Source organism: Urocitellus parryii, chromosome 8 (assembly GCF_045843805.1).
Source record: "Urocitellus parryii isolate mUroPar1 chromosome 8, mUroPar1.hap1, whole genome shotgun sequence".
Lineage (NCBI taxonomy): Eukaryota > Metazoa > Chordata > Mammalia > Rodentia > Sciuridae > Urocitellus > Urocitellus parryii.
Window position 1 is genome coordinate 27562178 of NC_135538.1, and position 72089 is coordinate 27634266.

Consider the following 72089-nt stretch of genomic DNA (forward strand, 5'->3'; position numbering starts at 1 on the left):
TCACTATAAAACTGTGTTTAGCTCAAAACACCAACAAGCAATTGTTGAGAATGGCCAAGAAGTGGAGAGGACAAAAGAAAGTGCTGAGAGATGTCCTGCTCAATTCTACAGTGTTTCTTTCTGACAGAAAAATAACAATGAAAGTTCATTTAAGAAAATACTAATAGCAATTTGTTCTTCCTCCTCTCCCTCTCTGTTTTTCTCCCCAAATCCAGGAACATGGACATGGAACTCACCACCACTGGGATCCCAGGGTTCTGGGTGAGAGCTTTTATTTCTGTCTCACCCACTAGAATATCATCCTCATAAGATAAAGCATTTTGCCTCCTTGTTCACCCCTGGGTCCTCAGAACTAGCCCTGTGCCAGCACTTTCAGGTGCTGATAAAATATTTGATGAAGGAAAGAAGGAACTGAGTTTTCGATTTTGATTGTTTTCCCAGAGTAATGATGGACGTACACTCTCTGGTCTTCCAGGGGCCCCGTGGAATAAAAGTATAGTCCATGGCCATAAAATAGAAGATAATTAACTGGCATTTAATTACATCATTGCTTTCATTGACACTGTATTCTAACCAGTCTTTGTGGTAGAACACTCATATTGTAAAAGAAGAAAAAATGTAGTTCTTATATTAAGTGGCATCCATCTAAATTTTATAGCTGGATAGAGTCATAGGACAATATAAGGTTACTTGAGAAAATGGGGTAAAGGGAATTTAAATTTTGTATTTTCATGTCTTTTGCATGCCACTAAGAAATTCACATTTGAGCAGGCACAGAGGCATAAACCCTCGATCCCAGTGACTGGAGAGGCTGAGGCAGGATGATCACAAGTTTAAAACTAGCCTGGGTAACTTAGCAAGACCCCATCTCAAAATAAAAAGGAACAGGACTAGGGATGTAGCTTAGTGGTGAAGTGCCCCTGGGTTTGATCCCTGGTACCTTAAAGAAATAGAAAGAAAGATATTCGCATTTAATTATCAGGAAGGAGTAACATAAAGAAACCAAATCATTCTGTCACACTTTGCCTTTCTTCTTCCATTAAAACCATGACCAGGTGACCTACTAGAGCTGCTATTTTCCCTGCGATTTTGCTCAATCTGCAAACCAAAATTAAGCAAAAGCTGTAGCAAGACACATGGCATCAAGCATTTAAGTATTATTAGCTTCCTGGCATGCTGAACAAGATCACTGATATATTCATAGAACAAGAAGATATCTGTTTAAATATTTTCCTACTCACAATCAGTTGGAAGCCAGAAAAGTCACAAATTAACACTCTTTTCATTATTATTCTGGGCAGAGTATTTTAAAAAGTGCTGCTTCAACAAAACAGAAAGGAACTCAGGTAGTCTCATATTTCTTTTCTGAGTCTAGATTTGAGCAGGGCCATTCCATCTGATTGTAATTCCTGTAGGTAAGCAGATGGTCAGGCAGCACACCAAGAATTATAACAATCTATCTGGGATGTTCCTAAGACATGAGTTAATGCTTTCGAACCCATAAAGCTTGGGATTTTATGGAGATGAACCACATTACACACCCACATGCAAGCATGTGCTTATCAAAATTACCTCAGGTGAATCAACAGTTCAGCTCATTTTCACCCTCCTGACCTTCTGGAACTGACCTGTGAGATGCATCCTCAAACTCGTTTTTTTCTTTCTATGAATTGAAATTAGATATAGACAAATACATGTAACTAGCAGTGCTAATGTGAATTTTAGAGTTCAGATGCCTTGTTCTAAAACAAACAAGGTAAACTGCACAACTATAAGCAAGAGATTTTATATCATCATCATTGCCTCCCTAATATTTCAGGGGACACTGCCAGAGGTGATCTTGAAAGACATGGGAAGGAGCATAAATGGAAAGAGTCACCATAGAAAACTGATGTCCACCAATTATCCACAATGAATTGAGAGTCAGTTTTGATGTAGTGGGAAGAGGGGCTTGGATTCTGAAGAGCAAGGTGTGAATCGTGACTCTGACAATAGTATGTCAGTCAGCTTCCTGTCACCATAAGGAAATAGTTACAAGAGGATTGATAAAGTGGAAAGAAGTGTACTTTGGCTCATGGTTCTGGATGTTCAAGTCCAAGACTGGGCAACTCCATTGGTCTGGGCCTCTAGTAAGGGCAGCCATCATGGTGGAAACGCCAGTCAGAGCAAACCAGGAAGCCGAGAGAGACTGAGAGGCTGGGGTTTCACAATCCCCTGTGAAGGCTGGCCTCCAATGGCCTGGGACCTCCCACTGGGCTCCCACTTTTAAAGCTCTTTCACACCTCCCAATGCCTAGAGCCTGGGGACCAACCCTTTAGATGTGGATCTTTGGAGACACTCATCCAAACCTTAGGACTAGTCAGTGGCATCACAAAATTATTTAACCTTTCAGCCTCCGAGTTAAAACGGGATGACATCACCGGCCTCACACAACACCATCTGAAAACCTGGCTCACAGTTCACAGCCAGTGAATATCTTTTACTTTTCTTTCTTTTATTTTTCTTTTTCAGTAATAACACTTTTTTTTTAGAGCATTGTGATTTTCAATATTCTTCTACTTAGATTTTCTTAACTGATCTCACAGCGACTTGTGATAGGAACATCAGTTCTGTTGATGAGACTTGTTCTCAAACCTGGGTTATTTTAGTTCTAGTCCTGTGCTAATCCCACCAGACTGGTTATTGGGATAGTTGAAATCAGATGAGGAAATAGCTCAAAACAGTGAATATATTTGAGACAAATATAATAATCTACACTTTTTAAAGATGATATTAGGTTGAATAAACAAAAAAAGTTATGACAATTCAGGTGACACCATTTATTTGTACTACATAGCTGGGGCCACAGAAGATTAGAAATGAATATCTTACTGAGAATTAAAGGGAAGCCAAGTATAACAGCACATACCTGTAATCCCAGCAAGTCTGAAGGCTGAGGCAGGAGGATTGCAAGTTTGAGGCTAGCTTCAGCAACTTAGGGAGGTCCTAAGCAATGTAGTGAGACCCTATCCAATATAAAAAATTAAAAGGGCTGGGGATGTAACACAGTGATAAAACATCCCAGGTTCAGGAAGGAAGGAAGGAAGAAAACATAGAGGTTAGTAGGCTTATAGAGAGATGTGAAATGATTCATTTAAAATTTTGATTCTTGTTAACAACTATTTGTGGAAATCTATCGACAATATACACATACATGAATACATAAGACATTTATTAACACTTCTTGCCATCGCAAAGTTATTGTTAAATAGGAAGTATTCATCAGTTTTAGCAAGTTAAAAATTAATACAGTAATTCATAACACAATTGAGTAGTACTAGAGAACTATCTTTTGGGTTTTTAACGATTTTCTTTTCATTCATGCCTACAATGCATATACACATTATCCCTTGAAGTCTTCATTTAAAAATGAAATCTTGAGCAATTTTATGAAAACCTCAGAAATAAAAAAGGTAGGCCAAGGAGGTAAAATTGAGGGTTTCAATGAATTCCAGAAGTAAGCAGGAATAAAGATTGGTATTTGGGAGCACCCAGCACCTGTCTGGGAAACCAAAGGCTTTTTAGTGGAGTTTTCTTTTTCTACCAAAAAAATTACAAGTCAGAGATAAGGAACCAACAAAGATTAAATAGGAGAACAGAGAAAAAGCCAGGGCAACAGGTTCACTTTTTACAAAAAGAAAGAACCCATTGATAACTTCCTGGGACCCACTATGTGAGAGCTGGCTGGCTGGGGGGTCTAGTGGGGGCTTGGCTGCACTACCCAAGTCCGTACTTCAGACTGAAGGGATTCGGCTCTGGGCTGCTGAGAGTGCTGAGTGTTCACGGCTGTGTCCCTCTCCGGATACTGGCTTTGGTTGAAAGGAGCTACCTCGTCCATAGCTCTGTTTCCCATTTCAGAACCAGTCAGCACCCAGTGACCCATGGATGCAGGGCTACCAGGCCCAGTAACCCCTTGGCCTCAACTGGGACAATGCTGAAGGCCAACTCAGCTCCAGATCCCCTTGTGGGATTGGCCAAGAATTCTTTCGCCACTACATCCAAGTTCAACCTCTCTACCCAGACTGCTCTCTGGCTCCTTTACACGTGTCGATCCTTAGAACATTTACTAATAAATTACTGCCCATAAATCTCCTTGTCAGATTGTACATCATCTTCTGAGAAGTGTCTCTTCAGGTCCTTGGCCCATTTATTGATTGGGTTATTTGTTGTTTTGGTGTTTAGCTTTTTGAGTTCTTTATATACCCTAGAGATTAGTGCTCTATCTGATGTGTGAGGGGTAAAGATTTGCTCCCAAGATGTAGGCTCTCTATTCACCTCACAGATTGTTTCTTTTGCTGAGAAGAAACTTTTTAGTTTGAGTCCATCCCATTTGTTGATTCTTGATTTTAATTCTTGTGCCACAGGAGTCTTATTAAGGAAGTTGGGAGCTAATCCCACATGATGGAGATTATGGCCTAATTTTCCTTCTATTAGATGTAGGGTCTCTGGTTTAATTCCTAAGTTCTTGATCCATTTTGAGTTGAGTTTTATGCATGGTGAGAGATAGGGGTTTAATTTCATTTCGTTACATATGGATTTCCAGTTTTCCAAGCATCATTTGTTGAAGAGGCTATCTTTTCTCCAATGCATGTTCTTGGCACCTTTGTCTAATATAAGATAATTGTAGTTTTGTGGGTTAGTCTCAGAAGATGATGTATAATCAATCAACAAATACATGAAAAAATATTCATCATCACTAGCAATTAGAAAAATGTAAATCAAAACCACTCTAAGATTTCATCTCACTCCAATCAGAATGGCAGCTATTATGCATTACAATCAACAATAAGTGTTGGCGAGGACGTGGGAAAAAAGGTACACTCATACACTGCTGGTGGAACTCTAAATTGGTGCACCAATATGGAAAGCAGTATGGAGATTTCTTGAAAATTTGGGAATGGAACCACCATTTGACCTAACTATCCCTTTCCTCAGTCTATATCCAAAGGACTTAAAAACATCATACTACAGGGACACAGCCACATCAGTGTTTATAGCAGCACAATTCACAACTGCTAAACTGTGGAACCAACCTAGATGCCCTTCAGTAGATGAATGGATAAAAAAAAATGTGGCATATATACACAATGGAATATTACTCAGCAATAAAAGAGAATAAAATCATGGCATTTGCAGGTAAATGGATGGAGTTAGAGAAGATAATGCTAAGTGAAATTAGCCAATCCCCCAAAAAACAAATGCCAAATGTTTTCTTTGGTATAAAGAGGCTTATTTATAGTCAGGTAGGAAAGGGGAGCATGGGAGGAATAGACGGAATCTAGATAGGGCAGAGAAGTGGGAGGGGAAAGGGGGAGCATGGGGTTATTAATGATGGTGGAATGTGATGATCATTATTATCTAAAGTACATGTATACAACCGGAGATATGAAAACTGTGCTGTATGTGTAATAAGAATTGTTATAGATTCCACTGTCATATATAAATAAAAAATAAAAATAAAAGAGTATATGAATATTAAAAAAAATCTCCATGTCAGAGCTTTTTAGGGATCCAACCAAAGACACTACAGGAAGCAGACTCTATTATGGGATTTTTGGAGACCATTTGCTTGTTGGCAGCTGTCAATGAGGACCCCCCCCCCAAAGGCTGTATGCAGAGAACTGATACCTGGCATGTTGTGGGGGTCAGGTGTCAAACTTGTTCAGCCAGGGTGAATGGGAATGGGACAGCAATGAAAGGGAACACGCCGGCGTAGGCACTGGAGAGGTCTGTTGGACTTCAATGAGTAAAGGCCCTGGAATAGAGGGAAACTGAGTGATCCAGGGGGACTGGCTTCACTGCAGAAGAGACTGGAGTTCAAGCCAAGAGTAAAGAGTGAGCACGCATGGGGGAGTGGGGGCGGTGGTTACAGAAGCACCTTCCAGTCAAAGGGAACAGCATGTACGGAAGCTCTGATGCAGAAAAGTGCCTGGCAATGAAAGGAAGTGTGAAATGGCCAGTGAATCTCTAGAGGGTAGAAATGGAATAAGATTAAGAATGGTACACGATGAGGATGGAGAAATAGGCAGGAACCAAATTACAGTTGTAGTAGGATTGCTGTGGTCATCTTAAGAGCAATGAGAAACCATTGAAGGGTTTGAAACAAAAAAACTACAAGTCAGATTTGCCTTTAAAAAAAAAAATCTCTCTGGGGCTGAGGTTGTGGTTCAGTGGTAGAGCGCTCACCTAGCATGTGTGAGGCCCTGGGTTCAATACTCTGCATCACATAAAAATGAATAAATTAATTAAAGATATTGTGTCCAACTACAACTAAAAAATTAAAATATATATATATTAAAAAAATCTCTTTGGCCATTTGTGAATGGATTATAGAGAGCAAAAATGAAAATGAGAAGGTCACCTCGTAAGGCTGTTGCAGGGGCCCATGCTGGGGTGTGAGGGCTCCTTTAAAACTGATTCAAGTTCTAGACCACCTTCTTGGTGATGGGAGGGCTAAATCCACCTCCATGGCTGACATCTACAAAAACAATTGGAGCAATTCCCCCTTTAACATTTAAGAACTGGAAGCGGGGCCCCACAATACCAGGGAATTTGCCTGTTAGGTCACTGTTGTATCCCTGTTTCCAAAACAGTGCTCAGGACTTATAAAATGGCACTCAGTAATTGAGTAAATAAATTTTAAAAAATTTCATTTTTAGTTATGGATGGACACAATACCTTTTATTTTTTATTTGTTCATTTTTATATAGTGCTGAGAATCAAACCCATTTCCTCACACATGCTAGGCAAGTGCTCTATCACCGAGCTACAACCTGAGCCCTGAATAAATGAATTTTAAAGGACATAATCCTAATGGGAATCTAGTAATTTCCTATAGATCATTCATGCCTTCGTGTAAATAATAGATGTGAACACAGGTTTAGAAGGGGTGGGGCGAGCAATGAACAAGTGGGAAAGCTGAAGCAACTTGCCTTCTTTATTATGTTGTTAGGGGTAGGTAAACATGGAGGATTCACAGGTGATACCTGTAGGTAAATATGGAGGTGGAAACATTCATGGGATTGACTAAAAGTAAACTTCTAAATCCAGCTCCAATCTTAAGCAGTTAAGTTCTTTCCAAATGAGAGCAAACATCATGTTTTCACATAAATTGATCATTGACTCTTGTTTTTCATTTCCAGTTTTTGTTTGCTTATTTTATTTTGAAATGGAAGGATTTGGGTGCTTTCATTATAATCTAAACCAGCTGTTAAATTCAAATAATTTTCAGTCTTTGCTTTTAGGCCTGGACCTATAGACAAATCTGTTACCTCTTGGCTGATAGACAAATCTTGGCAGCTGTGGTCCTCCTGAGCATCTGAGACTAAAGCTGAGAGCTCCACTTGAGACCACTCATCTCTTCTACAATTTTCTGGGCTGCTCAGAACTGAAAATCAATTTTATGTAGGAACAGGAAATGATCCCATATTGAGGAAACCTGCACAGGTGAGTCTGTGCTCTCTGTTGTGGCTGTAAACCAGGACACTGCATATTCATGCCCACACCTGGTAGGATACCAGACTCCGGACCGTGAAGGAAGAGTGACACCCAGTGGCCATTGGTTGTATTTCTGCTGTGCAGGACACAGCAGATCTCAGTCTCAGCTCCAGATATTAACTTTTGCCTTTGTCTTTCTACAACTGGGAACTCTGAGACACTCCAAGAAGATTCTGATCTCAGATAAGTTTCTGCCAATAATATTTATCCATCCATAATCACCACCAGGCTTTTTACTTTCAGAATAAGCATTAATCTCTAGAGTTAACTGTTTTAAATTGCATCATAAAATTTAATATATGTTAATGCTCAATAGTTGAAAAAATATAAAACTCCCCAATTACATTTCTTCCTAGTTTCCAAAATAAAATTTATCATTCTGATCAAAAAATGTCTACCATGTATCTACCCAGGATCAAGTAATGAACAAAAGGAATCCTTACCCTCTAGAGGGTTACATTCTTATTCAGGAAAATACACAACAATGTTAACAAAGGGGTACACACACACATCTCATAATGACAGGTGGTTATAGTAAATGCTAAGAAGAAAAATGAAACAAAAAAAAAAGGGCATAGAGTTTGGCATGAGGGTTGCTATTTTTTAGGACAATTTCTAAGGAGTTTGAGCAGAAACCAGAATCTAGATTAAATGAGGGGGATCCAAAGGCAAATGATAAAGATAACATTTATGCAGAACCAAGATTCTAGGAAAAAATTAAAATATGATCATCAGTGTAGAAGCAAAAATAACTACACCTGAAAACAATTTTAATCCTATTTTTAGTTAAAGAAGAAAAGAAGCATTGAGACAGGAGGCACAAAAGTTAATTATAATCAATCTTTGATTTAGAAATTCAGACTCAAAGTAAAATAACATAAAGTAATAACAAATTTCACTGTTTGCAAATAATTTATTATCATGAAAAGAAAAAGATACTATTAAAGTTATGGACAGCTACTCAGTGCCCCACCCCAAGCACATTCAACAGGAGCAACGTGACCATTGGCATCCTATTAGCAGGAAAGAACCTTTTTCACATGCGAGCACATGTTCAAGTGTGTGCACACAGGCACACACACACACATTAGAAAATTTCACATTCATTTGGCATTTGATAATAGGAAAAGGAAAGATATGGTTGTTTCCTTCTTTCCTCTTTATTAAAATGTAACTTGCATTTAAAAGTATACATATCTTAAGGATGCAGCTTGCTTAATTTTGCAATAGTGAGTTCTTTAACCACTTATCTAGACCAAGACACAGAATCCCAGCTTCACAGAAGTTTCTTTCATGCCCGTCTTCTATTTTCCCCCAAAGATAACTATTATTCTTACTTCTGTCACTGCCTATATTTAACCTGTACTTTGGATTCTCATAGATAAAATCACATAATGTATGTTCTTTTATGTATCTGGGTTCTTTTACTTTACATGTTTTTCTGTGAAACTCATTCTTGTTGCTGCATGTAGCAATAATTCACTTATTTTCACTATGATCTAGTATTCTGTGATGTGCATGTACTGCAGTTTGCAATGTTCATGAACTTTTGGGTTATTTCTTATTTAGGGTTATTATGAATAACTCTTTTATTAGCATTTTACATGCCTTTTGGTGAAATAAATATTTATTTTTGTTGAATATATAACCAGAGTAAAAATTCCTGATTCATAAACTGCACCAGTTACAAAATTTGCAGGACTCAATGCAAAACTGAAAATCCAAGGTCATTTGTTTAAAAACCAGGGGAAAAAGTATTATTAAAAAATCTAAAGGGTTTTCCTTTTTTATTCTGTCTCCTGCCCCCTTTCTGTCCCTCTCCGTTTGATATGGTATTTGATGTCATCTGCTATCTGGTATCATGCCAAGTAAAGAAAAATGGAAATGTTTGATCAGCTTGAATTTTACCATTTATTTTTATATTGAGCAATGGTGATTTTAAATGCAGGTGTAAGAACAATTTAATCTGTTTGCAGTATCACTAAATTATGTAATTCAGACTCCATAGCTTTCAGAGTACATGCCGCATACTCCTGTGAGTCTCATTGAACTCCTAGGAACTTGTGGTTCCACCAGAATTCTGTGCCCATGAGCATGGTGAGCGACATGTGTGGATGGGGCAGCAAGGAACCCTGACAGATACACAGACTGCACATACCTCCTCTGCACAGTTCCATGCTCCATGGTCTTGAAAGATTTCCTTTTCAAAGAACAAGTTTAAAGATAAAATTATTAAGAATTTCAAGATGTTAACAGCAAAGTATTAAACCAACCATAGATAGGGCTCTTCAGAGTTTGGTGTCCTGAGCAATGTCACAAGTCACCCTGAAGCTGACCCTGTAAAGCTGTTTTCTAAAGTAGCTGGGGATGTGGCTCAAGTGGTAGCACACTCGCCTGGCATGCGTGCGGCCTGGGTTCCATCCTCAGCACCACATACAAAGGTGTTGTGTCCACTGAGAATTAAAAATAAATAAATAAATAAAGTAGCTTTACCAATGCAACACTTCCTCCTGCAATGTATGAGTTCCAGTTGCTTCAACACTTGGTATATTTAATCATCAAAAAAGGAAGGTACTACTATCTCCTTATGGGTTCAGTTTGCATTTCCTTGATGAGTAATGTTGAGAGGCCTATTTTCTATTTTGATATCTTCTTTTTCCAAGTCCTGTTCAAACTTTTTTGCTTATTTATAGAGGGTTCTCTCTCTTCTTTGGTGATTTGTAGGAAAAATGTTTTCTGCAGTCTTTGGCATACACATGGCCAATGCCTTTTCCTGATCTGTGCTTATGCTTTCTCTCTCATAATGGTGTCATGATAAAAAAAACAATTGTCATTTCTAATGAAATCTAATTGACTAATCAGTAGTTCTAAAGTGAGCCTTGATATCTTGATGTAATTTGCCAATTTTGTTATTCTTTTTTATTTTAAATTTATTTATTTATTTTAATTTGTTATACATGACAACAGAATTCTTTTCAATTCATAGTACACACATAGAGTACAATTTTTCACTTATCTGGTTGTACACAAAGTAGAGTCACACCATCCATGTCTTCATACATGTACTTAAGGTAATGATGTCCACTCATTCCACCGTCTTTCCTACCCACTTCCTCCCGGCCTTCCCTTCCATCCCCTTTGCTCTATCTAAAGTTTCTCCATTCCGGGGCTGGGGATGTGGCTCAAGCGGTAGCGCGCTCGCCTGGCATGCGTGCAGCCCGGGTTCGATCCTCAGCACCACATACAAACTAAGACGTTGTGTCCGCCAAAAACTAAAAAAAAAAATAAATATTAAAATTCTCTCTCTCTCTCTCTCTCCCCCTCTCTCTTAAAAAAAAAAAAAAAAAAAAAAGTTTCTCCATTCCTCCCATGCTCCTTCCCACCCCCATTATGGATCAGCATCCACATAGCAGAGAAAACATTCAGCCTTTAGATTTTGGGGATTGGCTTACTTCACTTTGCATGATGTTCTCCAACTCTATCCATTTACTTGCAAATGCCATGATTTTATTACCTTTTAATGCTGACTAACATTCCGTTTGTATATATACCACAGTTTCTTTACCCATTCATTTATTAAAGGGCTTCTAGGTTGGTTCCACAATTTAGCTATTGTGAATTGTGCTACTATAAACATTGATGTGGCTGGATCAGTGTAGAATGCTGCTTTTAAGTCCTTTGGGTATAGACCAAAGAGTGGGATAGCTGTGTCAAATGGTGGTTTCATTCCAAGTTTTCCAAGGAATCTCCATACTATTTTCCAGATTGGTTGCACCAATTTGCAGTCTCATCAGCAATGTGTGAGTGTGCCTTTTTTCTCCATATCCTCGCCAACACTTATTGTTGTTTGTATTCTTAATAGCTGCCATTCTGACTGGAGTGAGATGAAATCTTAGAGTAATCTTGATTTGTATTTCTCTAATTGCTAGACATGTTGAACATTTTTCATACATTTGTTGTTTGTTTGTATATCATCTTCTGAGAAGTGTCTGTTCAATTAGCTCATTTATTGATTGAGTTATTTGGGTTTTTAATATTAAGTTTTTTGAGTTCTTTATATATCTTAGAGATCTTGGCCATTTGAGGCCCTTTTGAAATAAAAAGCTCCAAAATGCCCTGTGTTCATATTTAGCATTTTAAAACACTACAGATCATAATTCCTTAAGTTATTCAGATGAGAAAATTATGATACACCTGAAGTAAAGCCAGACTGCCTCTGGATTTGGACCAAAGTGGATTATTAATGTAAGTGCTTTGTTTTTCCAAACCAGAAAAGAAGAATCTTTGGTTCCTTTTCATATTCTGGCTAATTAGCATGCCAGGCAGATACAGTCACCAGCTGAATTATAACCAACAGTTGTTGCCTTGAGATTTTTTTTGGGGGGGGGGTTTGCTGAATGCCAAGGTCATTCGACACTTGCTAGCATTTCCATCTTCTTTATTACCACTACTCTTAATGGTGCTGACTGCAGGAACTTCTGTAGCTATTTACAAACCCTTCCAGAAGTCAGTGTTCTATTGTCAGGTGCCCTGTTTTCCATTCTGTATAGAAGTTCTCACCCTCAAAATGGAAATGACCCAAACAGTTTCACAAATTCTTAATTAAAAATCTTTCAAGTTAAGTTAAAGATGCTTAAAATATAGAATATATAGGTATGTATCCAGAATATATGCTTATATGAATATAACATAATATTCTAAATAATATGCAATATATCTAGTGTACATATATTTTTTCCAATTTGTAATTTGTCTCTCAGCTCTTTAGTGTCTTTTTTTAATATTTATTTTTTAGTTTTAGGTGGACACAATATCTTTATTTTACATTTATGTGGTGCTGAGGATGGAACCCATTGCCTCGTGCATGCTAGGCGAGCACTCCACCACTGAGCCACAACCCCAGCCCCTCTTTAGTGTCTTTTGATGAGCAAAAGTGCTTAATTTTAATGTAGTCAAAAGTATCCGTCCTTTTATTTCTGGCTAGTCTTTTCGGTTTAAGAACTGCTTTCTGAGCCTAGGATCATACAGACCTTTGACCATAAGCTCTTTGAATATCTTCCTAGTTTTGCCTTCAAATTTAGCTCTCATATTGGTTTGTTTGGGCTGCCATAGTGTAGAACCACAAGTTGGTGACTGAAATGACAGAAATTTATCCCCATCCTTTGTGAGCTTAGAAGTCTGAATGTCAGGAGGCTTGGTTCCTTCTGAGGCCTGTGAGAAAGAACCTACTCCATGTCTCCCTCCTAGATTCTGGTTGTTTATCAGCAATCTGTGGCATCCCTTAGCTTAAAGACACATCACCCCGCCAGAAACAGTGGTGCATGCCGGTAACCCCAGCTGCTCCCCAGGATGAGGCAGGAGGATCACAAGTTCAAGGTCAGCCTCATCAACTTAGAAAGACCCCAAGCAACGTATTGAGACCCTGACTCAAAATATAGAAGGGCTGGGGATGTGGCTGAGTGGTTAAGCACCCCTGGGATCCATCTCCAGTACCAAGAAAAGAAAATCACCCCACTCTCTGCCTTTAAGTTCACATGACATTCTCCCCATGCACATCTGCCCAAATATCTCCTTTTTATAAAGACATGGGCATATGAGATTAGGGGCCATTTTATACCAGTATTATGTCATCCTAACTTACCTAATTACATCTGCAACAACCTTATTTCCAAATAAGGTCACCTTCTGAGGTACTGAGAGTTAAAACTTCTATATAAGAATTTGGGGGGATATAATTCAATCCATAACAGCTCTTTAATCCACCTGAAATTATTTTTATACCAGTGTAAAATGAGGGAATTACCCAATTTTCATTCACTGCAAATCCTATGTTTTCCCCACTAATCTGAAATACCCCTTTGTCATTTTTCAAATGTCCATAAATGACCATAAGCTCTTTTAATATCTTCCTAGTTTTGCCTTCAAATTTAGCTCTCATATTGGTTTGTTCGGGCTCCATATATTGTTTCACTGATCTTTTCATCTGAGACATTGTCTTCCTAGAATTGCATATGTCTTGATATGATAAGGGAAAATCCCTAAGCTTTTTCAAAAAGGTCTTGATTATTTTGTACCTTTGCAATTCCAACCAGATTTTATAATCACTTTGTCAAGTTTCACAAAATCTGTTACTAGTTTGATTGGAATCATATTGAATCTGTGACCCAATTTTGAGAGATATTTGATTATTATTAGATTTGGTCACTATGACCAAAATACCTGGCAAGAACAACTTAGAGGAGGAGAAGCTTATTTGAGCTCACAGTTTTAGAGATTCAGCCCATGGTTGACCGACGCCATCACTCTGAGCTGAGGTAAGGCAGAGCGTCATGGTGGAAGGGTGTGGCAAAGGAAAGCTGCTCACCTGGTGGTAGCCAGGTAGCACAAAGAAGTAACAGGAGGAGCTAGGAGACAAGATATCATCCCCAAGGGCACACCCCCAGAGACCCACCTCTGCCAGTCACATCCCTCGTGTCTGCAGTTACCACCCCTTGGTAGTCCTTTTGGATTATTAAACCATCAGATGGTGTAAACCCCTGATGAGGATACAGCTCCCATAAGCCAATCATTGTGAAAAGCCCGACCTCTGAAGCTTTCTGCATCAGGGACCAAGTTTTCAAACTATGAGATTTAGGAGGACATTTAAGATCCAAACTATAACAACAACCTCTCTTCTAAGAAACTGTACCTCACTCCCACACCCTCTCACATGTGATGCCCGGAAGGTGCAGAGCATCTCTGCAGGGAGACTCCATCAGCAGGAAGGCCTTAACCAGATGTGGTCTCCTGCCCTCCCAGTCCTCCAGAACCATGAGCCTCCATGAACCATTTAGAAAAATAACCACTGCCCTATACTACATGAGATGAGTGTCCCCTACAGCAATAGCACAATTTGTGTAGAAGAAGAGGCTATGTCACCATCAAATTTCCAGATATTATGTAAATACCTAATATTATGGAAATGTGATTCATTTATTATGAAGAAGTAGACAAATCATTGATGTCGCTGTTTATGTGACATCCTGTCTAATGAGATACTAAAAGTCAAAATCTAGCTTTGCAATAAAAGCAAATCTCTGGCCTATAATCCCAGCAACCAGGAGGCTGAAGTGGGAGGATCCCTTGAGTCCAGGAGTTCATGATCAGCCTGAGCAATATAGTGATACACCACCTTAAAAACAGAACAAAAGAAAGAGAGAAAGAAAACTCCTTGGTTTGATCGCCAACATAACCAAATATGATGGGTTCCCATCCAAGTGAGCACAAAGCCAAAAAGCATAACCAGGTGATTAAAAGGTGAAGAAAGATTTATTACCTGCAGCAGGTAAAGAAAGCACTAGGCTATTTCCAAACCAATACTCTCCCTGAAGAAGGAAACTATGGGGATCTTATTCCTGGAGCCTATATATATTCATATAGGAAAGTGCTCTGTGGAAGGTTACATTCTTGGTCATGCCCAGGCTATGGTGTACTTTTTCAAGCAGGCTTAGCTTAGGTCATAGTTCAAAAAGGGGGGGGGGGTGGTAGGAAAGCACTTTTGAGCATGCTTAGCTTAAGAACATGGAACATGTGTTCAAAAGTTTAAGATGGTGGTCAGGAATGCTGTGGGTCTTGCTTAGTTCAATGTTATGATGAATTTATCTAGGTTGCCTAAAAGAATAAGTCAGAGTGGCGTGGTGGCTTTGGCTGGTCTCTGCAAGTTGTTCCAAAGAGTCTTAGCTAACACAAAAAAGAAGAGACAATTCTGAAGATGCAGGAATTTGCCCACAAAGTTGCCTGCCTCAGTTAGGGGCTAACACCAGCACCACAGAGGGAAAAGAAAGAAAGAAAAGAAAATTTTTCCTTAATTTCCTCCAGATTAAACACATACAATCATTTCTCTCTTTCCTTCATGAATGCACAGACAAACTTGTATGGAGAATACATAAAAGACTCTTACAAGACAATAATAAGAAACAACCCAGAGTCAGGCATTGTGGAACAGGCCTGGGATCCCAGCCACTCATGAGGCTGAGGCATGAGGATGATCATAAATTAAAGACAAGTGTGGGCAACTTAGTTTATTTCATTGTTATTGTTTTTTTTTTAAATAAACAGAAAGGACTGGGAATGTAGCTCAGTGGAAAAGTGTACCTGGGCTCAATCTCCAGATGGGGAAGAAGAGGGCAACCCAATGCCAATCAACAAGAAATGAATAAGTTAAACACAACATATTTAAATAACTCCATGTTTTCATGTTCCTGGATGGTTTGTGTTTCTGAGCAAAGGAAATTAGCATGTCCTAGGAGAGCTCCTTAACCACAGATTCATTTCCTCTTTGCATGGTAATGGTGTTAGACTTGGAACCATCTGTCTTCATTCAAAGGGTAATAAAAATAATATCTTCCATAGTCCAATGTTAGCATTTCAAGATAGGTATTTTCCCCTTTTCATTTCAGAGAGAATTAATTGACTTTCCAAAGAACTTGTTTACAATAAAGAGCTCAGGTTTCTCTTCCTCTCTCAGAAAGAAAGCATGGCAGTGAAGCAGTATATATCCTATATAAACTACGGGCTTATCAGGAGGGGCTTCTGTTCCTGTGCTCACACACAGAATCCACCCGGCTCATCACATCACCTCAGAAGACAGAGAAGAATGGGGTGTGGGCAATGGATGCAATTATTGCTGTCAAAGTTAACTCTGATCTTGGCTCTAGAAACTCATGTTTCTTTTCAGGATAGAAATAGCCTGAATATTTGAGACTAGTCTGGGCAATTTTTGGAACAAATATGAACATTTAAAACTTACAAAATATTCTAGCAATAATATTTTTTAAAAATATATAATCTACTGATATATACAGCAACATGAATTAATCTCAAAGAGATTCTATTGAATGAAAAATAAAAAGAACCAAACACAAAAGAATATACATAGTGTGTTCCCCTTAATAAGGAGATCAAGAACAGGCAAAACTAATCAAATGGCAATGAAAGTCACAATAGAGAGGCCCTATGTGACAGGGGTGTGAGGAGGAACATGAGTGAATCTGTGGGAGCACAGGAAATATTCTGTTTTGATCTGAGGCTGGTAACATGCTATGTGCATATGAAAATCTTGAGATCAGTGTGGTTTGTGCTTTTCAGTCTATGTTATACTTAAAATTTTTTAAAAAATCATCTCAGCTGGTTGTATTATGGAAACTGACAGTGTGTCTAAAATTTATATGAAAATTCAAAGGGTAAAAATTAACTAAGTCACCCAAATAAGAACAAAGCAGAAGGACTTACTCTACTAACAAAAAGATAAAGTGTTAGATAGTGTGGTATTGGTGAAATAATAAATCAATAGACCAATGAAATAGAACATAGTCTATAAACAGACCTACTCATTAATAATACTGAATTTATAACCAAGATGGAAGTAAAGAGCTCTAAGGAAAGAATACTTTTTAATAAACAGTACTGGGTCAACTGAAGCTCATAAAAAAAGAAAAGAAAAGAAACTTTAACCCCAACTGTATACTTTGTATGTTTCAAAATCAATTTCAAATAGTTCATAATTTGAAATGTGAAAATTAAGCAATAAAGTTTCCAAAAGATAACTTAGAAGAATGTGTTCATGACCTAAAGGTGGAGTAAGTTGTTGTTTTGTGTTTTTAAACAGGACACAAAGAACAACAGCTATAAGGGAAAAAAAATGGTGAGACTACATTAAGGAATTTCTTTCATTAAAAGACACTTGTAAGAGTAAAAAGCAAGCTAAAGGGGAAAGATGTTTACAAAATATGTAACTGCTAAAGGCCCAATTTAGCATATGTAACAAATTCTTTCAAAACAAATTAAAAAAATAAAGACAATTTAATTGGTTAAAAATAAAGCCAAAAAATTTTGAGAAGACTAATTGCAAAAGAGTACATCCAAATGACAGTTAAATTAATGTAAAAACTCAATGTCATTAATCATCAGGAAAAATTCAAATGAAAACCACAATGGATATAATTACCTACCCTCTATCCTCTAAAATGGATAAAATTGTGAAGCCTAAAAATACCAAGTGTTGGAAAGCATGTGGAAGAATTGTCATTCACAGCCGATGGGAGTGAAACAGGTATAACTTCTTTGGAATCACAGTTTGGCATTAATTATTTATATTGAAATTGAATCTGGCCTGCAGCCCTGCCATTACATTCCTAGGTATATATCTGGCAGAAATATAGGCACCTAATCAAATGACATGTACAAGAATGTTCAAAGCAGCACAATTGCTAGTAGCCTCAAACTGGAAACAATCTTAATGTCATCAAAAATAGAATGAGTAAGTAGACTGTAGTATGGTCGGACAATGATAACTTCACAGCATTGTGCCATAGTATAAGCAGCAGCATATGCCTAATTTTGAGTGAAAGAAGCTAAACATGATGGAATACACAGTAATTATTTGTGGGAGAAGAAAGAAGGTAATTAGCTGGCCTCCATAGGACTATCACTTTGTGATAACTCATTGAGTTATAACATCTATCTAAATGCACTGTATTTTTCTGTGTGAATTTTATATTTCACATTCATAACTTTTAAAAAAGCATGAACTATTTCTTTAAAAAAAACCTTCGAATGATTTAGAAGACGATTTGGTGAGATAGGGTTCTATAAGATTTTATTAGATAATATTTGGGTGCAAGCACATGACATAAAGTTAGAATTTGCTAGCAATCCCCCCCCCCCAATATTTACACAAAGTGTCAGAGCTTAACGTAAAGGATGCTTATTATCCACCCAGGACTTTCTTCTCTACATTTGTAACCACCATCCCCCCAAACCTTTTCCAGAGTACTTTATCTTGCCAATGCTCTCTCTCTTACTGCCACTAATCTCTAAAGTTCACTCTAGAAACAGTCATATCAATACAATCTAAACTTTCCCTGACCATACTTAAGTGTCGGGGGATGAGTATTTTCTCCCATTCACAATGTAGTTTACAATACAGAAATCACAACAGTGCTGTTTTTTCCATAAATTAATGAGCACATTTTGAAATGCATGTTATTTTACAATTCACACCTCAAATGTATTTGTTTTATTTTCCCAAGTGTAAGAGGCATATGAGGCAGTCATTAAAAGCACAGACTTTGGAATTAGACTTACCAGGTCTTGAACTCCAGTTCTCTTGTTCATTAAGTAAGCAACCTGGCAAGCTTGTCTCCTTGTTTTGGAATTTGGGGTAATGTGACAAGTTCACAGAGTTGCTGTGAGGATCGAAGGAGGCAGGAAATGTCAAATTATTAGCATAGTATCTGGCTCAAACTAAGAACTCAGTAACTTCTGTTATGTATCGTTCCTGGAAAGAGTTTAAGAATTAAACTAAAATAGGAAAAATGTGACAGGTTTTTATTGTTTGTTTGTGATATTAGTGTTTGGAAGTGGGAGGTATGGGGTTACTGGCTTATGGCCTTTTCAATCAGAAAGCCCAGAATCTCATAGTACATCCAGCTCCACAAAATTAAGATCTCAGTGTGCTAAATCAAGGCAAGAGGGATCATAATGTTTATAAGTAGAAGAAAACATTAATTTGAATGTATTGAATCATTTTAAAAACCTTTACAGGAGAAAAAGATCTTTGAAGTATACAGTGGAGTTTTTTGTTGTTGTATTGTTTTGTTTTTTTGTTTGTTTGTTTGTTTGTTAAAATGGGAGGGACCAGGACCCAGGACTGCTACTACCTGAAGTCAACAAAGTCAACAGAGGTAGCTGCAGTCCTCGTTTAAGAGTTAGACTTTAAAGTTAGTAAGAAACCTCCCTAAGGTGAAATCTGGGACACAGGTAAAAAGTTATGATGAAACTTTTTCTTTTGGCGCACAAGAGCATGACCTGAATACCTCTCAGGCCACACTCATCCTCCCTGAGGAAAGAGTGAAGAGTTTGTTACCATGGAAGAGAAATGTGGGCTGCCCTCTGGAAACTACCAAAGAGAATTCGAGGAAAGGAGAAAGTGGAGGAGAGGCCTGCAGAAAACTATTGGTCCCCAAACAAGGATTAGCCAACTCTTGGCTGGGGGCAGGTGGCGGGGGAGGGTGGGGAGCAGGGAGAGGGGGTGTCTCACTGTCCCAATTCCACCACCCATTCCCACTTTTTGGTTGGGGGAAGAATTTTATGAAATGACACTGTTCAAGTGAAGAAATATTAGGTTGTAAGGGCTACTATGCATGTCTGCTTTAGCCTCTATTAGGCCATGAATAAATCATATTTGAATAGAAATGCACATAAGTCGTGAAGTTTAGATATCAAACAGTAGTTGATGTAAAATGTTTTTGTAGCAAATCTATACCATATTTAACCCACTAAAGGTGATAGCAATGGAGATAAACTAATAGAATCTATAACAAAAAATAAGAATCAGCAATTCAAGGCAATACAGATGGTGTTCTAGTAACAGAGTTTTTCCTAAAATGTTCAGGAATTACAACCAAATCAATAAGAGTCCAGTGGGGAAAACTGCACTAGTTATTTTAGCAGAAAGAATTTACTATATAAAGAATTGGTCAAACAGATACTAGAGAACTAAAAAGTAGAAAGGAATACTGGGATTAAAACAGAGAGAAACCACTGGAAGCCACTGCTGCCCTTAGGGAGAAGGAACAAGGGAAAGTGAGTGTTACATCCCAGAAGAGGAGCCTCACAAAATCGGGACTCTAACCCCTGGGAATTAGGTCTGGTCTGCACAGAGCTGGTATTTCCAAGGATGCAGTGAGGGGAATTCTTTGCCAGGACAAAGAGGCAAGGTGACACATTACAACAGCAAATAACTCCAAAGCAAACCCCACCTCTCTTCTTCCAGCTCTGTCTTCCTCCAGTGCCCCCAACCCTGTAAACTAAAGATGCCACCTGGATTTGTGATTTGTGGAGTACTAGTTTCAGCATCACACATCCAGAGTCCCAGCCTAAGGGACAACCTGACTTGGACTCCTGCTTCTAAGAATTTCTGGCAGGGGAAAGTAGCAAATATTAGGGAATTCTGGCAAGGGGTGTAGCTCAGTGGAAGAGCACTGCCTAGTATGTGTGAGACCCTGGGTTCAATCTCCAGTATGGTTTTAAAAAATTTTTAATCTTTTTTTTTTTTAGGGAATTCTGGAAATTGCCCCATCCTTTTTTTAGGGAATTCTGGAAATTGCCCTATCCTGGCATAGTGACCGGGGTTGGCCAGAGCGGTGAAACCCAGGAGGTGGAAAGGCCGACACTCTCACTACTGAAACCTGGAGCGGCTGGGAACCACAAAGCGACGGGAAGGTGCCCTCCCGCTGGCATCCACCTGGGGAGCCCTGGGGAGCAGCGCGCAGAGCCCGGGCGCTTCGCGGAGGACGCACTGCCTCCCGCGGTCCAAGGGGACATTGGAGTTAACCAGCTGCTGCGGAGATGTGACCCAGCCCCGCCGCCCATGCGAGCACCCGGGACCCCTGCCCCCGGTCCCCCGGGCCTGCCTTTGCTGCTGGTGCTGCTTTCGGCGGCACAGTCCGGATGTGCAGGTAGGTGGCTGCGCCGCCTGGTGCGGGTGGCGGACCTGGTGGAGCCGGGTTTCGCTTTCGGTAAGCTGGCGCCCGGCGCCCTGCCCACTCTGCACACAGAGCCCTGGAGAGATACTTGCCGCCACCGGGGGCGTCCGGGTTCAGGGTCAGGTTTGCGCGACTCCGGGTTAGCGCCTGCCTTTGCGAAGGTTGGCGGTGGTCGCTCCGAGTGGTACCCACAGCCTGCTCCTTGCAGCTACCGTGCGGGACGCCCTTGCTCGCACGTCCCAAGCTCCCGCCACCACTGCTGCGGCGGTGCAGAGGTCCCTTTTGGATTCTGAGACTCCGGATCAGAATTCTATGACAAGAATAAGGAGAAGATTTCGTTCTTAAAAACCAAACTTCTGGGGAAAGTGACAGGATCTAGAAGGAGCAGCGCTTCAGAGCAGCATCCCCCTCTCCTGGGCACATTTTTCCCTCTGCAGTTGTGACCATGTACAGATACGTGAACTTTGATTTTTCAGAAATAACAAAACTTTTCAGATTTATGACATCAGGTAACGGAGGGTTTTTTCTTTTGCTATTTTGAAGCTTAAGCTCTTTACAAACTGGAATCCAGTAAACCAGAATAATTCGTAAACTGTGATTTTTTTTTTTCCTTCTGTATTTCTGTCTTATGGGGGAAAAGCAAGATACCTGGGGTTTTTTATCTTTAGTTAAAGACAACAATCACAAAGCTTCTGGGAAGACTGTACTTTATGTAGACTAGGTTCAGGCTTCTGTGACTTTTATCCCAGACCTGAAGAGCAACAGCGAATGTAGGGGGGAAAGAGTTGTCTGTGAAGCTGTCCTGCCCTTAATAGCCAAAGGGGATGGGGCGAGTTGTGTAAGTTGAAAAGAAAAGTGTGTATACAGGTCTTGGAAGGATCTTTGTGTTTGTTTGTTTTGAAAACAAAGTTTAATTTTAAACAAGCTAATTTGAACAACAAAAAAAAACATTATTTTTCTAGCTTTCTTCTTTCAGTTTTGGTAAGAGAAATATACTGAGTCCAGATTTAGATTATAACTGAGATTAGTTTTTAACTTAGAACAACCTTTTATTATATGGAAACTTTTTCTTTTAATTTCAAGGGAACAACAGAACTATAAGCATCATCAAAGTGTAAATTATCTTTGAAGTTTCATGTTTGAAGAAACATAATTATGGTCCCTAACAATAGTTTAGGTGATAAACTTGTTCTTTTTGCACGATCTTCAACCTGAAATTACTAATTACTGTGAAGAATCAGAATAATGTATTGAATTATTTTTATAATACAATAGCAAGGTGAATGTTTGTGGAATATGTGGAATGTCACTGTATACCATGTAATAAATGAACATTCAGAAACAGATTCAACACAGACCCATTTAAAGCAAATTTCAGGGAGTATCTGCAAATATGTATAAGAAAGAACTGGCCAGGTTTATTTTAAATAGTCCTACATAATTCCAAATATTTATTAAAACGTCAATTCAATAGAAAATATAGAACTGTGATAATGTTTCCAATTCATTTTTATTGTCCTGGATATCACTCCCTTCTTCCCTCTTGTAAGGATTTTTGAAAACAGATATTGTACACAAAATAGTTTCTCCTCTAAATCCTAAATTTATCAGAAGGTTTAGTGGTCCTTTAATAATCCCAGATAGGCTGAATAGAAAGAGAATATTGTTGACTTTGGCAACACTGAGCCTTCAACTAACAGATAATATTTTGCTTGTTTTTCTTTAAAATCAAAGACATTTAATTACAGTGGACTGGCATTAGAAGGTAGTCATATTGTTAACTTCAAAGCAAAATTTGCAACAAACACACAAACTCTTTTCTGACCCATGAGATCTTAGCATCCTCCTGTCCTCTGGGGACTGCTGAGAAAACCAGGCTGGAAGGTGTATGTAGTTGCCTGGACACCATACCTGCAGGTATGATAAAGATAAAGAGCTGTGGCCAGCATTATATAAACAGATATTCAAAGCCAATAACAGAGTGGGAGGCTTTTCAGATCATGCGTCTATGCTCAAAACCCTTCAAAGGCCTCCATTTGATTCTAAATTCTCCTGTAAGGTCCTATGTGGCCTACTCATACCTGTCTCTCCAATCTTACTTAAATTCCTGCTATCCTAGCCCTTTTCTAGTTCCTAGATGAGAAACCGTCAAACTGCCACTAGAATGTTCCTACTCTTGACTGCCCTGTCTAAAACCTGCTCAGACTGTTCATCTCAGCCCCAATGTGTTCCCCTCAAGGAGATCTGCATCCTCAGAGGAGAAAAATTCCAAGTTAACTATGTCCATGAAACAATGAACCTAACTTTAGTTTTAGAGATTTAGAATGCAATTTAAATATTACTGTCACAATTATGCTTATTGGAACTAATACACTATAATTAGCACAGTGAGGGTATTTGTTGAAATGTCTCATTTGATATAAACAGAGGCTTAGGGTATTTTGTTTCATTGAGGAATTCCATGGCATACTTCACATGCAACTGCACACATACATAAATGATTCCAGTGAACTAATTAAAACTTTCAGTTTTTTTTCTTTTTATTTTGAACTACTTTGAGACATAAAAGTCGCAGATATAGTACAATGTTCCCATATATCCCTCACCTAGCTTCCTCCAAATTTTGACATATTACATAATCATTGTACAATATGTAGAACACTGGTATAATTCTATTCACTAAACTAAAGACCTTGCTTGAATATTCCCCATTTTTCCACTAATGCTCCTTTCCTATTCCAACATCTAATCCAGGATCTCACATTAAATCTAGTTATCATTTCCCCTTAATTTCCAGTAACAGTTCCTTGGCCTTTCTTGGCTTCCATGACCTCATACTCATTATCTACAATACATTGACTTATTTGTTCAATTCTACGTAGTCTCAGAATTGCCAACTTGTGCTCCCATGAGAAACACATCTACTATCTAGGTTACAGCATATATATATATATATATATATATATATATATATATATATATTTCTTTAGTCTTGAGATTTATATTATCAATCAAGATACTGTTGATCAAAGACCTAAGTTAGTTTTTTTTTTTTTCCTTCACCCCTTTTAGGTACCATGATGCCTACATGGTACTCCTTTCTGGTTTTTGTTGTCTTTAATGACATATGCACTCTGACACCTCATTCAGACTCAGAATTTTATATTAATACAGTTTCACTTAGTAGAAGTGATTTTCTATTTGCATCTCAGAGTATTAAAAAAAAGAAAGCATGACTTAATGATTTATCTAGGACTTGCCTTTAATGGTGATCTTTAATGCTACTAAAGCTTCTCTTTTCTGGAAAGAAAATTTTTCAATGATTTCAAATATTATCTCTACAAAATCAGTTCTGATTTTGAGGGTGAGCCATTGCACATTGAGCCACCCAAATGTCTACTTTGCTCACTGTATCCACCACATGATCAATTGCCTGGGACACAAGATGGGTGTTCTTTATCCTAAAGACAAGTCACTAAGTTTTCCTTATACTGCCTGGTTTCAACATGTGTTCTTTGCATCCAGCTTCCTGTCAGATAAATTACAATCTAAAATCTCATTTCCTACAGCTACATTGGTGTTCTGGTGATGTAGAATATTATAACATTTGTTTATACAACTTCTCCCATTTAAATTTTTCCCTCCCAATGTTTGTAGGTATTTTCCCCCTTGACATAAATCCCCTCATCTTACCTTCAGGTGATTCAGTAACCCTTAGAACATTTGTTTTTCTCTTCAATTGACTTGTGTTCATTTTTGAGGAAAGACATAGGCAAGCAACAGATGACCACTACAGTACAGTCTCTTAAGGCTGCCAAAACAAAGGACCACAATTGGGCAACTGAAAAGAATATAACATGATTCAGGAAACCAGAAGTTCAGCCTTTAGGTGTCAGCAGGACTGAGTCCTTCTGAGAGCTTCGAGGAAAAATCTGATCCATGCCTCTCTCCTCGCTTCTGGTAACTGGAAATTTGGGGTATTCCTAATCTTACAGACACATCACTTGACCTCAGCCTTCATCTTCATATGGAATTCTCCCTGTATCTCTTTATGCAGTCTCCAAGAAGTCTGCATCCAAATTTCCATTTTTTATAAAGACACCAGTCAGTCATACTGGACTTAGAAAGATGAATCAGAAAAGAAGCTTGATATCCAAATAAATCTTATTGCAAATAAATACTTTGAATACTTTTAGGAAAAAACAAATAAATTCAACATAGTCATAGGCAGTGTGCCATCCCTATTATGTGAAATATTTATAATTCATTGTAAATGGTTGGTCTTTTAAAGAAAATAAAGCTAAAACCAGCTCTAGACAAAATACTATCTGTAAACTACCAGGTACTAGTATTCCTTTACACATACTTTCTTTTTTTTTTAATAAAGCTAAAAATGAGCAAACCAAAAATCAACAACAGCAAAATCCCATGGAAAAAAATGATCCTTCCGAGAGGAGTGCTTATCCAGTGAGGAGGAGTCAGGAACTCTGTGGCTATAGACTGACCTCAAGGTCATTGGCAGCCTTGTGGTCTGTGGCTCCTTGCAATACTGAATCAACCAAAGTAATGAAAAGGCACACAGCTGTGGTTTCTAATTTAAGTACTATTTCCCACTTCCTGAGTCTACACAGTTCTTTACAAGTCCTGTTAGCTTTAATGGACAAGAGCAAAGGGAATGACTGGATCAATCCAGTCTCCATGTTGTTTCTGGAGAAGTTCCAATGATGTCAATGCAAGTATAGATTGAATAGTGTCTCCAACAAAGTCATGTCCACCCACAACCTCAGACTGTAACTTTATTTGGAAATAAGGTCTTTGCATATGTAACTAGTTAAGGATCTCATGATGAAATCATCCTTGAATTAGAGTGGAGAAGCAGACTCAGAAAGGCCATATGAAGACAAGGGCAGGCAGACATTGAAGTTATGCACTGCCGCAGTCTGGCTGGGCACAAAATCAGGAGCCACTCACACCTTATAGATTCAAACAGCAACTCTTTATTCTCGAACTGTCACCGGCACTCTACACACACATTCTGGGGAAATCCACACTCTCCACCGGGCTCTGAATCCCAAAATACTCTCTGAATCCCGGGAGAACTCAGTGGGATACGCCCTATTCCCAGCAGGGTACACCTTAAACCTGAACCGCCCTAAACCCAAGGAGTGGGATACTCCCTATTCCCAGCAGGATATACCCTAAACCTGGATCCACCCTGGTCCTTGAGCAAGGTCACCTTTCATGCAAAGTCACTGTAAATGACCTGGGTCCACAATGGAGAGTCCTTCCTCTAAGCAACATGGGGTAGGCTGACAAAGAAATTGCCATGCGTCATTCCTACTTGGCAATGGCTCTCAGCAATGCACCACAAGCTAAGAGAACACCAGGGCCTCAGAAGCTGGAAGAAGCAAGGAGAGAATTCTCTAAGGGATCATATCTCTAAAGACACTTTGATTTTAGACTTCTAGCCTCCAGAATGCCGAGAGAACACATGTCCATTATTCTAAGCCACCTAGTTTGTGGTTTGTTGTTATGGCAACCCTACAAAACTGACGTAAGTGCCTTTGACCCTTCTTTATGGGTCCTGTCTTCATTGTTGCTCTGCATTTATCCTGACCACTCACTTTGTTATATCTTGCAAAATACTGTAGATACTGAATGAACCAGTCCTCTAGAAGATCTATGTAGATCGTGGACCCCTGTTTATTTTATTGCATTTTGTAACAGCTTTATTGAGGCATAGTTCAACCCTGAAGAGGTCTGATCTTCATTCTGGTGACCCTCAAAATACCAGAATACCTGCTTGTCACTATAGAGAAGAGTTAGCCTACAGAAAGACAGTTCACCTTTTGACAGTGTATGCTGTGCCTTACTCCATTTTTTCATAGTGTCCCATGGAAAGTCTGAGATCATGCTGTCAGCCTCATTTGCCTCAAAATCCCAACCAGTACTGAACAGAAGTAGATTCTATTGATTATTTTCCTGAGAATTAAAGGAAAATGCTACATTGACTTACTTCTCAAAAATGCTTCTGCTGAAATAGAAAGTTCTTTCAACCAGGAGTCCAGGGCAGAAGGGGAAATATGGTGGCCAGGAAGTCAAAAGATAGAAGTTCCAGCCACTCTTCTTCCACTCCCTCTTTATGGGCAAGTCACTTACCTTGCGTGGGCGGTCATTTCTTCACACATGGACTGTGCCATGAAGGAGCAGGTCTCAATGATTTCTGGGGTCCAGAGATGGTCATCATACAATTGTGGACAGATTTGTACCTAGACTCACCCCTGCTAGTAGGCTACTCCCTAGCACTAGGCCAGCACTCCACCTGACCCTGCTCCCTTCAACTGCCAGAGAAAGCCTGCTCCTGTCACTCCTTGTCCTCAGGATGGCCAGCCCCACAGACCTTTGCCTCCTCCACAGGTTTCCACTCACTCTCTCTTGCACTGACACCAGCCCCAGCACAAAGTTCCACAGAGCAGCCTCATTACATCTCCCCCACTGGACTCCCCATGATACCACTTTAGTAACAATTCAGCAATTTATTTTCTCTCCACAGACTCATTCTAACTCACACCAGTGGGTGGATTTCAAGCCATTCTTTTCCATTTCCCTGATCACTGCCTGAAGCAGGATTATGTCCAGGATATGCTCTTCTTATACATTTCTGCTGTTTGCTCCAGCGGCTTAAGTTACCCTTCAGCTAGCAGTACACCATCACCCAATTGCACCCAGTTGCATACGAGAGCTATTATGAGCTAAAAGGTAACTTGTGAAGGAAGACTGACCAACAGAGGCTAATGAATTGCATGTGACTGGAGGAAATAGTTTGTGTCTTGAGCCATTTTCTATCCACCACCATCCTCCTTCGGTTTGCCTATCTCTTTTTCACAGATAAAAAGAGTTTATTGTAGTGTTTGTTACTGATAGTAGTGCTAGTTTTTTTAGAAAAATTGTTATTTCAAATTGTCATGAATAGTAAATATTTGCATGGGTGTAAGGAAGGCAATAAGTATAGAAGGCAAGAATTAGCAGATCCATGGATGGGAGTGATAATGGTAACACTGAAAACGTGTTCAAGCCATGTCAGTAAGAGCTAAGGGGCATTTGAATCATCCCTGCATTCTGATCCCATGAGCAAAGTGAAAAGTTACTACTTTTGAGTGTGGGAAAACTATTTTTCTTCATTTTTCCTTTCAAAGAAGAAATATAACCATACCTTAGGGCTAATCAATAACTAACAATTAGCTGTGCTGACTTTCTCAAATGATTTGTCAAAATTAAATTTTGTTCTGTTGTTTCTTTTCCTTTTTCTTTGCTTCTTTCTATTCTTTATAAGGAAAATAATTTCTCATGTGAAGTGTAAATTAAATAGATAAATATAAAAATTGAGGAAAGTTGGTCTTAAGAGACGTGCTCCTTATGAATGAGACACCGTAGAAGCGTCATGAGGGAAAAGAGCTACCCTGTTTTTTCATTCCATAAATCCTATTTATTCTTTGCTAATTAGTTTTGCTGATGCTTCTCAACTTACAGGTTGAGTGGCCCTTATCTGAAATGCTTTGGGCAGTAGGGTTTCAGATTTTGAAGTTTATCAGATTTTGCAACACATCTCTGGGTGAAGGGACCCAAGTCTGAACACTAAATTCATTTATATTTCACATCCACCTTATACACATAGCCTACAAGGTAATTTTATGCAATATTCTTAGTGAGCTCTCATTTTGACTATAAGTGTCACATGGGACTGGGTAGGGACCACCTATAACATCATATGCACATTCAATAGTTTCAGATTTGATAGCAGCTCAGATTTTAGATGCTCAGCCTGTATGTGCATTAAAAAGTCACAAACTGCTGACATTCTTCACTACAATTCTTTAATAAATTAAAAGAAAACGTAGTCTCCATTTTCCTCCCTCTCTCACCCTATGGTCCTTTTGTTAATCATTTACCATTTTATCTTTTCTGCCTGATGTTTTGCTTCCAAGTCTCCAAAGAGTAATTGCTTTCAAGACTCCCTTACTTTTTCTATTTATTTTTTTTCACCTTTGTATCTTGCTGACTTTCTGAAATTTTCAAGCAATGGTGATATTAATGAAAGAATTACATTGCCTCTGGGATGATAAAAAGAAGCAGAAAATTATTTGAAAAGTAAGTGGAACATGTATGTTGATATTTAATAAATATCCATTGATTGAACTTGGAGTTTCCAATTGCAATTCTTTTCAGTACCTCAGGAGTCCCCAGTTGTTTGTCTTTGAACCTGCTCTTCTTTATTTTATATTTTTCTTTCTGTGGCATAGAATCAAGTAGAGATACCAACCCACATCTACTTTTCCACCGGTACTATGAAAATCATAATAATTTTGGAGATCATGAAATGTGGAGAAAAGGAGGTTCTTGCTTTTAAAAGGCTTATTTTCTAAAAAGGAAAAGAAAGGAAACCAGTCATTCCGAGATGACATAATTTAGCAGAGCTGGTTCCCTAACAAACAATGAAGCTGGCATATGCAAATGAAGAGTGGCATCTGCCAAAGAGGCATGTTGGGAGGCTATTCACACAGTATCCCCCACCAATGAATTTCTTAAACTCCTCTTTTCAGAGCTGCAGGTAGAGCCTGGCTCTCTTGAATCTGAATAGCCTGTTCAGTAGCAAAGATTCATCTTTACAGTGAATTGCATTTTCAAAAGCTTTCAAAACCACTTTCAACAACTTTTGAGAACCAAGCTTGGAAATGCTAGGTTGAGAAAAAAAATACAGCCATTAGAAAAAAATGATATTAAATTTTTTACACGCCTATAAACTACTTCTGCAGACAATTTTATCCAAAAGGAAGCATCTCTCAAATGCCATGAGCTGAGTGGTACCATGGAAAATAAACTACTTTGAAGATGCATACTCTCTTTAATGGATAAACTCCAATATATTTATCTTTAAAATTAGTTTGCATTTTCAAGTCTTGCTTACTGTCAAGCACCAAAAGCAAAATATTCACAAACATGTTTAAGCACATAGATTTATATATTGAGATGTGACTAGAAAGAAATAACATTGACTTTTCTGCATGACTTAAATATCGCTCATCCATATAAGTGCGAACATACTTGGCAGGAAAATTATATATTAATGAGTTGTGTCCCAGACTCATGAGAGTCTGGTCATTTCTACTCCCTGCTGTACTCCAGTGACTACCACAGTTTCTATAACTAGCTCGTCACAGGTGCTCAGTAGCTCTTCATTGAATGAATTATATCACTATGAACAGTTCCATCAGGAAAAGAATCAAGAAAAATAGTTTGCCTCATTGGATTTCTTCCCTCTCTTCTTAGAAGCTACTGCCTGTAACATGCAAAAGAATTTTATTTAATCACCCCCAACAAGCCTAAGAGACAGGTCTGTTCCATTTATCAAAATGTGTAAATTCTACAGAAGTTCAGTAACTTACTTAAGGGCACACAGCTAGTAAGTTTTGTAATAAGGGTAATTTCCCATGTGTCTAGAAACAAAACTAAAACAAGCATTCTAGAATCTCTCTGACCTGCTCATGTAAACAGTTATTGGAAGGCAGCAGGATAGGGTAGACAGCAGTACCCTGTATAATGAACAGTACAGAGAAACCACGGTAAAACCCAAGTACAGCCGTGAGAAATGACAGTAGGGATGGTGGCTCAGGAAGAAAATTTAAGTTCAAAGTAACTAATATGAGAACCAAACCATGCCCTCTCCTTTACACAACACAGTGTTTTCTTTCTTCCCAGGGAAGTTACTACCTGAATCATATTTCAAGTGCCATTTAGAAGACCTACTTGTCAAGGACACATGATATATAATTAAGAGGGAGAGGAAGAGAGAAAAGTGAATATTTTTTCAAGAGAATTGGTTTACAACTTGAGACAGAAGAAAACATGTCTTTCAACATGACAAAGTTAGACTAATACTTAAGATAATCTCTTAGAAGGCAGTCATACCTGTTTTGCTCTTCTTTGGTAAATGGGATACTATTATTTACAAATTTTACTTCCTGAAATTGGCTAATCACCCTCTAGTGTTTTTCATACTTCATATCTTTTTAACCTCTCACTCAAGGGTGGGATTTTTTTTTCTTAAAAGTCTATTAAGGTATTTTCCTATTGAGAAATATACTTGCTGCACGTAGCAACCACTTGCCAAGGGTTTCTATGTCTTCCTTAAAAAGCAACTCTGAATTGGACACAGTGGTGCACACCCATAATGCCACAACTCTTGGGAGGCTAAGGCAGGAGAATCACATGTTTGAGGCCAGCCTCAGCAGCTTAGTGAGACCCTGTCTCAAAATAAAAAAATAAAAATGACTGGGGGTGTGTTTCAGTGGTAAAGTGCTCCTAGGTTCAATCACCAAACAAACAAACAAACAAAGCTTCTCTCAGAATGTGCCAACCATACTGCTCCCTCTGTGTAATGGAAGCTTACCCAGGTGATTTCAAGCTGTAAACATTTAGTGGCTCAAGCTATTCCACTCCAATTGAGATGATCATGTATATCTGAGTCCAGGCCCATTGCCATGATTTCCAGGAGCTCCACAAGTTGCTGATCAGTTTCATCCAAAAGCATTTATTTGCCAGGCTCTGTGGATACAAAGACCTTACAAGACACATTGACCCAATGTCTAATAACTCAGAGCCTCACGGTTCCTTCACTGCGAGTTTAGAAGGATAGAATGGGCTGGGGCATCTGGGTTCTTTCTCTGGGCAAGACTGAGCAGGACATCCCCAAGGCTAAACGTTCCCCTAGTTATCAGACTGAGTAAACCAAATGATCCCAAAGAAGTGCCACATTTGGCTCTTCAGTCTCACAGTCTGGTTATTTTCTGCACTGGTTGATGATCATACACTGTCCTTCATGGAAATTCAGAACGGAATGCCTCAGCCTCAAAAGAGTGATGAGGGTAACCACAGAGGCTGGCTACCCCTGCTCTTTGTGAGTTCACCACTTTTTACTAGTGTTCATCAGGCACTAATCTTTGCATAGGTTTTCCTGCAGAATAACAAAACAGAAATAGCTTTTGCTTTTAGGCGTAAAATTAAAACTGTAGCATACTTAGATGATGACCTGTGATATTAGCTTTGAATCCATTAAGAGAGTGTCATATACCCTTTTGCTGAACCTAGAGATCTGTATTCAAGGTACCATTTAGAAAAAAAAAATGTACTGGTCACATTTTATAAAACTCCATTATTATGAGATTGTCCTAGACTCACTCATTAACTCATTCTCTGCCTTGGAAAAGACCTAGAAGCAGACACAGCACCTCCTCTCTTTGCTGCTGTAACATAGGGGAAGCTGGGCTAGAAGATGCCCCCAAAGGCCCAGTGGCATAGTCATTCAAGCTGCTATAACAGTGCCATAGGTTGGGTGGTTTATGAAAAACAGAAATTAATTTCTCACAGTCCTGGAAACTGGAAAGTCTAAGAGCAAGGTGACAATAGATTTGATATCTGGGGAAGCTTCCTTCCTGGTTCATAGACAGCCATCTTCTCACTGTGTCATGGTGAAAGGGAGGAGGAATTTGTCTGGGGTCTTTTTTATAAGAGCAGTAATTCCACTCAAGACTTAAGACTTACTGACCTCCCAAGGACTCACCTCCAAATGGTATTATACTGGACATTCGGCTTTAACCTATGAATTAGTTTATAGCATTAAGATAAAACAAAAGGAAATTAAGCACTGAGAGGGGATGCTAATATAAATGATAGGACACACAAGATACATGTAACCAGTCATTATTTGAAGTTCATCAAATGGATATGTCCTTGCCAACCCCTCACAGCTTTGTTGAAGCAGAGGCCATTTTTAATCCCTACAACTTAAGGGAACCTAGTTCAGAGCTTAGGAAAGTTCAAAGGGCCCCCAGAACTCCTGCCCTTTTCCTCCACCTTCCGAGATCCATTTTCTCTTAAAAGTTCAGGGTCCTAAACAGAAGGAATACTCACTTGAGTGGAGGCCATGAATACCTTACACAACATCACATCATAATCATGTTGCTAAAAATAGCCCAGGCCAATATTCATTGAATGATGCACACACAGAGGAACAGAGATCTTTTAGTTCCAAAAGGTACTACAGGCAAAGGGGAACAAAATAGTAAGGGTAAAAAATAGCAGATTAAGTTCTAGTGTTTGAGGTAATTATGTGTGGCTGCTGATAATAGTACATTTCACAGAACTGCAAGAGAAGAGACCAGACAAGATTATGAAGAGCCCAGGTGCCAAACCAAAGTTGTGTTGTTCCAACACTCTCCAGATATACAACTGTGTGCACCATTTAAATTGCTTTTTAATGTGGAATGTGAAATCTGCGGACTATCAGAGAATCAGAACTGTGCTTCCTGGCCATAAATCTATGGGTATAAAAACACTTTTCTTACCCATAAATTGGCACATGACTCAATAATGATATGGGTGTAACTTGTTTCCACTTAGGTATTGATCAGATAATCTTATCAGTGCTAGAAGTTTAGAAAAATGACTTAGCTCAATTGGAATGTTTATTCCGGAGTTCTTTATATTTTCCAAACTTGAAATAGTGCCCCCAATTTTTGAAAATATTTTTTAAAACCACAAGAGAATACTAGTTATCAGTTTGGTTTTCTTTTTAAAATGTGTTATTTCTGTCTTCCTTTAAAAAAAAAAAAAAAAGAAGTGCTAATTCTTACCTCTTCTTTGCATCAACAAAATAGATAAAAGGGCAAGAATTCCTTGACATGTCCTCATTTGTAATCCTGTTTTTTTTTTTTTGTTTTGTTTTTGGGGGTTTTTTGTCTTGTTGGTTTTTTTACTATTTAATAGTGTCTTTCCACAGACCTAGAAGATCTATATGAGGAAAGGAACACATTATTCACCATTAGATATTTAGATGGGCACCAGAATTTATTTCCTAGGGCTTCTGAAACAAAGTGCCACAAAGCGGGTGGCTTAAAAGAACAGAACTAATTTTTTCACAGTTCTGGAAGCTAAAAGTTAAACTCAAGGCATTGGCAATGCCACACGCCCTCTGAAGTCTCTAGAGGAGGCTCCTTCCTTGTTTCTTCCAGCTTCTGGTCGTCCCAGGAAGTCCTTGATCTATAGATGCATCACTTTAGTCCTGGCTGCCATCTTTATATAGTGTTCTCCCTGGGTCCCTGTGTCTTCACATGGCCATCTTCTTTTAAGGACATTCATTACATCAGACAAGGAGTCCACTCTACCCCACTATGACCTTGTCATATGCCACAACCCTATCTCCAAATAAATTCATATTCCAAAGTACTGGGGGTTAGAGTGTATTTGGGGGGGTACAACTCACCCCATAACAATACCCATAAGTATTAGTTAAATGAACAAGGAAGATGATTCTGGAACTGATATTTCTCATCATTCACATGGGATTGACTGTAATGTGTTCTATATGTGAGAAAAAGAGCTACAGCCCAAGGCCAAGATGAAATATATCTATCTACACATGAGTTTTGTTAGCATTTCAGATTGATATAGGTCCTATACTCAGAAACTTAAAAGAAATCAGAACAGACTCAAACACCAATATCCCCTTTTTTTTTTTTTAGATTTTTTGGGGGGATTATCCTGAAAAACTCACCCATGCATGAAATTTGATTTCAGTTCTTGATCTCCCCCATTTTCCCTCCTCCTTTTCCCCTATCCTCCCTCCCATCTCCCATTTTCCCTCCTCTATTAGACTTACTTTCACTCAATTATTTATTTATATTACATTGGTTCTTTCAACCTATGCATAAAGCTGAAGCTCCCTGTGGTATATTATCTAAAGCAGATAACATGACTTTTTAAGACCTCCATTTGCATTACCTCCCCTTACCCATCCCTCCACCCTGCCTCTCCATCCCCTTCTTCTCCATTACTGATATTCCCTATATTTTGGGGTTATCCTATCCATCATTCTCCCTTTTCTTTATTTTACTCTAGCTTCCACAGAGAGAAAACATTCAACCTTTGAATTTCTGATTTTGACTATTTCACTTAGCATGATAGTCTCCATATTCTAAGAATGCTTAACTTTGTCATCAACTCATGGTCTGAGGAATGTGTCAAAGGAGGAATAAAGTTCCTACTTGTATTCTTTAGGATCAGATGCAGAAGGAAATATTCTGGCAAGAAAAGGAAAAGGACCTCTTACTATAAGGTGTGGTACAATTTTTCAAAAATTACTGACCAGATCAACATCAAGTATTTTAATACTTCAATCATTTTATATATTATCATCTTAGAATAGTAACATTAACATTTTTCCATTGACCTTGCCTTGTCATTTTTAGATTATAATTAGTTTGCAAGGGTGTCAAGTGAGGATGGAGATTAAGAGCTCTGAAGTTAGCTCCTCCACTTATTAGCTGCATAAACTTGTGCCATTTAACTTCTCTGGGCCTCAGTTTCCTCATCTGCATCATGGAGATGAGAGCAATACTTCACCATACCTACCACAGGGCTTCTGTGAAGATGGATGAGTTGGTTGTGGAAAGCACGTAGAAACATACCAGCTGAATGGTAAGGAGTCAGTAAACGTTAGCAACTATTTTTATTAAATACTAGCCAGTTTGCCTCAAGTCAACCAAATACTATAACTTAAGAAGGTCTTCACAATATGTATTATATTTTCTAAGCCTGTACAAACTGAATTTTATGTAGATACTATAGCCACTATTAAAACAGAGCCTCTTCATCACAATACCAGAACTTAATTTATACTACAGAGCTATAGTAACAAAACAGCATTGTATTGGCACCAAAACAGACGTATAGACCAATGATACAGAATAGAAGACACAGAGACAAATCCATATAACTCCAGTTATTTCATCCTAGACAAAGGCACCATAAACATACATTGGAGAAAAGATAGCTGCTTCAACAAGTGGTACTTGGAAAACCGGAAATTATATGAAGCAAAATGAAATTAAACCCCTATCTCTCACCCTGCACAAAACTCAATTTAAAGTGGATCAAGGACATGGGTATTAGACCAGAGATCCTGCCCCAACTAGAAGGAAAAGTAGGCCCAAATCTCCATCATGTCCACTTAGGAACCATCTTCCTCAATAAGAATCCTAAAACACAAGAAGTAAAATCAAGAATTAATAAATGGGATGGTTTAAAACTCAAAATCTTCTTCACAGCAAAGGAGACCATCAATAGTGTGAAGACAGAGCCTAGAAAATCTTTTCTACCTGCACCTCAGATGGAGCATTCATCTCCAGAGTATATAAAGAACTCAAGAAACTTAACACCAAAAAACAACCCAATCAATAAATGGGCAAAGGTACTGAACAGACACTTCACAGAAGAAGAAATACAAATGGTCAACAAAATATGAAAAAATGTTCAACATCTCTAGCAATTAGAGGAATGCAAATTAAAACTACATTAGGATTCCACCTCACCACAGTCAGAACTGCAATTATCAGGAATATAAGTAACAATAAATGTTGGTGAGGATATGGGGGGAAAATACACTCATACATTGCTTGTGGGACAGCAAATTGGTATAACCACTCTGGAAAGCATATGGAGATTCCTCAGAAAATTTGGAATGGAACCACCATTTGACCCAGTTATCCCATTCCTCAGCATGTACCCAAAGGATCAGCACACTATAGTGACACAGCCACATCAATGTTCCTAGCAGTTCAATTCACAATACTAAGCTAAGAACCAATGTAGGAACCCTTTAACAGATGAACAGATAAAGAAACTGTGGTATATATACACAAAGGAATGTTACTCAACCATAAAGAAGAATGATATTATGGCATTTGTCAGTAAATGGATGGAATTGGAGGATATCATGCTAACTGGAATAAAAGTTCAAAGGCCAAATGTTCTCTCTGATATGTGGATGCTGATTCACAGTGTGTGCATGTTGGGGTGGAGAATATAAGTTCATTGGATTAAACAAAGGAGAATGAAGGGAAGGGAGGGAGGATGGGAATAGGAAAGACAGTAGAACAAACTGGCACAGAACTTTCCCATGTTAATATATGATTACATGACAAGTCAAACTCTACATCATGTATAGTTAGAATGTTATACTCCATGTGTGTATAATATATGTAAAAATATACTCTCCTGTCATGTATAACTAAAAAGAGCAAATTTTTTAAATATGGGAAAAAATAGAGCCCCTTAGTCTGTTGTTTTTAATTGTACCTAAAAACCTCTTGTGTTCTTCTGAAAAGAGAGCTAGTGAAGGGAGCAAGCCATCCATGTAAGGATCCTTGCAACTCTTCTTTGCAGGAAGGTCAAACTACACTGTAATAAGAACCATATATTTCCACTGATCAGAGACCAATTATTAAAATTTCATAATTAAGAAATTTATGGCCAGGCCTGGTGGGGCACATCTATAATTCCAACAACTCAGGAGGCTGAGGCAAAATGATCACAAGTTCGAACCCAGCCTCAGCAACTTACTGAGGACCTCAGCAACTTACCCAGATGCTGTCTTAAATAAAAAATAAAAGGGGCTTGGGGTGTTGTTCAGTGGTTAACTATCCCTCAGTTCAATTCCTGATTTCTTTAAAAAAAAAAATAGGGTTATAATTGGTCCAGATAGACAATTTTCTACCAACCCACAGCAATTGATCAATATCTATTTCTGGAAATAAAATTTCTATGAGCAGAGAGGCAAGATGTACTGTGCCTTAATCAAGAAAGATGACTAACATAGCTTAATTTGCTCTGATAAAAAAAAATGGTACAGAAACCAACAGACTATGTCACAACAAGGAATATATTTTGTGTCCTGGGGAGATTTAGAGATAAGATGTGCCCTACTTTGCTCATGATAGGGCTGCTCCTCAATAATACATTGATTTATTGACAAGGAGATGATATCTTTTTTGCCTATGCAATCAAAAAATAATGTCAATCCAAAAGCAGAATCTGCAGGACTATAAAGGCTACAATATTCTTTCCACAGAAATAGTGTACAAACCAGTAACATCCACTTTAGGATGCATTTCTGTTAAAGGTGTTTGCTACTCTGAAACCTTGTCAGTGTACTCACAATGGCCTTAACTAAGGATTCATCTTTTTTTAAAAAAAAATCAAAATGTTGTTGCTGTGATCCTCACTTTCTACTAAAAGGATGATGGAAAGTCTCTGCTCTTCTCGCTGGATTTTTATTTTCTTCATAAAGATAAAGTGGAACCTTATTTGTTTTTGTCTTTTGGTACTAGGGATTAAACCCCGAGCACTCCACTACTGAGCCACATCCCCAAACCTTATTTTTATTTTGTATTTGAAGACTGGGTCTTGCTAAGTTGCCAAATCTGGACTCAAACTTTCTGTCCTTCTACTTCAGGCTCCCAAGGCACTGGGATTAGAGATGTACACTACCACATTCAGCAAATTGAACTATTAAAAAGAATATTTTTCAAAAATATTTAAGCAAGAGTCATTTATAACATTTAATTTGTTTTATTTGTTTTACTAATTAGTCTCCCTTAGTTTCTTTCATTTCTATATTCTTTGTTATATTTGTTCTCTAAAATGCTGTGTAACAGGTTACCTTGAATTCAGTAGCAGAAAACAACACGTTTTACCTCACAGGGTTTCTGAGGATCAAGAGTCCAGTAACAGCTTAGCCCAGTGATTGTGGCTAAGGGTCTTTACAGTGAAGAGGAAGTCTGGGGCTGCCATGTCTGAAGGCAGGACTAAGACCAGTGCTTACTAATATGTTCTTGGCAGGAGGCTTCACCCAGCTCTTCACCAGCTGTCAGAAATTTCAGTTACTTACCACACACATAGTTCTCTCCATAGAGCTACTTACAAGGCTAGTAAGCTTTTCCCAGAGCAAATTATATAAGAGAAAACAAGATAAGAGGCCACAGCACCTTTTATAACCTAACCTCAAAACATATTCTATTGGTCATACAAACCAACCCATGTATGGTGCGGGAGGGAACTATACAGGCTGTGAGTGCCAGGAGGGAGGGATTATTGGAGGCCATCTCAGAGGCTGGCTCTGTGATAGATATGATTTACCCATAATGGAGACCTGAGGGGGAGGCATATACGCAGTTTACAAAATTTATAATGAAATTTATTTCCTTTTAAAAAATATAATGACAAGATAATAAAATTATTTAATGGTTTAATGTTCTTGTTACATTACTCATTCTCTTTAACCCCATTATTATCAGAGTTTGATAACCTTACTAGAATTTTGATAACTGGCATAGCATTTGTGATAATTGGCATAGAAATTTTGATAACTGGCATAGCATTTGTGATAATTGGCATAGAAATTTTGATAACTGGCATAGCATTAATGCTTTTTTTAAACTAAAAAGCATTAATCAAAATGTGTATTGAACAACAAACAGTTTAGAAGTGCAAAATTACTTTCTTCCTCATGATATCAATCAAATTAAAATTAAATTAAGATGGGCAATCTATTTCTTTTAATCCAAGTTATTTCTTAAAACTTTTGGGGATATATGAAGGTGCCTAAAGCATCTTTAGAGTCTGTCAGTTATTTGCTTATGTTAAAAGACAAGTAGAAACTGGTTTTATAGCAGAGAATATTCATATAGATTAAACATTGAGAAAATATGCATAGGCATTAATATCTAAGATTACTTGTCATTTATAACTCCAAACTCATGTTACCACAAACCAGAATATTCTGTTTCTTTATCAGTGAGGTCAATAAAGCCATGTTTTGACAAAGTCTTCCATCATTGATATTTTAATGCACTATTTAAATTTTATTTCTTATAAGATCCTAACCATTCTGTACATGTTGGGGTCATCCAAAAATGTAGAATCACAGCATTTTAGATCTGGAAAGATCTTTAGATTTTTTTTATGTTAAGAGCATTCTTCTTTTTTGTAAAGGTTGGGAAATATTATAATCGATGGTGCTGCCTTCTCAGTTCCCTGTTTGTCTTTAAAAGAATAACTATAATTAAGGACCTAGTAATACCACAAAGCAATTAATCATGGTAATTATTCTCTGTATATCATTTCCAGAAAATACCAATATCAGTTGATACACAATGGTTTCAAGTGTTAGAAGAATGGAAATCAAAGACAGACTTGGGGCAGACTGTGTCCTTTTGAGAATCTCCTGTCTTTTCCACACAAGTAGACAAACTTACATTGTATGGCAATGATCAGTCAGTAGTCTTTCTCTGTATTTAACTTTCTTCTTAAAAATAAACCTGAGATATTTTTTAAATGATCAAGGTGGAACATAGCATTCATTACAAATATAGCACATGCAAACACACAAGAACACACCTCAAACCTAGATTAAAGAGTTTATTTTTGCTTAGAATCGGGGTCATACAACGTTTAATTCTAAAACAAATGATTTTTTTTTCTTTCTTTTTGTTTGGCTTGTGATAATACAATGTATCACATAGAGCTAATTTTAGCGGAGGATTACCCCAAGCATTAAGCTAATTCCTTTCTCTGACATTAGTCCCAGCTAATTTACACAAGAATTATGGGACTTAGCCAAGAATGAGCCAGCTTTCAGTGACTGAGCTAAATTTTATTTCCTAGGTTTGATTTGCAATATCAAAATTTGATATTTTCCAAGCTCATTGACTGGAATATGCATATTTATGATAGGATAAGTTCTTCAATAAAATCTGATTGGAACTTGGTAATCTTTCCAATATTCTAAATTAATGTTTCGATTCCTTACATGTTACCACTAAACTTTTTAATTTTCTTTAAATCAAGGACTATCTTTGGGCTGGGGTTGTATGGCTCAATGCAAAGCACTTGCCAATTGCCCCAGTATGTTTGAGGTCCTAGGTTTGATCCTCAGCACCAATAAAAATAATAAGTTAAAAAATATCTTCCACTTTCCTTCTATACTTTCGTGGTAGTTTTTCAATTCTTTATCATTTCTGTCAAAGGATTTCCACAAATTAATGCTCTAAAATAGTTTTCTTAGAGCATAGTTATGTATTGTTGTTGTTGTTGTTGTTCTTGTTTTTGGTACTGGCAATCAAACCCAGGAGTGCTTTGCTACTGAGCTACACCTCCAGTCTTTTTATTTTTTATTTTGAGACAGGATCTCCCAAAGTTGCACAGGCTGGCCTTGAACTTGAGATCCTCCTGCCATAGCCTCCTGAATCCCTGGGATTACAGCACCCAGCCATTGGCTCCTTTTGTGTTGCTTTATTATATACTTCAGTAAAACCACGTCAACTCCAACCTCCTAGCTCTGATTTTTCAGGAGCATCTATCCTAAATTTTATTTCCTTTTTAGTATAATAACATATTTTAAAACAAATTTTATTTCAATAAAATTTCAGTTGTAAGAATATAAAGAAAAATTTGCCAGGCTTCTCAATAACATCTGAATCTGAATAGCTCCCACGTAAGATTCACAACAGTTCAATACACTTTTCTATTTTGTTCTTCAAAACAGGCCTCCAGGCTGTGAGGTGGATGGGCAATTATTATCCCCATTTCACAGAAGAGAGGACTGTGAGCTCCTTCAGTTTGTGGAGCATGAGCAGAGTCATAGGTGAAAACCGGGGAGGCTTGTGTGCAGAGTACAGCCTTCTGCACAGATCCCTAGATTGTATGTCTGTCTCTAAATAGAGCTTTTGTTGTTGTTGTCTCCTGGTGCATAACAAACTACCCCAAAACTGACTTCAAATAATCATTTTGTTATTTCTCGAAAATCTGGGGGTCAATTGGGACTCCTCTGGACCGTTTCTTTGTTGGTCTCATTTGGGTCCTCACGCAGTTTCAGTGTGAGACAGAACTTCATTCTGTTCCCTTACTTGGAAGGCTGGGCTCAGCTGTAACATGGAACATCTTGACCTCTCCTTCACATGACCACTTAACATGATCTCTCCAGCAGGTTAGCTGTTGTTTCACATGGCAACCCAAGGCTTTCAAAAAGGACAAAGTGCAAGGTTCCAGGGTGCCTTACAGTTTCCACCCATAGTTGCTTCAGCCACATGCTTTTGGTTGAAGTGCACCACAAAGTCAGATCAGGTTCAGATTGGAAGAAAATACACAGGGAATGAGGAGTGGAAGACCCCACTCAGGGCCATCTTCAGAGACCAGCTACTATAAGTCTAAGTGTTCCTTTTCCTGCACTAAGACCTCAATTCCTCTCTACTCCTTTTTCAGTTCCCTGTGTCTCTGGTGGTTTACCTAAACCCACAAATATCACCTTCTTATCCATAAACATGAAGAATGTCCTACAGTGGAATCCACCAGAAGATCTGCAAGGCATTGAAGTTAGGTACACTGTGCAGTACTTCATGTAAGTTGGTCCTTTTCCTCTGGCTAGTCTTAAACTCAAGACTCAGACTCCTGTTAATTGTACAAAGATAAACAATCTGTGATATTAGTTTTTTGGAAAAGATAGGTTTTTGAAATTCCATGGTTTCATGATATGTTTTGCTATATTAAATTAGAAAGTAGTTGTTTTACAGAGACAGAAGCATTGGATGCACAGGCAAGGGGTATTTATTTAAATGGAGAAAATGAGTTGGTCAAATACGATTCTCTGGCTAAGCAAGCAAGGCAGTAGCTCATCTCTGAAATTTATAAAGGTACTAGAATGATAGACTTAGACCTAATGAAATTATAGACTTAGACTTAATGAAACTAAATCCAAATTCTGTGCAACCAGCTATTGATATTAAACATAGTGATGAGTAGATAATTTTGCTTTCCACCTCTCCTTTAAAACTCATTGCAAACACAAAAGAATGCACAACAGAGAGACACCTGCATCTTCATCGTGCGTGACAAAGGAAACGGCCACAACCCCAGACCACAAACCATAAAGTTACTACTTTAGTAAAACCTTATGAATGGTAGAATCTAATTTCTGTTTGTTCAAATATCTAATCATCCTTCTGTTTATATTTAGCCCAACTAGATGTCCAGAATCATGTACACCAAATGTCTTAGGATAATGGTTTTCTGGGTGATTTGTTCCTCTCTTGATTATACTTTTCTGATTTTTTTTGATCGTTTGAATTTTTTTAAAGTGTCACATTTACAAAAAGAAGTCATTTTCATCTTTGAAAAAAAAATATTCTGACCACCAAAATCAGTTAAAGACTTCAGCAGGTATTCACATTGACTTCATTTATCTAGTATCCCAATCTCCACCTCATTTATCCAGAATCCAAGTCTCAGTCTGTGGAGTGTTTAGTTTCATTCTGTGGTGTGTTAGGAAAGAGGAAGAGAAATAGCTTGTGAGCATGCTCTTGTTTTTTTTTCCATTAGGTGGAGCAAAGAGCTTGCTCTGTCTCTTATATTTTCATGTGTTTCAAAGAAAGGACTTTAAAAATAGGCAGGCTCATTACTGCTCTTATGAGAGCAGATAATTTAGATTGTGCAACTTTTAAGAAGACTTAAATAGAAGCTTGCCGGTTCAGAGTTCTGACATGACCATGCAGGTGGAAGATGGACAGGAATACTGAGTAGATTTTCCACTACTTGGAATACAGAGCTGATGCAGAATCAGTCTCCAGTTCACGGCCAGGCTGTGAAGCTAGCTGGGTAACCTTCAGCAGATTACTTCCTTTGATCCTTTTGAGTGAACTTTGTTTATAAGGTAAAATGTTAACAAAAATACAAACAATATCCACCAAGAGAATTGAATGCTGAAAATAGAGTGTCACACTAAAATCACAAAATTTGACATCAGGGAAAAGTGGTTCAAATTTCAGATGTTCCTTTTAATTAGTCATGTGAACTTAAACAGATCCCTTAATCTAATCTTGCTGAGTTTCAATTTCTTTACCTGTAAAGTGGCATAAAATTAATCATGCCTGCTTCTTAAGGTTGTTACTATGATTCAAAGAGATGAAGTCTTCGAATGCTGAGCATGAGGTCTGAGCACAGAAGAGGCTCTTGGTGGATGCTTCTAGTTATTACTAAAAACAGTCTGAAAACACTAAGGGCTCCCATGACTTTTTACCATGGATAAATATCATTACTAGAATATTTGTTGAATAATTAATTTTACATTTTTCATTGAGAATCCAGTGAAGCATATTTTCAGAATCTGTCATGGGAAGGTATCCTACCCTTGGTAGAGTGAAGAGCTGCAGGAGGGAGGGTTGAATAGGCAAAGCCAATATTTTTCAAACCTCAAGTCAAAACCCTTTAGTGGGTCAAGAAATCAATTTTGGGCCACATAACTAGCATTACATTTAATGGAAGAGAACAAAATGGGGTGGTGTGGTGGCATGGGATGGAAAAGAATTTGAATGCATGGTATGTAGTGCAGTTTGGGTATTATCCTATAAAACTTTCATTTTCATATGTTAGATATGTAAGCTTTATGATCTGGATCACAATGTAAAATATATCTTTTGAAAGTGGATCATAGTAAAAAATGTTTGAGAGTCCCCAGGCAGTTTTGATCACTTAGATGGAGAAGTTGGCTCATAAGATCTGACAGTATTTGTAACACCTTTTGGCAGGTATGGTATTCATGAAGTGAGAAATGTTGGCTTTCAGAAATCTGTTGCCACATTCTGAAAAGTAAAGTCATCCTTAAGCCTTGGCAATACTTGATAAAGTTGCCAGATCCTCCTTATCAAGACACCCTCTTACCTTAACTTTTGTGATATCTGTCTTTCCTCCTCCCTCTTTAGCTGTTATTTCCAATTTGATTTTTGTATCCACCCTTCAAATCTCTATGCTCCTGAAGTTTTCCACTAGACTATGCTTTGCATTCATGGATGAGTTCATTCTCGCCTACTCCCTCAATGAGCAGATGTATGCCATTAACTCCAAATCCTCTCCCTCCCTCTACACCTCTCTCCTGAACCACATTGCCCAATCCCTGGCATCTGCACTTAGATAGCTCTTACATAATTCAAGCTCAATGGGTCAACACTGAACTCACTCTTTCCCTCTTTCTAGTCCTGCCATCCCCATTTCCCAAGCCTGCCCTTTTTTAATGTCCCTTGTCATGGTAAATGTTACCACTATTCCATCCATCCCATCTTTGATCTCACATGCACTCAATCACCAAGTCCTGTCTCCTCTTATTTCTTGCTGTTATGTCCTCACTCATTCCATGGTCACCATCTTGTCCAAGGCATCTGTGTCTTCCACCTCAATGACTGCAGTATCCCCTCAACTGCTCCCAGGATGCCACTCCTAACCCATTACATTCTCCACACCACAAAGCAGAGTTGCTTTCTAAACGATGCCTCTCTCCTGTCCTCATCTTTAATCTCTTTAGTAGCCTCCCATGCATCCCTATACTGGCTCATCACATTTTACTTAAACCCTTTATACTTCAGTCTCTCCCACCCAAAAAGTGCTAAAAATATTTCCTCTACCCTATTTTTATGAATATTGTGTATTTTTAATAAAGGAAAAGAAAACCAAAATGAATAACCCTAGTCAGTATCATCATCACCCTCAACATCATCATTATTGAAAATTCAGTTTTTGGTACATACTCCAACCTAGTGAGTTTTCACCAACACTCTGGATGACTAAAAGATTTTTAAATTTTATGATAATGTCATGGTAATTTTTCTTTCAAGAAAAAAAATGACTAACTTTTCTTAAAATAACCCATGAAACTGACCTCATCTACAGAGTGGACTAAAACCTTAGATAATAACTAGAAGAATTGATCACATAATATGTAAGTTTTACTGTAGGTGAAGAATAAAAATAAAATACATGCTTTCAAAATGTACTATCCACATTATAATTCACAGAAAAGAAAGGTGATTACAGAAACTCTGACTCATATTCCTGACAGCTAATGAAAAAATTGCCAGCAGCAAAAGTGGATTCTTTTTTATCTCAATGACAGGCACTTTTGTTTATCTGAAGAGAAGGTCTTCCATTCAATTTTATATAATGGCTGTTCTTTTTTTTTCTTTTGTAATTGTAAAACATAGAGGGTACCTCATTATTAATTCATAGTTTCCCTCTTAGCAGATATGGGCAAAAGAAATGGCTGAATAAATCCGAATGTAGAAATATCAATAGGACCAACTGTGATCTTTCCGCTGAAACTTCTGACTATGAACACCAATATTATGCCAAAGTTAAGGCCATTTTGGGAAAAAATTGTTCTAAATGGACTGAAACTGGACGATTCTATCCATTTTTAGAAAGTAAGTAATGCAATCATTGGTCAAACATGCATTAATATCACATTATTCTGCCTTCCTGGTTTGACTTCTCAGCCCCATAGACAATCTTACCACAGAGAAAAGGGCTCTGCTTGGTTCTGTTCTGCCCCAGCAGGTTGAGTGACCAGGCCAAGGTACTTACCTTGCCAAACCAAAGTCAAGGCAGGTGCTAATAATATTGAATTTGATTTTGTTTTATCATTTGGTGGAAGCTATAAAATTTGAGAAACAACCAACAGATTTTTTTTTTTTCTTTTTGAACCAGGGATTGAACTCAGGGGCACTCAACCACTGAGCCATTTCCCCAGCACTCTTTAATATTTTATTTAGAGAAAGGGTCTTCCTGAGTTGCTTAATGCCTTGCCTTTACAGGGGCTGGCTTTGAATTCTCCATCCTCCTGCCTCAGACTCTTGAGCTGCTGGGATTACAGGCATGCACCACTGCGCCTGGCCAACAGATTCTTTTTAATGTTGTAAATTAATGCAATCCAGAGATTGTCCTTTTTGTCCTGATCACTCAACTAAGTCTCTCCTTGTCATAAACTTGGTAGTGTGGTGATGTCACTTCAAGGTGTGACTCAGAATTAAGGCAACATCTTCTTGGTATTTGCTTTTATAGTTTGCTTTCTTGTGATCTGTGGCTGACTCAGCCATGAAGAACTAACATGGGGCCACCATGATGAATCCTGCAAGGTCTCCAGAGGCTCCCAGAGCTGGTGCCATTCCCAGTGCTCTGCAAATCAGAGGTTGGCAAGCTACAGCCCTCAGGCCAGATCCAGCTCCTTCTTTCTATTCTTCTCCAGGTGCTAAGAATGGTGCTTATACTTTTAAATAGTTTTTAAAAAACTCTAAAGAAAGCAGGATGAGGTAGTCCATACCTGGAATCCCAGTAACTTGGGAGGATGAGGCAGGAGGATTTCAAGTAGAAGGCCAGCCTCTGTGACTTAGCAAGGCCCTGTCTCAAAATAATAAATAAAAAGAGCTGGGGATGTGGCTCAGTGGTAGAGTATCACTGGGTTCAATCCCCAGTACTAGGGGAAAAAAATCAAAAGGAGAATATTTTGTGACACAAACCATGTTCATTTGTTTACATAGTTATCTCTAACTACTTTTGTGCTAGAGTAGAATTGTTGCAACAGAAGCCTATGGCCCACAGGGTCTTAAGTATTTCCTTTCTGGACCTTTTTGATAAAAATTCACTGATCTCTGAGATCATTCTAATTGTTATCTCTGATTTTTCCATTTATTGAATCATAATATTAATATCACCACTTTTCAAGTCACAGCGATGTTGCAAACACTTTGGGTTCTATTTACCATCACCAAGTACTGTTTATCCCTGTGCCTAGGAACTAAGTATATACTGTGCCCCAGATTTGCTGTTTTAACTTTGTGTCAAGGTGTGTGAAATGACTGTTTCAAGATCTGGTGTACCTGGAGCCCAACTTAGCACGTTTTGTGGCATCTCTTACAGCAGGCATTTTAGGTCTTTGATGAAAGTAGGATTATATTGTAGCTTTAACAATAAGGTGATTTTTTTTTTTTTTACATAATACCCTCCCTACTCCCGTTTAAGCACAAATTGGCCCACCGGAGGTTGCTCTAACCACTGACGAAAAGTCCATTTCTATTGTCCTGACGGCTCCAGAGAAGTGGAAGAGAAATCCAGAAGACAGAACAGTTTCCATGCAACAAATATACTCCAATCTGAAGTACAACGTGTCCGTGTATAACACCAAATCAAAAAGAATGGTAAGCCTGAAATGGAATGGGGTACATACTCCACGTACCACTTTCTGTCACTCAAGTGCAACAAGCAGCCCTAATCCTTTCTCTCTGTGTGATAATAAGGGAAACTCGCCCTTTAAGAGATGCCCCAGTGGTCACGGTGGCACACACTTGTCATTTCAGCTGCTTGGGAGCCTGAAGCAGGAGGATCACAAGTTCAAAGCCAGCCTCAGCAATTTAACAAGGCCCTAAGCAACTCTGAGATCTTGTCTCTAAATAAAATATAAAAAAGGGCTGGGGATGTGGCTCAGTAGTTAAGCGCCCCTGGGTTCAATCCCCAGTACCAAAAAGAAAAAGATGTGTGATACGAGAGATAGCTGAAGCTCATTTGTAGAAAATTTACAGAGCTGAGCTAAGATGTTCCTCCTAGAAGCTCTATTAACAGTGCCTGATGCTATTGTTGGAGTATAGAGCAATTGTGTGCTTCCCTAGATGAAGAGCCTTTACTTATATGTCACCTGTCAGTCACTCTAAGGATTAAAAAAAAAAAAAAAAAAAAGTCAGCAAGAACACAGGCCAAAGATGATTAAGAAACTCACAGCCCTATGTTATTACTTAGAATTGTTCCTAGAATTGGTCCAGTTCCTAATCATGCTTTGCTGAGCTATAAACAAACAAACAAACAAACAAACAAATAAAAGGATATTTTTAAATTCTTCCTGAAAAAGTAAAAACTTGTAGTGATACTCATGGGTCAAATGGCAGCTCAGTCTTCTATTTCCTTCTGGAGTTGTCTGGTCGTCCCAGAATCTTTGACTTTAACTGGTGTTTGCAATTCCCTGTCCTAGTGGTCCCAGTGTGTCACCAACCACACACTGGTGCTCAGCTGGTTGGAGCCAAACACTCTGTACTGTGTCCACGTGGAATCCTTTGTCCCAGGGCCCCCTCGCCGCATGCGACCTTCTCAGAAGCAGTGTGTCAGTACTTTGGAAGGTAAGCTTCAAAAAAAAAAAAAAAAAAAAAATCTCAGCTAATTTGAGGAAGGAAATCTGATAAGGCTAGAAGGAAGTATAGCAGTTTAAACAAGTTTTTTTTTTAAACCTTGAAGACAGTTTATTTAAAGCAGTTTATGTTCACTAATTCTAATACAAAATGAAACAAGGTTACATTTCCATTTTGTCTTTTATTTTATTACTTTTTGTTCTAGAAAGGATTGATAGTGATTTAAAGTATATGTACTAGAATAAGGTAATATAAATTAAAGGTAAACAAACTAAGAAAGAAAAATGGGCAAGTTCATAGAAATTGATCCATGAAAGAAGCTAATCTAGAAAAGCAGTGTAAAAGAATCTCTATGGTTGCTACTAGTAATCTTTAAATTGTTTCCAGGTTTTTCAGCAGACCAGATAGAAAGAGATACATAACCAGTTGCACAATCACTATCCATGGGACTCCAATTAAACCAGTTGCTTAATAACAATCTAGTTTTTCCTGATACTAACATTGAACAGTTCTTCCAAAAAAGAAAAAAAAAAAACTTGAGTATTTGGTAATGAATAATGCCCTCAAGAGCAGTTATCCTTCCTCTTCTACTGCTACTGTTAAACTAAAAAGCCATTGAAACATCAAATCATAAACTCTTCCCAGCCTAGGGAAGATTAGAGCCACCAAACAAGTGAACTCTGAGGGGAGACATAGGAAGAAGAGGTGCATTCACAACTGTGGGCAAAATGACAGCTGACTGCTATTTTAAACTCTTATGACTAAAATATTTATTAACTGGTTCCGGGTGATAATAATCATTACTCCTAACTAACAACTAGAAGACTTTGTTCTGCAAATTAATTGGAGATGATAAATTATCAGGTTTTCTTGATTTGAGTTTAGACAAGATGCTGACGAATCAATCCATGCCCAAGAAAGGCAGGTTGAGGCAAAGGCAGAAACTTCTATCACCTGAAATGAATTAAACTGCCTGAGACTCAGCCTTCAAGCTTGCCGATGTTAAGGAATGTTGTCACCACCTCCGGGAGCCCTAAGCATAGGATCCAGGGTCCACTGCCAACAACCCTCCCTGGTCACACAGCTTCCTGTCTTAGGAAATAACCTTAAGAATGTTCACACACATCCTTTTTCTTCTTTAAAGTCATAATCACTCTGATCAATAGAAGTTCGGTGGTCTTCAAGAGCATCAGATAATTTTATTGCAAGAAACAAAGCACTGTCCTGAAAAATTCTTTAAAAACAGAATTGTTCTTGCTCTCCCTTGGGAATTCAAATTACAGGCTTCTCATGTTGTGCTCCAATACCACTTAGCTGCATGAGGGGATGGAATCAGCAAATCAGTAATTACTCCCCTGGTGTTAGAGTTGGCTTCTGTCTCTCCTTTGTCTCTTTGTCACATTTTCTGAGTGGGACTGCTGAGGAGCTCTGGTTGAAGGTATTTGCTCCTGTTACTAGATTTGGTGTTCTGAGCATGGCACTTCTTTAATCTTTCTGCTCCCAGGTTGACAGGAGCATTACCTCAAACCTGAATAAATCCTAAAGCTGCATGGAATGCCTCTTTATGCATAATTCTTCACTTCTCCCTTCCAACAAACACACTTTGCCCAAAGCCTTGATTCTATTGCCAGCTATAAATAGGATTCCAGAGCCCCCATTTTCCTCTCCCCTCTCCCTCTCATCATCCAAGATGAAACTTAAGGAAACTTAAGGAAAAAGGGGGACTATTGTGAAGATATATGGAAATCCAAAGAAAAACATCATTGTTGAATTCCTGTATTTCTCATACCTTTTTCTTTACAATGAAGAGTCCCTTGCAATATTATAATTAAAACTAAAATGCCCAGCAAGCAAAGAGCAAAACAAAGCAGATTGAAGAAATCATTTTTGTATTTGGAAAAAGTGCTGTGTTTACTCACAGCTTGATCAGTGCCAAATGGTGGGAATTAATTTCCAGTGGAAATCATTTACTCAGTTGGCAGAACCAACGCCAACTAAAGCACAGATTGAATTAAACACTTCCCGGTGAGCAGATGGAGCCCACTTTCTCACCAGTGTAGAAAAAGGAATAAAATAATGAGGCATTTCTGATTCTGAACTTCCCCATCATCTCAACTGTTAGATCACTGGAGATAATTTTCCAAAGCACCACTTTCTTAAAAATCACTATTACCTCTTTGGAGGTAATTCTTTGAAAAATATTTCTACTCTCCAGTCTCCCAATCCCTAAAATGCAGATGCAGGTGATCAAGTTCATTGAGGTACATGTGCTAGTGTACACAAATGACCTCAGTCATTGTTGTCATGACTCCTCTTAATTAGGACAGGCTCAATCAAGGACCTAGGGGTTGAATTAAGAAGAAAGAGCTGAACTACAGCCTAAAGCGGGAACAGGTGGTATTCAGACACCTGTACCACCTTCATCGAAGCCTTGGCATGTTACTGTGTAGGAGCTGAAGATAAGCATGCTCTTCTGGAACTGAGCAGTATAGAAGAGGCTGAGCTCCACCCTATACTGGACTTTTCCCACCGGCTATTGTTGACCACTCACTCTCCAAGACACACCTGTTTGCCATCTATAACTGGATAGTTAACTGGACAGTTACTTTGCTGCTTTCTCTTAGACCCAGGAATCAAAAGCATCCAACATTCTAGAATGTTAGACTAGAATGCTCCCGTGACATTCATACTGGTTTTATTACTGTGTAAGGAATACTTTAGAACTTTTGCCATTATGCTAAATTTGTGTGCTTTTTCTACATCTGTTTTAGTCAGAATTAAAAAAAAAAAAACAGAACCAATAGGATAGATAGATTGTAGATAATTAAAGAAAAGAAAGAGAGGAAGAGATTGATACTGAAGAGTCAACTCATGCAATTATATACACTGGCTAGTCTAAAATCTGTAGGGCAGGTGGCAGGCTAGAGACCCAGGGGAGAGCTGATGTTGCTGTTTGTGTCCAGAGGCAGTCTGCTCACAGAATTCCCTCTTCTTCCAGGGTCATCAGGTTTGATTTGTTTTGTTTTGCTTGTTTTAACTAAGGGCTTCAACTGATTGGATGGGACCCATCCACATTATAAGGGATAATTTGTGCAAAATCTACCAATTAAAATGTTAATCTCATCTAAAAACTGCCTTCAGAGAAATATCTAGGATAATGTTTTGCCACATATCTGGGTCCTATGGCCTAGCCACATTGATGCATAAAATCAACCATCCCAACTTTCATCCAGGGCTGGTGGGCCCTGGTTGAAATGGTGGGCCAGGGCTGCGTTTCTTAAAGTTGTTCGTCAGGTCTTTTCATTCCTCTGAGACTTTTGCTCATCCTAAGCCTATAGCACTGAGAAGGAGTTGCTGCCATTCCCAGAGCTCCTGCTTGGCCACCTTCCTACACACGTGCCCAAGCTCCGACCCTACCCAGAAAGTCTGGCCTACCAAGTGCAAAATGGTTCTGTTAGACACCTACGTGGCCATGTCATACATTCATGTCCTCTACTGAATATGTGGAAACGATTGAGCCAGATGAGTGGCATGGGAAAGTGGGGCAGCTTCATGGGATCTTTGCAAGAGTTTTGCCATGCAGTTTGAAGAGCTGTAAGTTACCTGCAGTAAGATGCACTGCCCCTCAAATGTGCAACCCAGCATAAATCTCAGAGCCAGATGTAAGATGTTAGAGTATCCGCTGATGTCAATTGTTAACATTTCCTTACTATAAAAATATAAGATGAAACTAGATGATTCCTTCTGATCATTTATTGTTGGGAGATTGAGAATTCTGAGGCCCTTTGTATCATTTAGCTCTAGCGTCTCAATGTAGAGGTGAGAAAACTGAGTCCGTCCCTGAATGTAAATCACTTGCTCAAAGCATCTCAACGTGGCCTATATTTTCTCATCATATGAAATCACAACTATCCAATCCTCACCCACCTCCTCTCTTTTGTAAACAGATCCATCATCAGCATTGAAAGTTAAAATCATCTTCTGGTATGTTTTGCCCATATCTGTAATTGTGTTCCTTTTTTCTGTGATTGGCTACTCCATCTACCGATATATCCACGTTGGCAAAGAGAAACACCCAGCAAATTTGGTGAGTGCTTGCCACACCATGCTCCAGGACAGAAATGGAAGCCCTAGTACAGATATAGTTCCTCTAAGGGCAGAATGGATTTGAAGTTAAAGAGTTTATGTGTTAAAAAGCACTTTTTATACTGGATTAGCTCATGAACATAACCAAAAATAAAGATTCCTTCACTTTGAAAAGATTTTATATTTAACGACTGGATTAGACAAAATCCTGGGATGCACAGATAAAATTAAGTTATGATCCCTGTCCTCCTTGAGGTTCCAGTCTAATAAGGCTAGAATGTAATACATGAAGGTTAAGGTGAAATCAGGCCATGGAGACTCTGGAGGTACAAGGAGGCCCCCCCAACCCTACATATGGGGCCAATTCTCCCGTCAGAGCTTGGGTATGCAGGGGAAGTTTGGACATTTACTGTAGGCAGAAGAGAGAGCAGAGGAAAAGGTGGGGGGGGGGCAGATGTGTGGGAAACCACACCATATTGCTGAACCATAAGGTTCCTGATAAGGGGCTAGACTGAAGAGCTGGGGTCAGGCCTGGTAACGGGGAAATTGGGATGATATTCTAAAGAGCCTGAGCTCTATTCTGTTGGCAGAGAGAAATCACCACAGGGTTTTAAATTAAGAGTGTCATAGCCACCATTGTCTTTTAGATCTAACTGGATATTAGGATGACCTTAAAAGAAACAAGATTATAAAACAAGAAAAGCCACTAGGAGACTGGGACAATTGTCCAGGGAAGAAAAAAGACCAAACAAAGAAAGTGGGATGTGGAATGGAAAAACACTTGGGAGCAATATGGCCAGGTCTTGATCACTGAAGGCCAGGAGAAGCAAGCAGGCGCAAGAAGGAATAAGCCCAGTGTCCCCAGACTGTCTGCAGAAAGGTCCCCAAGGCCTGAGCAGCATTTGTTTCACATTAGAACTTATTTCCTTGGGAATTAGTAAAAGATGTGTTCAAACATATGTGTACACAGCAGGAATACCTGTTCCTGTTAGTTCCATTTGTAGACTTTCCTGCTATTCTGCTGGTATTTAGGTTTCAGAGTTACTTCTTAAGGGAAGACCTTTCCTGGGAAGAAAATTCACAGGAGAATTGATGATTTTTTTTTTTTTGAATACTGAATATTTTGTGAAAGAATGAGGCTGAAGGTCCTTTTTTCTAATGTTAAATGGAATCATGTCTTGGGGTGATAATGAGAGTCATAACCTAACTTATCAACAACTGGTGCTTTCATAGGTAACAGATGCCTTCCACATATCCCACCAAAATTTTAATCTCAAATGACCTTCCCTGACACAATTTAGAGGTTCTCTATTTACCATAAACTGGCTGGTCAATTTCCCTTGTTTGGACTTACTCTACCATGATTCATGCATGGTAAGGAGTGGGGGACAGTGAGAAAAACCATTTCTACTCACATTCTTACATCCGTTCTATATCCAACATACCTTTCCACATGCCATGGCACCCTAGAGGACCCCCACTTATTAGCAAATACATGGCATGCTATAAATACCAAAGCAATTATACAAACTCTCAATCTTTACTACTTTTAATGTGGCAGAGATCCTAATTTTGCAGAATTAAAAAGTTCAAGAAATTCATCAACTCACCTGCAATCCCTCCACCTGTTAGAGGAGGGGACAGCCACACCCTGTGCCTCAGATTGGGTAAATGCCTACCTGCAAATGACAGTTCCTTCCATACATATTTTGTGTGTCTTGGGTCTCTTGGCTCCCAGAAAATAAGATTTTTCTGTATATTCTGAGCATAACTTCCCTGAGTTGGTGAGAGTAGGTTTTTCAAACTGATGACACCATAAATTCTAGTTAACAGCTGTTTTTAATGTCTCTTCTAAAGTGAAAAGGTGAAAATCATTCTCTTCTCTCTTTATAGATTTTGATTTATGGAAATGAATTTGACAAAAGATTCTTTGTGCCTGCTGAAAAAATCACGATTAACTTTATCACCCTCAGTCTTTTGGATGATTCTAAAATTCCTCAGAAGGATATGAGTTTACTGGAGAGAAGTAGTGACGGATCCAACCTTAATGATGCTGAGTCCCTCCGGGACCCAGAGCCCCATCCAGAGGAAGTGGAGACCATACACCTAGGGTATGCTTCCCATTTGATGGAAATCTTCTGTGACTCCGAGGAGAACGCCAAAGAAACTTCTCTAACCCAGCAAGAGTCGCCCAGCAGAACAATCCCCGCAGGTAAAGCAGTTGTCGAATATGAGTATGACGTAACAACTGGCATCTGCAGGGGGCCTGAAGATGAAGAGCTCTGTGTGCAGGAAGAGGTGTCCACGCAAGGAAAATTAGTTGATCAACAAGCAGCTTTGGCCAACTTGGGCCCACAAACGTTACTGGGTTCCTATACCCCTCGGCTCAGCGACTTGCTTCACCTGGAACTCGAGCAAACAGGCTCAGAAGAGGGGCTAGAGGAAGAGCCATCCACAACACTGGTCGACTGGGACCCTCAGACGGGCAGGCTGTGTATACCTTCATTATCTACCTTTGACCAGGACTCCGAGCATCATGAGCCTGACCAACTCTCAGAGGAGGGCCTTTTGTCTAGACTCTATGAGAAACAGGCACCAGGCAAGTCACCAGAAGAGAAGGAAAACTATCTCAAGCAATTTATGGAGGAATGGGGATTGTATGTACAAATGGAAAACTAACCCAAGACTTCCCTACCATGACTCAGTGCAAGCAAACGAGGGACCCAACAATAAAGAACCTGGACTACAAGTAGTGTATTCAGATTCATCAGGGTCAGCAAGAATGAGTTATTTCTTCTTCCTGTTCTCCTTTGCACTTGTTTGGTCTTGCTTCCTGTGGGTGTCTGGCTCACACATGTGGGTCTCTTATAACAGTGATGTGCCCCTGGGGTACAGGGACTGGCCACTGGACTGAGCATTCAGTGAATGTTTTCCATGTTGGGTGCAGAACTTATTCAGGAGGGTGCATTGAGGCCACTTTGTGTATTAGGTTCTAACAAGCATGCTTCTCCAGTTTTCTTCTGGGCATTTACCACATGCATGTAATGCTATAAAGATAGTTCACAAAGGCCATTCATGTTACAATGCTACTTTTCTAGAACATTTTGATTTTGAGGATGAGATACTGGAAAAATATATTTTAAAAAAATAGGTCAGTGGTACGTAAGTTGGTCACATGTTAAAGACCAACCCACTCTTCATTCATAATAATCCAGGCTTAGAGGGAGTAATCAGGCACAAACCTCCATGATGTTACTTGCTTTTGTCTTCCCTAAGAGGTGATACCCTAAGTTCTGGAGCATGAACATAAATGATTATTCTTTTGTAACAGAAAAATGCCCCTTCAGTCATTCAGTAGGGGCTTTTGTTGTCCCTCAAAACTAACCCAAACATAATTGCCACATTTTATAATAGATTATTACATTTATTTCTGGAAATGTGTTGTTAAAAATATATTTACATAGTCTGTAAACCAGGGGGTTCCAGAAGCTGGAGTACTATGTTACTCTTTTATGTCAAGTATTTTCAAGTGCCTGGCAGACTCTTTGGAGTATGTGTGAGTGAGTATCCTCTGTCTGCATAATATGAAAATCAGTAAATAAACGCAGGTCATAAGAAAAGATAATTTAATGAACTTGGAGAGTTTATTAACATTTGACATAATTTACTGTGGGAACTAAAACATACCATGAAATAACACCTTCTTGGTTAAATTCCAGTAACTATCTCCATGTCCTTTTCCAATTGTTTAGACAATTCTACAGTCATATTGCATTAAAATGTGACAGAATTTATAAAGTGGAACCATATAAAATTATTGGTATTAAGTTGTTTGAGATCTGTGTAAACAGCAATTACATATGGCCTACCTTAATATATATTTGTTTTAATCATGAACTCATAATTCACTGATGCTCTTTCAGGAAAACAGATACTATCCATATTTCCTCATCATGTTTTTAACAAAGGCAGACAACACTGGTAGGAAAGATGGATTTGGGGGTCATGGTCTTTTGTGATTGTCCACAAATCCAAACAGTTTATGATCTAATGGTTTAATTTACAGCATAATTATATTAACCAGAGTGTTCTGTTCTAACTATATTTGTAGAAATGATTCTGTTGTTTTGAAGAGCAAAATTTCAACATGAACTATAAAAAAAAGTTCAGGAGTGCAAGAGAATGAGTTGTTATTAAGGCAAAAAAAAAGTAATTGATAATAGTTTGGCTTGTTCATTTCATTGACAAAATATTTATTGAGCATCTACTATATCTTTCCATACCCTCATCTGTGAAATAAAAATAACAACCTCCTTTGAGCTGCTTTGAAAAGAGACTATAGAAGCCACTTACAGCAGTGCCTGGCACATAAAGGTGCTCTGTAAGCGTTTGTTATCATCATTATTCACTGCCAGATCATGCGCTTTGTACTGGAAAGAGAAGCCATTTAGACATAAGACTATTTTGATTCAAAAGCAGTCCTTGCCTCTCTTTATTTTTCTGACCTGAAAGTACTGTAGTATATTGCTTCCTGCTCTATGCCTTCAGATTCAAATCTCTCAGGGGTTAAACCACATTTTCTGGCTTTGGAATAGGGAATCTAATTCTGAGTTGCTTTTCCATCTCTTGTCATTCTAGACATGCCAGAAGTACTGAGCTTTTCTCTAATTTTGCTGCTTCAGTACTTTACAACATACATGTATACACTGGTAGTCCCTGGCTTAATGATGGTTCAACTTGATGATTTTTCAGCTTTTCCATGGTGCAAAAGCCATATACATTATGAAGAAACCTAACTTCAAATTTTGCATTTTAATCTTTTCCTGGGCTAGCAATATGGGTTATGATCCTCTCTCTGCATAACAGGCCCCGGCAGCAAGCCACAGCTGCCAGTCAGCCATGTGATCCCAGAGGCAACAAGGGAGGCTGTGGTGGCCTGCCTTGCTGTATGTGTAGGTTACCATGACATGGATGAGTGTCTCCCAAAGTCCATACGTTAAAGGCTTGTTGTACAGGGTGGCACTGTTAGGAGGTCGGAGGTTCTTAGCTCATTGGGGTTGTGCCCTGAAGGACCTAGCTTGTGTTGGGAACACTGGTCCCCCATACACTCCCATCATGATGGACCATCCCTGCCAGAGGCCCAAATCCACCCAATCTTGGGCTTAAGTCTCCAGAATTGTGAGCCAGCATAAACCTCTCTTTACTTCATAAGAAGCCTGTGTAGTTTGTTATAGTGATATGAAGCTGACGGACACAATTTATTAAATGCATTTTTTACTTATATGTTCAACTTATATCAAATGTATCAGAATATAACTCCATCATTAGTTGAGGCACATCGGTATGCTCAAACTCGAGTACATGATAGATATTTCTTGTGGGGAAAAGTTACATCTTCTCAGATGTAGACAGCTGTCATGCATCCTGTCTTCTGTGGCCAGACCTCTCCACCGCCTCTGGGACCTCATAAGATTCCATCTCTAGGCCTGAGGTTCAATTGGAGCTGTGATGTTGAAGTGTCAGGGTCTTTGACAAGTCAAGTATACTCATCCTGCCTCTAGGCATCCCTCAATTCTAGAGCTTTACATGGTCCTTCCACATCAGATTAATTTTCCTTGTGACAACATGTCTTAGTGACTATTTCCATACCCTATAAATCCTAAACAACTAGGAAACAAAACTGAGTGTCATGAGGGTAGAAAGGAAGCAAAGTGAGCTTGTCACCTCAGGCTGTAAAATGAGAAAGATCTAGTGCCCTGGGCTGAGCTCAGCTCCAAAAAAAATCAGTACAGCAAGGAAAAACTATTTTGTACAGCCCAGAGCACAAGCCTGCCCAGGGTGATGAATCTAATGAGAACATTAAACAGAGGGTTTGATCATCATGGATGGGTGCACCTGGGTCATAAATCAAATTCCTTCTGGCCCACACATTACCACCCCCACATCTTGCAGATGAGTTTAGGCTAAATTAACCTAGAATTGTTTTTCTTGATTTTCTTTTTGTTCCCCACGTTGTATCAACCATAAATTTTCCATCTACATTTTTTTTTAAAGACTGCTCAAAAACATTTGCCTATAGTTTTAAGATAAATAATGCTATGGCTGTGGGTATTTTAATAGTAGTTTTTATTTTTTATTATTGAAGACGTATATTCTATATTCTAAAATTTATATGTATAATATATGCATGTTATATACATGTTTGTTTATATGTTAGAATAACAAGAAATAAGTGGAGAAGAAAAGGAAAATTATCTATAATATTTCCAATTTTTTCTCTCCTAGAACATTTGGCAGTGTCTGGAGACATTTTTTTTTATTATTGTTGCTGTTTTGTGTTGTTTTGTCCCCCACTATACTGCCTAGGCTAGTATCAAACTTGTGAGTTCAAGTGATCCTCTCGCCCCAACCTCCCATATAGTTGGGACTGCAGGTGCACCCCCCCCCAAACACAAGTCTTGGAGACATATTTTATTGTCATGGCTCAGAGGGAAAGTGTAGCTTCTAATGGGGAAAGGCTGAGAATGTTACTGAATATCATACAATATACAGAACAGCCCTTCTGCTCTGTGTGATCAAGAATTATGTGGCCCAAAATGTCAATAGTATCTAGGTGAATAAACCCTAGTTTAGAACTTTTCAGACACTGCTGTTGCATTGCATATATTTTTCCATAAAAGGAGGATCATATTGAAATCTTTTATAACTTACTCCTTTCATTCAAAAATACTTAACAATCTTAACTCTAGATTAAAGTTTATAATGCACTAATCTTATTCAAACTTGAACTTTTGAAGCAGCACATTAGGAATGATTTTCTCTAAACATAATGCTCTTAGAATTTTTTTTTCTGAAACAGTGACCACACTTTGGAGCTATTAAGACTCCTTTACAGATACTACAGGGATTCATCTTGACATGACTGTAGCCATCATGAATCATAACTGCCGTGATGGCCCTACTAGGTTTTCCCACATAGTTTTCCAGCATACTATAAATAAGCTAAAGCATTAGAGTGATCTGTGGAGCTTGGATGAAGTCACTTTCATCTCAACCACATTATAAGCCCTCTATTTCTGGTTCAAATTGTGGGGATCCCCTGGTCTTGCTGCCACCTGGGACTTCATTTCTGTCAATAAGATGCCAATGAATTGCACTCTGAGCAACGCCTGGATCTGTCTGCCTCTTCCTCCAGTTTCATTGTACCTTGGGGCCAGTTCTCATGCACGGGGCCTGGGTTGTTCCAGAACAGATACTATGAGCCTGTTAAAGATAACTAAAACTTGGGCTGGGTATATAGCTCAGTTGGTAGAGTGCTACCTCGTATGCACAAGGCCCTTGGTTCAATGCCCAGCACCACAAAAAACTTTCAACAACATTATTTCCTGAAAATCACTACATGCAGGACTTCAGACCCTCATTGACAGAGGCTTTGCAGCCCAGTCCTGTTACCATTTCAGCAAGACCCATGTTTCTCCTGGCTCCTTGCCTGTGGCAGCTGCAAGATTTTAATCCTACTTTGCTAATTTTAATCTTTAACAAGTTTGCCAACTGGTTTTCATGCTCGTAAAGATGCCAGGTTAAGTTTGTCCCTGCATTGCTGCACACAATCTCCCTCTAGGGCGGGATGTGGGCTGGTATGTGATGTGACTTGGTAGCTTTATGTTAATGTTTGTGTTGGTGGACTGAGGTTCCTTCTGTCCCAAGGAACTGGATCTATGGCTCTTTGCTACATCTGGAAACATATAAGGCACTTTCTGCCTTACCCTGCCCAGCAAATTTCCTTTGATTTCTCAATCTGTCATTCTCTGGATTAAGTAGTACTTGGAGGCTTCCCACCAACCCAGAAGATGGACATATGGCCCATGTTTACATTTTCATGCTCTGGCCACAGAGACAGATGAACACTGATGGGGAAAACACCATCATCCATTTGTGTCCCTGGAATTGATTTCTATGGGACATAAAAATAAGACTCTGCTCTTACAGGTCTCATACAGTTAAGATAATTCACATATTATTCTTTCTTCTCATACAAGTACATTCTTCTCCATCCTGAAATTGATTGAAAATATAGAAACTTCATGGTGTTTGATATAATGGGGAAAACATGATAAAAATTTTATTCCCAACCCCCATAAAAGGAGGTATGGGGTCTTGGATCTCTTAAATTTATTGACTTTTTTGCTTTTAAAATAATTTGGTTGCATTTGACTGAAAAATTTACTTGTCAGAAGATAATAATTTCGCATACCTCATAGGATTATGGGAGATTTTAATAAAGTGCTTAGAACAATGATTGAGACAAAATAAGTGCTCAGTAAATGTTGCTAATAAAAATAAAGAGCATCAGAAGACATACAAGAATGTTTATAGAAGCATTGTTAACTGAAAAAGAAATCTAGAAGAAACACAAATGTTCATCAGTAGTAGAAAGCATTGAAAATAAATAAGCTACAGCTGATCATGGCAATGTGCATGAATCTGACAAAGGTAATATTGAACAAAAAGAGTGATTCCCACCTAGAGGATAATTCCACTTGCATAAAGTCCCCAACCGTGTGGAAATAAACACTATGGTGCTTAGGGACACATACCTATGTGGTTAAACTATAAAGAAAGGCAGAGATACGACTGACACAAAGCTCAGGATCATGGCTCCTTCTTGTAAATCAAACTACAGAGCAGGACTGAGCTCCAAGGGGCTTCCTTGGAATTGGCAATGTTCTCCTTGAATGGTGGTGAAAACAGAGTTTCTTTGATTAGTTTTCTTTAAACTGAGCACGTACCCCAACGTATGTATACTTAATTATGCAAAGTGATAAGAGAACCCTCAGCTTCACAACACTGGAATTACAAGAGCTATTATCCAGTTTCCCTTGGAAGACAGAAACAAGTGTATTTATGGTCATATTCTGTGTACAAAGTTTTCGGCTAAGTCTAAAATTCTGAACAGGAAAGAGCTGTTGACGATCTGTTTAACTGAGTTTCTATGTTGAAGGGGCATTGCCAAGTTTAACACTTGGGCTTTCCTAAGAACTTTCATTACTCAAAAAGCATACCCCAGCCTTGGCAGGAAGTGAGGAGGACAGTGATTCATTCAAGTCTCTGAACTGCAAGCACCTGTCTACTTCTCACAGGCACTAAGAATTAATTAGGCATAAGGCCTCAGGCAGGCAGGCAGCCCTACTGAGAGTCACACCATGTGAACAGATCCCTTCTCCATCAAACAGGTAATACCTGACCTCTGTGGAACTGATTTTAGTATGTGGAGAAGAATCATCTTTGGATTTGAGAATGCTTTGCCTTTGCACTTCGGCCAACTGTTCCTTTCTGTAATAAACTTGCCTTGGTTACAAATGCTTCATGGCCATTAGCAAACAGAATGTGTTTGCTTTTCCTTTGTCCCATATTTCCTGCCAGTGTGTTGCCACCAACCTCCAAATTGAGAGATTCGTGAAATTAAATTTAAACACCACTTTCAAGTGAAAATATCTTGAATCCAAGCATATAAAGAAATTTAGAGCATTTAATCTTTGCAAAAAGAGAGAGAGAATAAAAGTATAAACAGAACAATAATTGAGAATAATTTAGACATTTCTTTTTTAATATTTATTTTTTAGTTTTTGGTGGACACAACATCTTTATTTTATTTTTATGTGATGCCAAGGATCGAACCCAGCGCCCCGCGCATGCCAGGCCAGCTCGCTACCTCTTGAGCCACATCCCCAGCCCCAAGACATTTCTTGATATCATCTAAATCCTAGTCTCAAAAACCAAAAGTGTTGTGATCCTTCAGAATACCACATTTTAATAAGAGTTTTAACCAACAAGAAAGCTTAAAGAGGGGGCTGGGGTCATGGCTCAATGGCAGGGCACTTGCCTAGCATATGTGAAGCACTGGGTTCAACTCTTAGCACCACATATAAATAAATGAATAAAATAAAGGTCCATCGACGTCTAAAAGAAATTTTTTAAAAAAAAGAAAGCTTAAAGAGAGTCTGGAAACCAAGACATAAGGAGAAATTAGGAAAGAATCCAGGATTTAGTGTTTTCTTCTAGCTTTGCTAGCTTGCAACTCATTCTGCTTTCCATAAATTGTCATGGACTTGACCTTCCATACAGTCGAGAAGAGCCAAGTAGTGCCTGTCCTTGCATGTGACAAACACCAGACTAGCAGCTCACCTGGGACCTCTGCACTACTGTGGCAGCTCTGTGTTCTACCTTCCAAGAAATTAGTTTGAGTCTAGAAATCTCTTTTTGTCACCCCCACCACCATCCCTTTTATTACATTATCATGTGTAAGTAAGTAAATTTTATGTATTTATTTTTCTCCTTAATGAAGTTTTTGGGTTGTCAGAAAAGGAAGGACTGTACAGTTAAGGCTCAGAAGCTATCTGGCTCCCATAGCTACCTCTAACTCCTAGACTAGGGCTAGACATCACAAGAACAGCAATGCATCTGAGAGGCTCAAATAAATGATAGGTTCACTATTTTCAAACATTGCCTGTATCACCAATCAATCTGAATAAAATTATCCATTCTCATACCTTTGATCCAGAAATAAATAAATAAACAAACAAACATAGGTAGTTAACATTAGACTGAAGTTTTCAGGTTTCTTTGCTGGAAGTAAAGTATGTTATTTTCATTTTTATTTTCTGGTACTGAGGATTGAACCTAGGAGAGCTTTACCAATGAGCTACAGCCTCAGCCCTTTGTTGTTGTTATTGTTTATTTTGTTTCGGTTTTGAGACAGGGGCTCCCTAAGTTGCCAAGACTGGCCTCAAACTTGTCATCCTCCTGTCTCAGCCTCCTGAGTAGCTGGGATTAACAAGCATGTGCCTCTGACCCCAACTATATCCCAGTACATTCTGAAACATAACTTAGCTAATATCCCATTTCTTAATGCACTCAAGGTCTCAGGTATGCTTAAATCTAAAAATCATATCATGTGCTTTTCAACAGGTAGAAAAAAGTGATTGTGGAATAAGGGGAGGTGGGAGGGAGGGAAGATATCTTCACACCCCCAGCACCTTGCAGCACCCAGCTCAAGTTTGTGCTGAGCAAATGTCCTGAGAGCATGAGCAAAGACTCAGAAGCATAGAAGTGCAGGTTGCCACTTAGCTGGGAGAGGATTGTGAATAACTCGAAAAACTTTCTCACATGTAATATATCACTTCTAGAATGTAAATAAACTCCATGAAGACAGGGATTCTTTTATCCCACTGAAATTTTACCAGCACCTAAAATTGTACCTATCATATTGCACTACTCAATTTAAGTATTTGCTGATGGAATGTATCAACAAATGAATCTTAAAAATTATATGAATTTGTGCCACAAAATAAAGCCACACACACACACACACACACACACACACTCAAAGAAAAAAATCTTTGGTACAAGGGTAATTCAATGAAAAAAAAAAAGGATAGGGTATTCAATAAATGCTGCCAAACAATTGAGTATCCACTGCTGAGAGAAAAAGAATCTAAACAAAGACTCCCCCCCTTTCATACATACTAAATTTAACTTAGAATGGATTATTATAAACTAAATGTAAGATGCAAAACCATTCAACTTCCCAAAAAGTTGACAGAAACTCCAAGTTACACTGGGATTGGTAATGAGTTTTTAATTACAACATCTAAAGCACAATCCAGAAAGGGGTTCTTGGCCAAGGAAAGGACCAGGTCAAGTGCTTGGTCTCTGATTCACACGCATACTTGTACTCCGGAAGGGAGGTCAGAAAGAAGGTAGCTGCTCATGGTGAAGCAGGGGAGCCTGGGAAGAGGTGAGGGCAGGCGCCAGGCAAGGGCAGGATCACAGGAGCCCCGAGGCACCTAGGAGGAGTTTGGGTTACACTGTAATTAATGGCAATGGGAAGCCACTAGAGAACCTTGCACTGGAGGCTGATAGGATTGGATACAATCAATACATGTTAATTTCACTTGCATCTGACTATGTGATTCTAGACTAGTGGGTACCTTCAACTTTAAAAAATGAGAACAAATAGAGAAAAATGAGATGTTTAGAGTTTGGGCTATCTTTTGTTGGGGGAGGGATGGGAGGGGGTCTTTTGAATTTGTTTTGCTGGAAGTTGGAGTAAAGCATAATTTGAGTCTGAGGAAGACAGTTTTTGAGATAAACGGCACTACCATCCTGTGGACATGCCAAGGAATATATGGAAATATATGTCAAATGATTGGGGAAAATTATAAAGATTAAAAATGAATCATTCTCGAATTACTATCAGAGGATGAACAAGCTATGAATGAGTATAGGCTACAGAGAAGGGAAGCCAGGGACAGAATCATGGGAAATGTGGCATTTAAAGAGAGGACAGGGAAAGGAGGTTGTGAAAGATAGGAGGGAATGGGGAAATTACAGAGGCAACATTGGCCAACCCCAGATAGCTTCTAGCAAAGAACAGAAAACCCAAAGTGAGAAATTCCAAAAAACATAAAACCAAAATAAAGATGTAAGGCCAGAAGACCTAACATGAAGAATCTAATACAGGCAATACCATCTTCTGTATCAGCAAAATCAGCTTGCATTGAAGGAGAGAGGTTGAGGCCATGAGCAGAGCTGTGATCAAAAAGAAGTTAGGTCCCAGAAAATGTATCTTACAAAAAGAATTGGGCAAATGCACAAGAATGTAACTCTAAGATGTTCATCACTGCATTTATAATAGCAAAGATTTTGAAATAATTTGCAACTCCAACAAAAGATCAATTAAATCAATTTCATTGCAGCTGTACAAGGCAAAATTAGTCCTCTGTTAAAGAAAAGGAAAATGTTCACACCAAATTAAGCAGGAATTTTTTAAAAGCAATGAAATGAATCACATTTTTATAAATACATACATATTTTAAATGCATATTTATAAATACCTAAATATAAAATGCATGGTTTTTCTTTCTGCTTACCTGTTTTCATTTATCATTATGGATATGTATTACTTGTGAAATTTTAAAGGAATTTTTAAAAGAAAACAGTGGAAATTCTATTATGAACACATTTACTCTGTTATTGGCACCACTCTCAGGAACAGAGAGACCTTTAGTCCTTTAGGCTAGTGCATTTTGAAAGCCCAATGCCTCTCAGAAAAAATAATTAGAATGGAATGGTGAGAATTAAATGAATAGTATCTGTCCAACAATGTTACAAAGTACAGTTGCCAGCATACAAGCTCAGATAGGCAACTTTCAAAACGCATTAGAAATTCAGCAGTAAAGCAAGGTGAATACAGCTGAAGATGAACAATCCTGCAAGGTGTCTGTCTAGCTGAAATTAGAAAACAGCAGAGTCTACTACTGTCCATAAGAACAATGGTATCTCTTCACCCTGGTCACAGAAAAGGAGTACATCCACCTTAGGGGCAAGTGGTCCATCCCTGAATTGTAATTGTTTTGTTGTTTTTAAAGTAATCTGCAGTTTTAAGTGGGATGATTTTTTATATATTTTTTGATATTGCTAGATACAAAACAGGTGCTCACTTATGGAAGCCACTTTGGGTTTGTATAGAACCTGATATACAAATGCCTTTTAAATACCAGGCCTTAGATATAACAGAAAAAGCTGTGGTAAGGTTGCAAAGTTTACAAGGATTTTTTAAAGACCCTACAAATCTGGAAGGTAGGAGTGAGTCAATATAAGCATCTCTTCTGGGTCGGTATTTCCAGAGAAAGTACAGAAGGCAGTGCCTCCGAATTAAACTTTGGGACCCTAGGCTGGAGGGTGGCTCAGCAGTAGAGCGTGTGCTTGGCATGGGCGAGTCCCTAGGTTCCATCCTCAACACCAAAAAATAAATAAATAAATTTTGGGACCCCCAGTGAAAATTCATAAAAGTCCTGAATTCATCTCAGAATGCACAAAACTCAGCGTATCTTTGCAGAGGGGGCTCCTGGGTTTTGTTTCTTCCAGAGCAGCCTGGGCGGTCCTGGCCTTGGTGGCTAAGGAGCTTCCCTCCGCCTGGCCTGCTCGGTACCTTCTGCTCTGGGGTTCGCAGCCCCGAGTGAAGACTCAGAGATGCCAGCTGAGCGTGGGAAAGAGCGGGCTGCCTGGCTGCCGTGCCCTCCGCCCCAGCCTGCGGTTGCGCTCAGGGAGGTGGGTGGTTAAGTGCAGGGAAAGGAGTGGAGGGAGGCAGCACGCAGCAATTATGTCTTCCTTGAACTGCCGCAGGCAAAGCCCCAGACATTTATATCCAAAAATGGCTTGATGGGATCCCACAGCCTTCCCAGAAACGTCTGTCATGCCTTCATCCCCCTCCACTGAGGGCAAAGATCCGCTCTCAACAGGGAGATGGCGTTATCAGTGGTCCCCGCTGGAACTCAGAGATGGGACAGAGTTAGAATCTGCCCGGTGCAGCCCATCCTAATCCTAATACGCCCTCCACTACTCCTGCACCTGCCTATCTTCAGGCCACAGGTTCTGTTTTGTTCATAAGCCAGTTCTTCCAAAGTCGTTGTGGCCCCTGGTTGAGAGCAGCAAGTCCAGGGAAAGTGATGAGGACCCTCCATGTATGGCCCTCTCTCTGCTCCCAGGAGCCTTAATGGCCTCTCTCTGCCCTGTTAAATGCATCCAGAAGAATCTCTCCACAAAGAAGTGGCTAAAGCAGAAACAGTTCACCTCAGGTTTGCAGACAATCTGAGCTGTTTCAGGAGACGCAAAAGAAAAGGGAAAAGGGGACAAACAAGGCTCTTCCAGAGAAGGGACATAAACTTCATTGCCCAGTTTAGCTTTATTTCAAGCACCTCGACCCAGGCGGCACCATGCATGTCTAATCAAAGCCTTCATAATGGCAATATCTACTGTTGGAACTCACAGATTTGATAATCTGCTGTAATAGAGTGTATTTCATAAACAAAGATGACCATTCTCATGAGGGTTTCAGGCACTGGTTTTCCTTGTGCAACTCGTTTCTTGTTTTATTTTGTTTTAGTTCCTGCTTTATAGCCCACTGAAATTTTTAGAGCTGATTTTTTTTTCAGATATATCAACCATGACTCACAGCTATTTAATAAAGAATAAAATGCTTCAATTTCCAAGACTTAGCTTAGAAAATCAAACATTCAAATGAAAAAAAAATTAAATTGCTCCAATAGATGTCAGTAATTAAAATCATAAAAACAGTTGTTTTATGAGAAGCTCTATCATGCATCTAGACTGTTCTTTCCCTTTGTCCAAACCTGACCTAATTCTGGCTTTTCTTTTAAGTGCATCTTGACTTAATTATTTACCAGTGGAGATGAGTTTCTTTTCTGAGTAGAACCCCCAGGGGAACCTTCTAGGGGTCAGAAAGTTTTCAGGGGACAATGTGTTCCCCGAGGTTAGCTGAAGAAGACCTCCTTTCATTGAGGGAATGACAACCCTTCACTAGACCTGAAAGCATGCCTCTGGGCTATGGACACCCAGGGCTGCTCTGGTGGCCTGAGATGCCATGCTTGCCCCCCTCTGTGCCTCCATGAGTCAGGCAGCTGACAGGTGTTTGCAACTATAAAAGCAGCTGAAACCTGAAAAGATGGAAGGACTGCCTGTCAGTGTTTTAAGGAAATCTGACCCATTCTGGGCTATTCACATCCTTGAAGAAAAATGGTTTGAAAGAGAAATATGCCTGGAGCCAACTGCTATCTGCTCAAGGACAGAAGACACCTATAAATTGCCTCAGTCTTATCGAAGGTGACTAGAAAAGGTCAAGGTGATTTTAACTGGTTTCTATAAATCAAATAAATTCATTATTATTCATTACCCACCATATTTGGGCTCTGGGGACATGTGGATAAATGATGTGTGTCCTGCCCTCAAGGAACTTATAAGGCATCCACTGTGGACCAGTCATTTGGAGTGAGGTGTTTTCTTCCCTGGCAGAGAAATTCACTGCTAAATGGATTTTGCAGTTCTCTGACCTTTTGCTGGTGATTCCCAAGTCTTTGTTTCAAATGTCAGCCATAAGAAAATGATACCTCCAGGGAGACAGGAGTCTATTAAGTTTTTGTTCACAGCAGCCAGAAATCTAAGCAGAAAGAGCAATCCTGGGCTCTTTCTTCTCCCTCACCCCTCACATCCAATCAGCCATCCTGAGCTGGGAATTCTTTCTCTAACCTTTCAAGTCTTAAATATGCCCCATCTCTGCTGTCACTGTCTTAGTTCAGAGTTTCAACCTTCTCACCTGGAGTACTTGAAATGCACTTTAGCTCGTTGCTCTGACTCAAGCCATATTTAAATTCATTCTTCTTGCTACAGCACTGTAGCCTTTGGTCAGCCTTTAGGCTAGATTATGAACTTTTGAGAGTAGGCATTGAATTTTTAATTTCTGTATCCTGAGCATTACTACTGTGATGGGCTAGTGACAGGAACCCAACTCAGTTAGTAGAAATATGCAAGAATGGTGAATGGATACATGTGGGCATTGATGTCTCCAAACACTGTGGTTTTTACAGTTTTTCCTCTTCAGCATCCTCCTTGAAGAATGGCAAAAATCACTCTCAGTATTTGAGTAGCCCTCTATGACTCTAATAAATTGTTGGTTATCATCTGCTTTGGGCTAGTAAACCAAATAACTAAAGTTGCTTAGGCAGAGTATGAAGAAGGACGCAGGCTCTGAGTCTCTCGTTTACAATTAAAGCAAATGAGCTTCAGTGCATTCATTTTGTAAAAATTGTTTCAGTGCCTTGAGGGAACTTCGTTCCATTGCTCTGCTCCAGATTGGACTAGGCATTAGGTCTGACTTCTAGGGTACCAAAGTGTTACTATACTAAACTTCTTGGTAATCAGTGATTTTAATTTATATTTTTATTTCATCAGGAATCTTTCCAATTCGTATGTGGATATTTATGGCAAGAATCTTGATTTTACTATGTTTTTATGATCAATAGTTGAGTTTTACCAAAAATATGTTCTTAGCCAGGCACAGTGACACATGCCTGTAATGCCAGTGGCTCAGGAGGTTAAGGCAGAAGGAAAACAAGTTTGAAGCTACTTTCATCAAATTAGCAAGGCTCTAAGAAACTTAGCAAGACTCTGTTTCAAAATACAAAATAAAAAGGGATGGGGATGTAGTTCAGTGGTAAAATACCCCTGGGTTCAATCCCCAGTATCAAAAACAAATAAAAAATAGTATTTTTTTTACTGGACAATATTTATATCTTTGCTGCTTAAACTTTTCAAACACAGCTTAATGTTAAATGACACAAGATATTAAAAGTCCATGTTAAGGGACTGGGGTTGTGGCTCAGTAGTAGAGCAATTGTCTGGCACATGTAAAGCACTGGGTTTAATCCTTGGCACCACATAAAATAAATAAATAAAGTAAAGGCATTGTGGCCGTTTACAACTAAAAAAAAATCTTTTTTAAATTTTTTTTTATGTCCATGTTAAAGGACTAGGCTGAGTGTCAGAGCTTTCCTTAGCATGCACGAGGCCTTGGGTTCAATTCCTGGCACCAAAAAAAAAAAAAAAAAAAAAGAAGTAAAATAAATTCAGAGCACTCTTGACTAAGAATTAATAGACATTTACAATATTCTGTTGAAAATCTCCAAATAAATTCTATGGCTAATGGGTTCTTTGTGAATGTAGAGGTGAGCAAAACAGTCCTGAAATATTCCCAGCACATAGCATTGATATCTTCTTTTTCTTTTTAAGCTGTGGTGGGTTGTATTTATTTCTTGGAGTGAAGATGCTATACACCCTTGTAAAAAGAAGCTGATTTGAGAACTGAAGCCAAGTCATTTCCTTGTACATATTGTAATTGCCTCCGTTGGCTGTATAAACCAGCCTGTACTTGCTCCTTTGGAATTGCCTTCCATCAGAGCCCCAGCAAACGTAGGTGTGGACAACCCAGTATACCTGTGTAGTCCACCCCATCAGAACAGATGGATACCTGACAACAAATCCACAGGCTTCACTAAGCCAATTAGAATCTTTCTGCCAGACATTCAGCCTTAGAGCTCTGAAACAGAAGTAGTAGCCGGTAGCTGTTAACACTTGAATTAAAAGGTCATATAGAGTCAGAGAGGAAGTAGCTGACCTAGAGAGAGAAGTAGAGAGAAGAACCACTCTGAGATGCAAGGGGAGGCACAGAGTGGCCACAATTCAGAGCATGGCCAGCTATATAATTTGTGAAGTCTAGTACAAAATGAAAATATGCAAAATTGGGAGAACCCATTAAAAGCAAGAGAAAAATGTAAATGTATTAAAATATAAAAGTTTTTATTTTAAAAATATTTTTAGGGGCTGTAGCTAGGCCCCCTGAGTTCAATCCCCAGCACCACACACACACACACAAAAAAAAATTATATATGTGTGTGTGTGTATACACACACACATATACACATATATACACATATATATATATACACATATACATATATACATATATATGAATGCATAATATATGTATACATTATATATATAATTTATAAATGTAATAAGGTATATGTATTAGCTCAGCTGCTATAACAAAATAGCACACACTGGATGGTTTAAACAACAGACATTAATTTTCTCAGAATTCTGGAGACTAGAAATCGAAAATCAAGGTGACGCAGAGTTGGTTTCTGCTGAGGACTTTTCTTACAGCTGGCAGATTGCCAACCATCTTCTCACTGAGTCTCATGTGACCTTTTCTTTTTACACTGAGAGAGAGAGAGAGAGAGAGAGAGAGAGAGAGAGAGAGTTCTCGTATTTTTTTTTTTTTTTTGTCCTTATAAGGACAGCAGTCCTATTGGAGTAGGGTTCCACCTTTAGGATTTCATTTAGTCTTAGTTACTTCATTAAAGACCCTTTCTCCAAATATAATCACACTTATGGTTGGGGATTCAAAATTTAGGGGCACAAAATTCAGTTCATAACAAGGGGTAAAGGTGATACATAGTTAAAACATGAACCTGCAAACTGAAGAAGATATTTTGGTGTCCCAATCTTATATATGAGATAAATAATACTGTTAGGTGCAGGACAAGCTGAGTAAGTTTTCTGCAGGGCATACCAGACAAAGTTAGCTGCAGGATGACCTGGCCACTCAAACCCTCTGTCTGGTTCTTTATCACATGTT

At 38.8% G+C, this 72089-nt stretch overlaps 1 protein-coding gene across 1 annotated transcript; it reads left to right on the forward strand.

Moving 5' to 3' along the window:
- The first annotated feature begins 20985 nt into the window (after positions 1-20985).
- On the forward strand, positions 20986-56088 carry Il20ra (interleukin 20 receptor subunit alpha). Its single transcript, XM_026391894.2, has 7 exons — positions 20986-21035; positions 42216-42351; positions 46020-46198; positions 47793-47968; positions 48793-48937; positions 52894-53033; positions 54926-56088. The coding sequence occupies exons 2-7, from the start codon at positions 42275-42277 to the stop codon at positions 55709-55711; spliced, it is 1503 nt and encodes a 500-aa protein (XP_026247679.2). The 5' UTR covers positions 20986-21035; positions 42216-42274; the 3' UTR covers positions 55712-56088.
- The last annotated feature ends 16001 nt before the right edge of the window (positions 56089-72089 follow it).

Bases quoted from the DNA above. Each gene is read 5' to 3' on its own strand.
- Il20ra (XM_026391894.2), top strand. From the start codon at position 42,275: ATGAAGAATGTCCTACAGTGGAATCCACCAGAAGATCTGCAAGGCATT. The intron at 47,969-48,792 runs GTAAGCCTGAAA...TCCCTGTCCTAG, and splicing joins ACACCAAATCAAAAAGAATG to TGGTCCCAGTGTGTCACCAA. The intron at 53,034-54,925 runs GTGAGTGCTTGC...CTCTCTTTATAG, and splicing joins AGAAACACCCAGCAAATTTG to ATTTTGATTTATGGAAATGA.